The sequence below is a fragment of the Ruditapes philippinarum genome, unplaced genomic scaffold (assembly GCF_026571515.1).
Source record: "Ruditapes philippinarum isolate M1 unplaced genomic scaffold, ASM2657151v2 ctg10449_1_1_1_1, whole genome shotgun sequence".
Taxonomy (NCBI): Eukaryota; Metazoa; Mollusca; class Bivalvia; order Venerida; family Veneridae; genus Ruditapes; species Ruditapes philippinarum.
Window position 1 is genome coordinate 1 of NW_026862831.1, and position 58446 is coordinate 58446.

General features: G+C 32.9%; 1 protein-coding gene across 1 annotated transcript; it reads right to left on the reverse strand.

Moving 5' to 3' along the window:
* Window positions 1–5000: 5000 nt before the first annotated feature.
* Window positions 5001–43976, reverse strand: LOC132720330 (fibropellin-1-like). The gene is made up of 8 exons (XM_060704458.1): window positions 43865–43976; window positions 39466–39552; window positions 35886–35952; window positions 35181–35282; window positions 33135–33245; window positions 31874–31987; window positions 26549–26815; window positions 5001–5772 (listed from the first exon to the last, which is right to left on the reverse strand). Exons 1-8 carry the CDS (start codon window positions 43934–43936, stop codon window positions 5588–5590), a joined length of 1005 nt encoding a protein of 334 aa, XP_060560441.1. The 5' UTR covers window positions 43937–43976; the 3' UTR covers window positions 5001–5587.
* Window positions 43977–58446: the final 14470 nt, after the last annotated feature.

Consider the following 58446-nt stretch of genomic DNA (forward strand, 5'->3'; position numbering starts at 1 on the left):
TGCGAAACTACTTTTTTAAGGTTTTTCCCATAGGGTACCTCAATTTTATTTTTGCTAACAATTCTGACAATGTCAGGCTGTTTAAAGAAAACGCAAAAGCTGAAATTGATAAATAACTTAAATGTCAAAAGTGATAAAAAGAAGAAAACTTACTTCTATTCATTCAAACTCCAATCACCAAGTTTCATTTCTAAATTGTTTGTTTCATTTTTACAGTCTGAAAAATACATTCCTTCCACATGCAAACTGCTCTTGATGACATTTGGGCATATTAAAGTATCCTACAAGCAATAACTGCCGTATGCTTTATGAAAAATTGAAAAGCAATGACAGCTATCAGCTCGTAGAACAAGTTAAATACCCAGCGTTCCGAGCAAGTTCCAAGTTTTCCATTTTCATAGCTGCTTTTTTCTTGTTTTCACATATGTCAACACTTATTTTTTGTCTGTTTCAATCCTCAAATATGTTTTCTTTCTTTTAAAAAGGTGTATGACTAACAAATCCAAATGATATCCCTCTGAATCAAACACAATTATTTTCCTCCCGTGAAAAACTTTAAAAAATGGCTGCCACTTACATTTAACAAAGCCAGGTCTAATATAAATTCGCAGTAAGTAACAGAAATATGGATGGATGGTTGGAATTTTTCTCCTACAAGAATTGTTTGTTTTTATTATTAAAACAAACGATCATTCATATTTTTTTAGCAAAATAAATAATATCACTGTCATTTAATGTTGATTGTCGGACTTATTTTTCAGCTCAAGACTTCTTGTTTTTAATGAGAAATTCCGACTAAATGGGGCTCTCAATGGGGAAAACAGATTTTATTATTTACGTTAATATTATGGAAATTTCGTTTTAACTTGTTTTTTAGCATAAAATAAAAAGAAAATTTGTTTGTTTGTTGTGTAAGATGTAATTTCATTTCATCTCGTGAACTTTAAAAACAGTATTCTCACTCGTGGCTACGCCACTCGTGAGAATACTGTTTTTAAAGCCCACTCGATGAAATAAAATTTCATCTTACACACAAACAAACAAATATCCTCTATGTATTTTCCTGTATAAATTTATTTTTATGTATTATAATTCATTTTGCAAGGCACCAGAGTTTGATACATACGGAATTCTGCATAACTAGAGTTGCATCAAAAAATCATTTATGTTCATTTTTTACGACAGCCACACTTTATCCTTGCATATCATGGCTACTTCATTAACAAAGACACTTAAAAAGGAATTAAAAAAAAAAGTTTCCTCAACTGGGATTTGAACTCCAGACCTCTCACTCACTAAACGAGCGCGTTACCCCTGCACCACGGAGCAGTTATACAAACGTTAACTGAATAACATCAAGCCATTCTAAATTTAGAACTTCCATTGCATTTCGGGTTTGTAATTCCTTATTAATTTCGAGGTTTTTTGTTCAGGATAAACCTGTTGTTTAAAATTGAAAAAAATAATTTAGCGAAAATCTTCCCGCCCAAACAGTCCGACATGTAGAATCTATATATTCCACTACTCGGTTTGTGTAGTATTCGGTAATCGACATCGCTAAAAATAGTATTTTCATTGATAAAATCATATTCATCCGCGCAATTTGTGATTGTGCATTTATTGACAATTCTATAAGCCAACGCTATTTTTAAACTTTGAATGCGTTGTAATTTGTTGGATACTTGTAACAAAATAAAAATATTTCTTTCTTTTAAATCGCTAGTTTTAAGCTGTTTTGAGAACTACTTGTTGTTAGGTTTGTCGTAAACTTTTGTGTCAGAAATTGAATTTCCGCTTTGTATTTACTTATTTTCGATCAGAAAATACAATAAAACAATATTAGAAATCTTCGACCATTCGGGAATTATTTTGCTTGAAAATTAATGTGCCTGTCTTTGACAATCTTTACGCAGTGATCTCCCCTGATTTTTTCGGCGTTAGTGTACCTATAAAGGGAAGTAACCACTTCAAAAAAGTGGATTTCTTTCGGCATTTGCAATTAATAGCATTAGACTCTGAAATTTCGCTACCATTATTTGTTTGGTCTGACGACCCAAACAAATAATAACTAAACTGTCCTTACCTTTTAAGTTTTAAGTGTATCCGATACTTTACTGTAGGCCTACTTGAGAAGTTTTCTTTTTTTTATTCTTTAAGCAAGTGATGATATCTACAAATCATAAACATACAATAACCTAGGTTTTATTTAGGAAACAAAACACTAACCCATTTACACGGTTATGATCTGTGAAATCTGATCCTTCTGTTTCCAGAATATTCTTAGCATGGTTTTTGACAAAATAACGATGATATCCTATGTCCACCATATCTGTAACGTTTCACTGATTAAATTTGTTAAATAATCCTTTGTTGCATGCTTAAATTGTCTGCATGTTCCAGTTTGACCTGGGACATATCCCAGGTTTGACACATAATTATTTACATTGCAATTACTTCCGTTGAAAACGGATGTATGTTCACTTTTTGACTATTCAGCAAAAAGATATTTTATATCACTTTTTGACTATTCAGCAAAAAGATATTTTATACGCGAAAAGCACTCCAGGGTGCAAACAACTAAATTTTATGAGTGTCATAGGGACTCCAGAGGAGAAATTGATGTCCTATCGGGGTTTAACGTTGAAAATAAGAATGAATCGAGAAAAAAATGGCGGCCATTTTATTTCATTTTATTTAGGAAATAGACCATGTGACCTCTTAAAAAATACTGTTACCTATGTAACAGTACAAAATTCTTAGTCACGTGGTACACTTGCATTAACAGTAAAAATAACTCCCAGAGGCCTATGGGAAATGAGCATTACGAAAAAAGTGAGGGGTAATAATATAAATTGATTATTATTTTGAGAATTTCGAAAACAGTAACAGCAAAACACTTACAATAGCTACGATATTGTTGAATTTTTGGTCCAGTCCTCTCAAAATAGTATTATTTTTAACATGTTTCCTTGCCAATTTTTTAAGCTGGTTATCTTTTACTCATTTTGTTGTAAACTACTGAGTTTTACTCATTTTTTAACGAGCCGTTGACTAATTAACATTCTAGGCCATTGGTACAGCTTAGTAATTTTCGGATATTATCATTTATTCCAAATTAGGTAAGGTCACGCAGCTAAATGTCGCGCGCCAGTAAACATGGTAAAGGTCGCGTTGAATCCGTTTTCAATTCTAAATATGGAAAATATGGTAAAGTCGCGTAACAAGGAGTCATGCAAACTTTAGCCCTTCAGTATCTCCAATACTGTTGACAAAATATTAAATTTTATGAATGAGATTCCTTGCTAAATTATCTATATAAAGGTGACTTGGTCCAAATGTTGGCTGGAAAAGGTATTTCTTAGTTTAATTTTTTCTTGTTTAAAGAATAGAAAATCATAAGTAAGTGTATAATATTGTATACCATATGTAGTACAAATGTTTTCACTTTATATGCAAATATATGTTGCACTAAGTCTGTTCATCAAATAGTTTTGCTATTAAGTAAATATTTACGTATATATATGTATTTTTATGCCCCCCTTTTGGAGTCACTAGGTCAAAGGTCAAGGTCACAGGGCTCTTGAATGTTAGTATGGTTTCCGCTCATTTATCTTGAAAGCTATTTATCACAAAGTCTTCATGTTTCTACTATTGATTGGTCATAACTATTAGATGACCCCCATTGATTTTGGCTCTCTAGTTCAAAGGTCTTGGTCACAGGGGCCTTAAATATCACATTATCTTGAAAAGTATTGTCATTATTTTTCTTTTTTCCATAATTGAACACTTCCATGTACCCATTTATGGCAAGTTTCTTTAATAAAATTACCAATTATGTGAGTCAGGGTTAGAAAGGGGGGCATATGCGTCGTTCGACATTTCTTGTTGTACTTATGTTTGTATTGCGCAACAGTCACTTGTGCGCAATTTTGGACATTGTTAAGGCATTTCAGCACTTGAATTAGGTCGCGAGAGGAGTCGTGCAGACTGATTTTCGTAAGTTGGTCGCACGCCAGTCTACTTTTGCAAACCACGTAAGCTGCATGCGCAGATAAAAGGGTATATAAGCTGGGGATTTTCTATTTGTTTGGTTTCTTTGAGTTAACTGGAGTTGAAGATTTGTTGTTACTCAGTTGAGTTGTTGTTGTTTATGTGTTTAATTTGTTTGTGACTTTTGCTAGAATATAATTTTGATGCATAATTTTAGCTTAATTTTTTTATTATCAGGCTTAGACATGGGCTTCTTATTTATTATATAAGCATTGAGTTCTAAATGATAGACTTTTTCAGCGAAAACGTGTTTATACAGATTTCTGTTTTAAAACAACAAAGTAATATTGTAACAATATCAGCAAGCACTATAATATGACCGAGTTTGTACGGAAATTTTGGTGCTCATTTAACTTCGGAACACCTCGCCAATTATTCCTTATTTCAGTGTATCTGGGGACTGATGGAAGTAGCTTATATGTTGCTATTGTTCGCAGATAGATTCGACCAATCAGAAATCCCGCCATTTGAACAATTAATCAAATCTTCAACAGCTGCGAAAAGACCTGTCGCATGCTTCTTTGTAAAGAAGTAAACTTGTATTCAACGAACTTTATGTTATCAACCATAACCAATTTTTATCTCTTCTTAACTGTCATGGTCAATAGTTTTTTCTGAGCTTGCACACACTTAAGTTATAAATTTCCATTTTTAACCAGTAGATAATGCTCCACTTTGTATTACTTGTACTTGCAATAATCATTTCCCTTCTTGAATTCCATAATCTTGCACAGTTTTTTTATAGATATAATCGGGTAAATACAATTTCAAATCTTTTTGACGGAGTTCATATATTGACCTGTTACTTAAAATATATTAACCTGTATTCAAAGATTTAACTTACTCATTTTATAAGAATGTATTAACTCACTTAAAAATATGACCAGTAATATGTCAATGTGCCGTTTAACAATAATAAACAAAAAAACTAAACGTTTATGTATCTTCATTTTATTATATATTTTTATGTGAAAGATTATTACATTTTAACTTTAAAGTTAACACTTCTCTTGAAAAATTAAACATACATGCATACACAACTTATAAATATTTTTAGAGCATATAGGTAAAAAAATTAAATTGATGTAAAATTTTACTATTTATCCATTTCAAAAAGTAATAATCTTTCACTGATCCCGCGAAAAGTAACATAATAATATCCAAGTGAATGTTTACATTAATTTATCTATTACTTCTATAGCATTTTTCCCCAAACTAATTAAAATAAAGCAACAATTTTCAGCCAGCTCTTACGAAGATTAAGCATAAGCACAATTTGAGCCGCATCACGACAAAACCAACATAATGCGTTTGCGACCAGCATGGATCCAGATCCGCGCAGTCTGATCAGGGCTTACAAACCCTATAACAAGTAGAAAAATTGAAAGCGAACAGCATGGATCCTGATCAGACTGCGTGGATGCGCAGGCTGGTCTGGATCCATCCAGGTCGCAAACGCATTATGTTGGTTTTGTCATGGCGCGACTTAGACATTCTCGTAATGTATAATCCCTCTTCTAGATATATATACTATGAGTTAGTTATAAAATGCTTGTATTTCAGCAAAGTGAAGCCAGAGTCCGTCTTTTACTACTTTAAGAGAATCTCCATACGTTCGTTGATTGCATAGTATTTCGACATAATATTGATTCGTTGCAGGACCTGCATATTGTGCACAAAGATTGTCTCCAACATATATCGTCAAATCCCTAAGTCTAGCCCCTGCAATAAATAACAATTTGATAAAATAGATATCAAAACAGCTTATAAGTAAAGCTGTATACATTCAATAATTCTATGAAAACGATTTAAAATTAATGCTGTGTTATATACATGTATAGATTTACTTACGTTTTGACAAAATCAAAATATTTCTAAGAAGTTATAATAAATTGAATTTACTTGGAACATTCAAGTTCAAAATTACGGCGAACTGTATGTCACTTTGCTGCAGCTCGCCATACTACACTAAATGACAACAATCTTAAAGTGTTTTTAGAATAATATCATCCTTCTAAATGTGCCTAAAACAGTGACAGCTGACACTGACGGTAGATCAGATGGTCGGTAGGTAGGTAGGTAGGTAGGTAGGTAGGTGGGTATTATTACGATGTTCTTGTTGTTTTCGAAAACAAGTTACAATATTTTGTCTATTCAAAATAACACTCTAGGCGAAATTATGTTTAATCAGAGCCAGTATACAGCGATACCCAACAGACCTGTGCTTTTAAGAGGCAGGAAAAAGTCAGAAGTCAGAGAAACAAATGAAAGTATTTTGAAGTACACGATTAGTGATATTGCCAAACTGTTGGCATATCGCTATTGCTGATACATTCCATTTAAAAGCGTTATACGAAAGTACACAATGTTTCTGTTAGACAATAACCTCATATATTGACATGACCAAAAATGGTGAAGGTTCCAAACAGCTACGCAACTGCTTAACATATTTCCTAACATCAATCAAAGACAATTTGGGAAAATATTTACTGGTGACGAAGCATTGGCTCAATATTTCGAACTAGGAGAAAAATTATGAACAAAATATTCGCCGGAAAGACTATACACATTATTACCTAAATGGTGCAGAAAAAATATGGCCTTAATTATGCTTTTGGCATAATCTAAAAAAAACACATGTTTAAAACCACTGTTGCATAGTAAATTATTAACTCAAACTTTCAAAAAATGTATGTATGCATTAACTGACGCGATTTACGAAAAATGTTTCACAACGAAAGCCTGTGAAGGTCGCGCTTACTTTTCTCGGGTAGATGCGCGTGTCCTGATTTCTAAGATGCGTTGCTGATGTTTTCAAGGTTTATAGATTATTCTAAGAGCAAATTTTATTTTAAAAGTGCTATAATGGTAAATATTTATTACTGGTATAACTGTTTGTTTGCGTTATTCATTGAACGTTTGACAGTCGTATTATGCAAAATAAACACGTGTCATGCATTTTGATACCTTTATTTTAGTAAAAGTAACATTTTCCACGGTAAAATTAAATGTTAAAGGAAAATTTAATATTTGAACATTAAAATAATATGTCATAAATATAGCAAATCGTAAAAAAGTGGTTATTTGACTTCCATTCAAAAAAGCTTAATTTTGAAACTACTTTTATAACAGAACAGAAACTTTATTACTTGGTTTAAGCATAAAAAGCTCATCACCATATTAAATATACAAATACAACATATAATACATAAATGACACATGACATGAATATATATAATTACAAAATAATGGTTTATGTGATGTGAGAATGTTTAATTTGAGATACGAAATTACTTAAAAAGCATATGAATACATGTATATAATACACAAGAATTGGCCTATCTTTACCAAACATTATCAATTTAAGCTACAATACATTTTCTTTTATGTTATTCAAAAAAGCAAACTGTGACAAATAAAGGGGGATAACTTAGGTAACTTTACATAACCAGTATTTAAACATTTACTTCCCCTTAATAATTCATGATCAATATTAATAGAATTAATTTCTATATGGAAAAGAAAAACCCACACAAAACAGACCAATACCCAAAACAACTAACACTTGACTTAATTATAAGGATTAATTTTGTCAAAACATTTTATCATGGTATTTATATTTTGTTATGTGTTGAAAAACAGATCAATTTAATTTGAGAAGTTACAAATATTAATAAATAAATTTAAAAAAAATATATGTATATATGTACAATTTCATATTCACATATAACTTTACAAATTTACATGATGGATATACAATGCGCATTTAACAGTAACAATGATACTTTTTTCATTTTTTTAAACAACAGAAAAAACAGAGAAAGAGAGTAAAGCTTACATGTCAGTATATTATAACAAACTATCCCTCAATTTAAAAGCTTTATCACAGAATATAGCTAAATTTTTCAGTTCTTTCTTGCGACCAGTTTGCATTAATGAAATGAATTTAAACATACTTGTGTTGCAATAATAGTATCTTGGAATGTATTGCTTTCTTAACTCAGAATATATCGGACATTTAAGGATAAAGTGAAATTCATCTTCTATATCATTCATATAACATAAAGTGCACTTTCGTTCATTCCTTGGTACATTATTATGTCTTCCTAACTCGATATTAAGTTTGTGTGAGGAGAGCCTTATTTTTGCTAAAACATTTCTATATTTTACATTTTCAATATATTTTATGTATAACGATTGTTCAAATGTGATCTTATATTCCCTATACACATCTAACAATGATGAAGATTGAATACCATCATTCCAACAACTTATATAAATATCCCGTAATCTATTCCTAAAAATAGGTACAAATATTTTTATATTAACAGAATCGGGATATAACCAGACTTCATTAAATCCTGCTGACTGAAGAATGTTTTTGACTTTTGAAGCCCAGTTTGTTGAACAATTTACCACATCAACATCATATATCTGTCTACACAATATTGTTCTTAATATACAATTATCTTTTTACCTGTAATTAACTTAAGAAAATATTTTGTCATACGAATATGCCTTTCAATGAAAAGAGGAAATCTCCCCAATTCTGCATATAATGCCAAAGTATTTGTTGAGTGTTTAACATTTAAAATAAACCTACAAAAATTTTAATGTACTCGTTCCAAAACCTCTGCATTCATTAACCCCCATACTTCACAGCCATAATTTTAAAATTGATAAAACATAGGCGTCAAAGAGATTAAACATAATGTTAACTGGTACTTTGTAGTCACGTAACAATTGTAACAATGAATATAATGATCTGAGCCCTTTCCCAGCTAACGTCTTTGTAGCTTGCATGAATGACCCACCACTCGTGAATACCACACCTAAGTAGTTAAATGAATTTACTTCCTCGATTTCTTGATTATTATAAAACCACTTATCCATATTACCAAGTCTACCACCTTTTCTGAATACAATTATTTTTGTCTTTTCAACATTTACCGTCAAATTCCAACGATTACAATAGGACAATAAACTATCAAGTGACTTCTGCAAACCAGACCTAGATTCTGAAATGATGGCGGCATCGTCAGCAAATAACAATAAATAAATTGATATTTGGTCGATATTAAGACCAACGTCAATATTTTCCTGCAGGTGTAATTCGATATCATGCAAGAACAGGGAGAAAAATATTGGAGAAGTTATCTCCCCCTGGAAGAGACCAATGCTACTATTGAAGACATCAGATAACGTTCCTAGATGTTTTACACATAATTTTACATCATTATACATTGATCTTATAATTGACAAGAATTTGCCGTCAATACCTAGTTTTATAAGTTTATACCATAACCTTGACCTATCAATACAGTCATATGCTTTTCTATAATCAATGAAACAACAGTACAGTTTCTTTTTGTTTTCAATTTGCCTTTGTATGAGTGAATGTAAGATAAAAACAGGATCAACTGTGCTATACCCATTTTTGAAACCAAACTGGGCATCCGACAATACACAGTTGTCTTCAGCCCATGATTTAAGTCTTTCGTTTAATATAATTGTAAACAGCTTAGAAAAACAGCTAGTAAGTGTGATTCCTCTATAATTGTTGGGATCTGAAATATTGCCCTTCTTATGCAAGGGAATAATAACACCTGTCGCCCATGACTTGGGAAATTTCTTCTTATCTAGTATATCGTTAAAGAACAAGTTTAAAGGGTGAATTATCTGAGGGACAGATACTTTAAAATATTCATATAGGATATTATCTAACGAGGGCGTTTTGTTTACTCCTAACTTCTTGATAGCTTTCAAGATTTCCTCATTTGTAATACGTTCATCTAGCGTCTCAAATGTGCTACTGTCATATATCCCCTCACCTAAATTATTGATAAAATCGTCATAGTCATTATTTTCTACTTCCTCCCTCTCCCCTGACATTAAATTGCAAAAATAATCTTTAAAATCACTAACTGAAATATCTTCCCCACAAACAGTAGAATTTGTACTTTTGAATATTTTCCAAAATTCCCTTGGTGATTTCCTCCTTAAATCGTTCATTTTCTGACAACGTGTACATGTATTATTAAAAGCATTCTTTGATTTTCTACATTGATATTTATAGTCTTTTCTTTTATTAAAAAGTATAGTTCTATCTTCTGAAGAGTAAGATAAATTATATCTGGATACAGCATCCTTATATGCAGCCAATTTTTGAGAACATAAATTATCAAACCATTTCTTATTTTTGTTATTATCACTAAAACAAACTTCACTGTCAACAATATAAGTCTTCTTGAAATACTTATCACCATGCTTACACAAAAAATTAGTAAAAATAGAGGTGAGTTTATCAACACTGTTTTCTCCATTAATTTCAGAACGTAAATCACTTTCAAGTGAGTTCAAATTTTGAGATATATCTCTCAAAAATAAATCTTGGTTTCTTTTATCAAACTTAATACGTGTATTAGTACTACTTGTAGGCTCATATAATGGTTCAATATTAGTTTTAAAAGAAAACGACAATGTGGCATGGTTGGAAAAAATATTGAATTCTCCGACCTCAAAATTGTCAAGTAAGCAAAAATTATCTTCTTGTGTAAGTAGGTAATCTACTACACTTGTTCCATTATGCGTGAAACAGGTAAATTTCCCATGATCACCTGACCAGCGACCGTTAACTATTCGCTGATTGGTTGCTTTACAGAGATCAAGTAGATAATCACCGAACCGATTTGACGTAGTATCTCGAGAAATGCGAGGCATGTGATTATCAATAGTTATAACGTCACCACTACTAATATTTCTGTCAAACTGAATAAAATCAGCTTTACAACCAGTTCTACTATTAAGATCGCCTACTACAAATATTTTGCCTAGCAAATTATAGTCCATAATATCTTGTTCAAGTTGTGAAAAAATATCAATATTGTAAACGTTATGCACAGGGGAAGATTCAGGTGCGATGTACGTAAAACAAATATATATATCATCTCTAATATTAAAAAATGTTTTATCAATTTGTAACCAAATTATACAGTCTATAGAATTTTTAACAATTTTTATTCCTTGCCTTATAGTGTCTTTTATATATACCACAATTCCGCCGCTTGACCGCTTTGCCCTACGGTGTTGATATTTCCTATATGAATGAATTGGGTCTGAATAGCCTTTAAGTTCAATATTTGACGATTTGTTTGTCCATGTCTCACTTAGACAGATAATATCATTTTTACATAATATGTCTAAAATATCCTTGCATTGTTTTTTACCCACAGTAAGTCCTTCTACGTTCCACGATATACATTTTAAAACATTCCCACTTGGTTCCTAGCATGATTCTCTATAAAGGTGATTGTTAATGTAAAGTTTGTCCATCTTAAGGTATGCTTCCTTTCCATCCCGGCGGGCCTGTAACATGATAGGGATTAACTTACGGCGCTGATCTACTATTTCTTTCGGATACTGTTCTGATATGCCATAGATAGATCCCTTCAGTTCCTTAGCAGCTCGTCGCACCCGCTCACGATCGGGAAGTCCGTGAATTTAGCGACAATCGGTCGTGTTTTTTCCGGCACTATATTGCCCAATGCGATGTACTCTCTGAAGTCGGATATCACTAGATGCATTTTCTATTTTAAGTTTTCTTCAATGAATTGTAGGATTTTAACTTCACAGTTTTCATCTTTTTCTTCTTTGATTTTGTGAAACAATAAATTGTCCCGCATACTACGACATTTTAAATCTTGTATTTCTGACTTTAATGCGATTTCTATGCTTTTATGTTCTAGTTCAATTTTCGACATTTTACTGGCAAAACTATCTAACTCTTTGTGATGCTTATTCATTTCCAGCAAAGTTTGACTATCGAAGTCGCGGCTACGCTCTAAAGCCTGTACTTTATCATCGAGTTCATTGACCTTTAATTCCATTGTTTGGATACGCATGTTTATACTGTCAACACTACATAGAATTGTATCTAACCTGGAAAGTTTATTGTCTATACTATCCAACCGTTTCATTAGCATTGCCATAACGTCTGTGCCTGGCGAGGCGGTTACATGAACATTAGATGAGTTACATGCATCCATTTGTCCCATAATTGGGTAGGGGCTTGCACCAATATTCACTGGAGGGGGGTACGTGTATCCAAAGTTCGATGATAATAACTGTGATTGGGGGGTATAAGGTTGTGTTTGTTTAAACGATGAGTCAGTTCTTAGCTTTTGTATATTTTGTCCATTTTCCTTGTCCATGTTTTGCCTTTGTTTACGTTCCCGCCTTTTCACTGGTGTTTGATGTTTTTCTTCTCCAGGCGAAGTTTTAAACTTTTTTCGCTTTCTGGTCATATGGTCCCAATATTAAACATTCCCTTCACCAAAAAATATATCCAAAACTATACTAATTACTTTTATGCCATAGAAGCAAAAGGCGACTGCTATTTGGTCAATAAGCTCTATTTAACTGAAACAAAATATCAAGAGTGAAAGACGTTTGAAAAGATTAATTTTAGCATTGTGGAGGCTCAAAGGGCCTTTAATGAATTAATGGTAATTGAATTGAGAAATATGCCTTAGGAAATAAAACGCAATAAGATAATAAATATGGATATTCACAACTCTACGAAGCAAGGAAAGAAAATCGTGTAATTTGCGCGACTTTCTTGTCCTCGAGGTATATACGGCAGTATACAATTTAAGATATACAATGAGAAAGCATCAACAATGTTCCAAGAAATATAAGGGTACTTTATGAATGGTGACATGGTTTTCCTTAGTAAAGCTTACGTTTTCAAGATATTCAACTCGTTAAAATGCCAAATGAAGACTCTGTTAAATACGAAAGCCTAATAGTGTCAAATAAAATAAAAAAAAATGCAAAGGCGTTATAACGCGAATAAAAGGCGTTACTAAGCGAATCAAAAGGCGTAATAACGCGAATAAAGGCGTTATAATGCGAATCAAAAGGCGTAATAATGCGAAAAAACCGTAATAACGCGAATCAAAAGGCGTAGTAACGCCTTTATTCGCGTTATAACGCGAATCATAAGGCGTAATAACGCAAATAAAGGCGTTATAACGCGAACCAAAAGGCATAATAACGCGAATAAAGGCGTTATAACTGGAATCAAAAGGCGTAATAACGCAAATTAAAACGCATTATAATGCCAATTTTATACCATATTTATACTAATCAAATTGCCTAGTAACGCGAGAAAGGAAGACCAATATTGATCTGAATTAAATGCTCAAGATTTAAACTCGTATAGAATAATACAATATACATTTACAATAACTATCATTCCATTTGCACAGTAATAATGCAAACTATTTGTCATAAACTAATGAAGACTCTTTAATATTTGCCAATATAAGATGACTTGGTGACTTAAGTTATGCTCCAAAAACCAAATTGCTAACGGACGGACAGACAGACGGACGGACGGACGCCAGGGGGTATAACATGATATGCCCGAAAATCTTTCGAGCATATAATAAAACGTACATCTAGATCAATTCTTTAAATCAACGTTGTTCTTCCTTCCATACATTACTAGGCCACTGTTTGGAATTTAAATGGTATTAAATTAGCGTTATAACGCCTTTTGTTTTGCGTTATTACGCCTTTTGATTCGCGTAATTACGCCTATTGTTTTGCGTTATTACGCGAACAAAGGCGTTATTACGCCTTTCAATTCGCGTTATAACGCCTTTATTCGCGTTATTACGCCTTTCAATTCGATTATAACGCCTTTATTCAGGTTATAACGCCTTTGATTCGCGTTATTACGCATTTTGATTCGCGTTATAACGCGATTAAAGGCGTTATTTCGCCTTTTGATTCGCGTTATAACGCCTTCATTCGCGTTATTACGCCTTTTAATTCGCGTTATAACGCCTTTCAATTCGTGTTTTAACGCCTTTATTTGCGTTATAACGCAAAACAAAAGGCGTAATAACGCGAATCAAAAGGCGTAATAATGCGAATAAAGGCGTTATATAACGCGAATCAAAAGAGTAATAACGCGAACCAAAAGGCGTAATAACGCAAAACAAAAGGCGTTATAACGCTAATTTTATACCATATAAATTCCAAACAATGGCCTAGTCATGTTAGAAAGGAAGAACAATGTTGATCTAAATGAATTGATCAAGATGTACGTTTTATTTTCAATTCTGTTCGGATACGTCCTAAAAACACAGTTTAATTTTTTTTTTAAATCTTTTATTAGGAAATGCTTCCGTCGGATTAGAGGTTACTATCACCCAACTTTATATTCTTTTCTACAAGGATAAAGAAGACAATGTCTCCTATAATTGTAACTTAACAGAAACATTTTCACCCTTCTAAGCATACCTATCAATGATTAAAATATACTTTAACCCTAATGTGATTTATACGAAAGCCTAATAGTGTCAAATGAAATAAAAAATAGAAATACAAAGGCGTTATAACGCGAATAAAGGCATTATTACGCGAATCAAAAGGCGTAATAACGCGAATAAAGGCGTTATAACGCGAATCCAAAGGCGTAATTACGCAAATCAAAAGGCGTAATAACGCGAAAAAAGGCGTAGCAACGCAAATAAAGGCGAAGTAACGCGAATAAAGGCGTTATAACGCGAATCAAAAGGCGTAATAACGCGAATCGAAAGGCATAATAACGCGAATAAAGGCGTAATAACGCGAATCAAAAGGCGTAATAACGCGAATAAAGGCGTTATAAAGCGAAATGAAAGGCGTAATAACGCGAATCAAAAGGCGTAGTAACGCGAATAAAGGCGTTGTAACGCGAACCAAAAGGCGTACTAACGCCAATTAAAACGCATTATTATGCCAATTTAATACCATATTTATACTAATTAAATGGCCTAGTAACGTGAGAAAGCATGACCAATATTGATCTGAATTTATTGCTCAAGATATTAACTCGTTTAGAATAATATAATATACATTTACAATAACTAACATTCCATTTGCGCAGTAATAATGCAAACTATTTGTCATAAACTAATGAAGACTCTTTAATATTTGCCAATTTAAGGTGTCTTGGTGCCTTATAGGTCCATTGGACTGGACGTAAATACAGTTAATCTGAATTCACATGTATCACATATTGATTTTACACATGTCACTATAGTAAATGAATTTCTTTTCTTTTCTTATCTTATCTTATCTTATCTTATCTTATCTTATCTTATCTTATCTTATCTTATATCTTATCTTATCTTATATGTGCGTCATATGTTCAATTATCTTCGGATATATCCTATTTGATTACCTTATAACATCTAGTATATTCTAATTATCTGAATGCCATTCCTAATTAAGCTATAGGTAATAGGCTATAGGTAACAAGATTTGGGAAAACGTAAGGTATAAGTTAGTCACATTAGGGTGATAATTGATAAGTATGTTTAAATGGGGGATAGTGTTTCAGTTAAGTCACAATTATAGGAGACATTCCCTTCTTTGTCTATGTAGAAAAGTATCTATAGTTGGGTGATAGTTAACCTCTAATCTGACGAAAGCATTTCCTAATAAAAGATTTAAAATATCAGACTGTGGCCTTAGGACGTATCCGTACAGAATTGAAAATAAAACGTACGTCTTGATCGATTTATTTAGATCAAATTGTTCTTCCTATCTTACATTACTAGGGCACGGTTTGGAATTTATATGGTATTAAATTAGCGTTATAACGCCTTTTGTTTTGCGCTATTATGCCTTTTGGTTCGCGTTATTACGCCTTCTGATTCGCGTTATAACGCCTTTTGATTCGCGTTATTACGCCTTTTGATTCGCGTTATAACGCCTTTATTCGCGTTAGTATGCCTTTTGATTCGCGTTATAACGCCTTTATTCGCGTAATTACGTCTTTTGATTCGCGTTATAACGCCTTTATTCGCGTAATTACGCCTTTTGATTCGCGTTAAAACGCGAATAAAGGCGTTACTACGCCTTTTGTTTCGCGTTATCACGCGAATAAAGGCGTTACTACGCATTTTGATTCGCGTTATAACGCCTTTATTCGCGTTAGTACGCCTTTTGATTCGCGTTATAACGCCTTTATTCGCGTAATTACGCCTTTTGATTCGCGTTATAACGCGAATAAAGGCGTTACTACGCCTTTTGCTTCGCGTTATAACGCCTTAATTCGCGTTATTACGCCTTTTGATTCCCGTTGCTACACCTTTTTTCGCGTTATTACGCCTCTTGATTCGCGTTATAACGCCTTTATTCGCGTTATTACGCCTTTTGATTGGCGTTATAACGCTTTTATTCGCGTTAGTACGCCTTTGGTTAGCGTAATTACGCCTTTGGATTCGCGTTATAACGCGAATGAAGGCGTTATTACGCCTTTTGATTTGCGTTATTACGCCTTTATTCGCGTTATTACGCCTTTTGTTTCGCGAAAAAAGGCGTTATAACGCCTTTTGATTCGCGTAATTACGACTTCGTTTCGCGTTATAACGCGAATAAAGGCGTTACTACGCCTTTTAATTCGCGTTATAACGCTTTTTTTCGCGTTATAACGCGAATCAAAAGGCGTAATAACGCGAATCAAAAGGCGTTATAACGCGAACATAAAGGCGTAATAACGCGAACCAAAAGGCATAATAACGCGAAACGAAAGGCGTTATAACGCTAATTTAATACCATATAAATTCCAAACCGTGGCCTTATGATGTAAGATAGGAAGAACAATGTTGATTGAAATGAATTGATCAAGATGTACGTTTTATTTTCAATTCTGTACGGATACGTCCTAAGGCCACAGTCTGATTTTTTTAATCTTTTATTAGGAAATGCTTTCGTGAGATTAGAGGTTACTATCACCCAACTATAGATACTTTTCGATAAAGACAAAGAAGACAATGTCTCCTATAATTGTAACTTAACAGAAACACTTTTACCCCTCTAAGCATACCTATCAATAATTAGAGATACTTTCACCCTAATGTGACTTACGTATGCCTTACGTTTTTCCAAATCTTGTTACCTATACCCAATTACCTATAGCGTAATTAGGAACGACATTCACATAATTAAAAGATACTACAGGTTATTAAGTAATTATACAGGACATATCCGTATATAATTGAACATATGACGCACATATAAAATAAGATAAGATATAAGAAAAAATAGAAATTCATTTACTATAGTGACATGTGTAAAATCAATGATGTGAATTCAGAGTAACTGTATTGACATATAACCCAATGGACCTTTAAGTCTCCAAGTCACCTGATATTGACAAATATCAAAGAGTCTTCATTAGTTTATTACAAATGGTTTGCAATATTACTGCGCAAATGGAATGATAGTTATTGTAAATGTATATTATATTATTCTATACGAGTTTATATCTTGAGCAATAAATTCAGATCAATATTGTTTTTCCTTTCTCACGTTACTAGGCCATTTGATAAGTATAAATATGGTATAAAATTGGCATTATAATGCGTTTGAATTTGCGTTATTACGCCTTTTGGTTCGCGTTACTACGCCTTTATTCGCGTTACTACGCCTTTTGATTCGCGTTATTACGCCTTTTGTTTCGCGTTACTACGCCTTTATTCGCGTTACTACGCCTTTTGATTTGCGTTATTACGCCTTTTGGTTCGCGTTACTACGCCTTTATTCGCGTTACTACGCCTTTTGATTTGCGTTATTACGCCTTTTAATTCGCGTTATAACGCAAATAAAGGCGTTATTATGCCTTTTAATTCGCGTTATAACGCCTTTATTCGCGTTATTACGCCTTTATTTGCGTTATTACGCCTTTTGATTCGCGTTATAACGCCTTTATTCGCGTTACTTCGCCTATATGTGCGTTGCTACGCCTTTTTTCGCGTTAATATTATGCCTTTTGATTTGCGTAATTACGCCTTTTGTTTCGCGTTATAACGCCTTTAATCGCGTTATTACGCCTTTTGATTCGCGTAATAACTCCTTTATTCGCGTTATAACGCCTTTGCATTTTTATTTTTTATTTCATTTGACACTATTAGGCTTTCGTAATACATATGTTATAAATTTAATTGATAAAGAAATCAATTTGAACACAGTTTTCCTCCCTAAATTAGAGAAAAAAGACATTATACATATACGCTCATCAAAATCGTCTTTTGGAAATATCAAAACAGCAAAATATCTTTCAGTCACTTTTAACAATAACAAGAGCTGTCGGTAGGACAGCAACGCTCGACTATTCATAGTGCTTGATAGTAGAAGAACCTTGATAATGTAAAATTTTCTAAGTTTTCAAAAGAGCAAAATTTTTCTTTAAATCCATGTCACAGTTAAAGGCCTTGGAGTGAGTCCTAATACGCTCTCAAAGAAGAGTATAATATTTCAACTTGTTTCAAAGCCAGATGTCAGTAGAATATGAAAATAATCTGGGGTGGTATGCAAACTTGAACATTAATTCTTAGTCGAAAAAGGGGCATAATTCTGTCTAAATGCTTGATACAGTTACCTCCTCCTGTCTACAGGTTGAGGTTATAATGGTGAACAAGTGTGCAAAGTTTCAAACCCATATGTCAATGGACTTTGAAAATATTTGAGGTATTACAAAAACTTGAACGTAAATTCTAAGTCAAAAAAGGGGCATTATTCTGTCAAAATGCTTGATACAGTTACCTCCTCCTGTCTACACGTTGGGGTCATGATGGTGAACAAGTGTGCAAAGTTTCAAAGCCATATGTCAATGGACTTTAAAAATATTTGAGGTATTACAAAAACTTTTACGTAAATTCTAAGTCGAAAAAGGGGCATAATTCTGTCAAAATGCTTGATACAGTTACCTCCTCCTGTCTATTGGGGTCATGATGGTGAACAAGTGTGCAAAGTTTCAAAGCCATTTGTCAATGGACTTTGACAATATTTGAGGTATTACAAAAACTTTAACATGAGTGGTTACGCTGACGCGGACGCCGACGCTCGGGTGACTACAATAGCTCTTCTTATTCTTATCGAATAGTCGAGCTAAAAATTACAGCGTTGATTGCACTTGTGTGTATTTAGCTAGAAATTCCAGTCAGATTATGTCAGATAATGTGTATCTATGAATGCCCAAGTTTTCGAAATGAAAATATTGCATGTATTTGGATGTATATTTTTTTTTCGTAGAGAACATTCTCTCACTTTCGTTGTGGAACAATCGTGGTTACTCGCGTCATGGCCCAGTGATAACAAGTTCTGATGTGTGTATTTTAACAGTTATTTTCACAAGTCAATGGGCGGAGATACTTTCAGCTTTAATGTCATGTGTAAAAGGACTAATTTTGTATTGTGTATCGAAATTGATAAACTAGTTTGTTGACATTGATTTTCCACGTGTGTAATTAGATAAAGTGTGTATCGAGTGTGCAAAAGGCGTTGCATTCCTTGTGTTTATTTATAGTATAGAGGGGTATATTTGCCGTTATTTTTTAATTACTTGCATATAGAATGTCAATTTCCTGTGAATAAATGTACTATGCAAGGATATCAAGACAGGAGAGTACTGTTTCAAATGTTAATAATTGAAAGTCTCGTTTAAATTAAAAGCTTGTTTATTTATCAACAAAAGGCTATCAGTAAAAAGACGATTTAAAAATGAAAGATGACGGTCATCATTATCTAATAAAGTTACAGGAAAAGTGTGTGATCAGGCATTTCAACTAATTACTTACTAATTTAAGGATTTCACAGAAGCACTTTCCTAACTGGTGATTTCATGAAATCCCCTAATTTTTAAGCCCCCCCCCCCCTTTCGAAGAAAAGGATATATATATTGTTTTGCTAATGTCGGTCTGTCGGTAGACTATATGGTTTCCGCTGATTATCTTAAAAGCATTTCATCACAAAGTCTTCATATTTCACATAGTGATTGCTTATAACAAGTAGATGACCCCTATTGATTTTTGGGGGACCAGGTCAAAGGTCAATATCACAGGGGCCTTAAATGTCATAAGGGTTTCCGCTGATTATCTTGAAAACCATTTATCACAAAGTCTTTATATTTCACATATTGATTGATCATAACTAGAAGATGACCCCTATTGATTTTTGGGTCACAAGGTGACAGGTCAATGTCACAGGGGCCTTATATGTCAGAATGGTTTCCGCTGATTATCTTGAAAACACTTCATATTTCACATAGTGATTGGTCATGACTAGTAATTTACCCATATTGATTTTGGGGTCACTAGGTCAAGGTCACAGGTGCCTTAAATGTCAGAATGGTTTCCGCTGATTATCTTGAAAACTACTTCACATACTGATTGGCCACAACTAATTAACTATAAGGAGACCACTATTGATTTTTGGGCACTATGGCAAAGAGATATAAGATGTGTTTTCCTAAACCTTAGTCTACATAAAGCAAGTATCTCCAGGGACAGGCACAATTCTGATGTGAGGGTCATAATAAAAACATACTTAGAAATATAGAAATCTACAAATTTGTGCCACATGCCAAATAGCTTAGCTGCAGCTTAATCATTTAACAAAATAAGACTTGACTTGAGTGTGTTTTCCTGTATAAGTGTATAAAAATTAAGTGACCCCGCGGTGGGTCAATACTGATCCCAGCTTTATGATTTACATCGGTTCTTCAGAGGTTTACAAGGTAATGCTACATGCTAAATTGCTTAGCTTTTGGCATTGTAATTTCACATTATGAGACTAAAATGTGTTTTCTTATACAAGACAATACAAGACTATATCAAGTGAGTGACCCCAAGGGCTATGCCAATATTTACCCAAAGGACGTGATTAAAACCAGTTTTGTAGAGGACAACATGACAATGCCACTTTTCAAATATCTAAATACTAGGCAAAAAAACCCAGAAAGAATTAAACGTGTTTTCCTATACAAAACATTATTAACTGACCCCCTGGGCAGGGCCAGTATTGACCCTAGGGGCATGATTAATACATGTTATTTTGTGGTCCGAAGTGATGTTACACGTCAAATGTCTAAGCTCTGGGTATCCTAGTTTCACACAATAAGTCTCTGAAGTGTTTTTCCTTTGTTAGTTTATATAAATCAAGTGACCACTGGGGCGGGGCCAATATTGAACCAAGGAGCATTATTCATATTAGTTTTAGTTTTCTTGTTGCTGGGTCGTGTGGGGGTTGCGTTCATTGAACGCCGCCTTTCCTTGTTGATCTTGTTTATCATATTGTAACATTCAATAACAAGTAACCGGGGCTTATGTCAATCTGTATAAATCAAGTAACCGGGCTTTATGTCAATCTGTATAAATCAAGTAACCTGGGCTTATGTCAGTCTATATAAATCATATAACCGGGGCTTATGTCAGTCTATATAAATCAAGTAACCGGGGCTTGTGTCAATCTGTATAAATCAAGTAACCTGGGCTTATGTCAGTCTATATAAATCAAGTAACCGGGCGGGCCAATTCTGATCTCAGGAACCTGTGTCCTGCACATCGTCTCGTTATAAGCAATATTTCTGCTTCTTTCTAACAGTTCAAAAGATACAGAGCGGACACATTTTTTTGGAAATTGACATACAATGACTAAATGTGACATTGAGCTTGATCTGTGGAGGGTCAAACCTGCGCTCTGCACGTTGTCTCATTATGGTTAACATTGACAGGTAGATTTAATTTCCTTCCACAGGTTCAAAATAGACAGACCGCACACAACAACTGCAAATTTGAAGAATTATACCCCCTTTTTTATGTTTATTATATTGAACTATCCAGCACTGAAAAATATGAGCACGCCGTCCGCTGGCAGGTCTTGTTTAACATCACCTTATAAAAAAAATTGAGTAAAGTGGATGAACATTTGACCGTAGCCATTTTGTGACCTGGCAAAACGTTCAAGTTTCATTTAGTTATATAGAGTGACCATACATATTTCTTTTATAATTGATTCATTTAATTAGTAGTTTTCTTATATTTGTTTTAATTTATTTAAAATGGGTTAAATATTTAACTTAATATTTTACAAAATTACTGCCATATCATCGGATTCTAAATTCAAGTTTTAAGTTTTTGTGTCCCCACTTTGGGTTGGCGGGGGCATTTAGATTTACCCTTGTCCGTCCCTCCATCTATCTCATTTTGTGTCGCATGTAGCTCAAAAATTATTTGACCTAGAGTCATGAAACTTTTCAGGAATGTTGCTAAGCATGTGTAGTTGTACACCTGGGTATTATTTTGTGTGGATGGTTTTAGTATTTGTAGAGTTATACCCCTTGACTTAGTAAAAATTTTCAATTTGGGTCGAGTGTAGCTCAAAAAGTATTTAGCCTAGAGTCATGAAACTTAACAAAATGTGGCGCATTTTAGTTGTGCAAAAATAGGAAAGTTTTAGCCTATGTTATTAATTTTTTTATTTCCCCAAAAAGCGTCTTATTTTTAAAATAAACGTTGTATCCCCCTTTGTTTTTGTCAAACTTTCTAAACTTCCTTTTTATCTAACAGAGTCTTATCTCTTTAAAATGTGGTTGACTTGTGTTAATTGTTAAATTTTTCTAACATATGTTATTGTCAAATGTCGTTTTGGGCTGTCGAATTTCATTTATGTCAATGTCGCGCTTTTTGGGGTAAAATTTGTGGGCTTTTTTTCTAAAGCGTTGATCATTTGAAACAGTAGTTTTTCTTTGTGGTTTTTGGTGTTGTTGAAAAGCACAGCTTTTTTTATCAACCCATTTTAAATTTTGTCAAAATAGGGTTTTTGTTTAATTTTTTAACTTTGTTGTGTTCAAAAAACCCGGTTTTAAATTTTGCCCTCACTACGAGTTGTCTTTTATATCAATTTCGAAGTATCTTGCGAAATGGGGTGTTGACGGGTTTTTTGCCTTTTTTTTTTAAAAAACAAAAAAAAAAAAAAACCCCAAAAAAAAAAAAATTAAAAACCCGGTTTTTTGATTTGGGTTGGGTCAAAAACCCCCCTGGTTTTAAAACTGGTTTTTAAAAAACCGATTTTCTTTTATAAGTCAAAAAATTGGGGTAATTTCGAAATTGGAAATGACTTGCAAAACTTTTTTTATAATGTAAAACTGAAGAGTTTATTGTCAATTTTGTTTTCTTTAAAAACACAAAAACATTTTTTAAATTTAAAAATTTGTGAAAATTTTGTTCAAATTAGTCTGTTTGGAAAGCCTGTTTTTGCTAAACTTCCCGTTTTTTTTTGCTTATTTTTTCCGCTCCCGGGGGTTTGGGTACGTGATAAAATTTTGCAACATCGCTTTGGACGGGATAACACGTTTATTGACTGATGAGACGGTATTTAGACATGTTAACTCATAAACTGGCAAGTAACGCCCAGTACTTAATGATACTTTTTTCAACTAACACACATTTGAAAAGGAAAAATAATTTCCCCAAAAAAGGACGTGTTAGTAAAAAAAAACCCCAAACCCTTGAAAAAATTGGGGTTTAAAAAAAATAATTTTAAAATCATCCCCCTTTTCGACTAGATGATATGACTATAAACAAATAAGGAATATAAAAAAGTTAAATTTGCATTTGGACACTAGCATGACAGTTTGACAAAAAAAAAGCGTGTTAACTTCATAACCATAATTTTAAAGAACCACCTTATTTCACATAAAAAAACGGTGTTTAGGCCGGTTAAAATAAAATTTGAAAAAAAAATGGCGATCTGAGAAAATAAACAGGTTTTGACATTCAATACCCTCTTTCGACAAGTAACAAACTGTTGACTAAAAAAATAAAGTTTCTAAACAACAAAATTTATTGGGAATCAAAATTGTTTTTTTGAAAAAAGGGATTTTTTATACGGATCAACATTTTTTGACAAGAAAGCAGAGTTTGGGACAATAAACAGAAAACACACCTCATACAAAGCAAATAACGTTGAAAAAACAGACAGCGCCTAGCCGGTCAAATAACGGTGACAATATATCCTACCCCGAAAATAAAACATAGTTGACAGTTGCCCAAAGTTCCACAAATGACACTACTGTTTTAAATGATAAGCAATTTTTAGCAAAATTTCCACCACAGTTGGAAAGACGGTATTTTGCATAAAAACTTTCTAGAAGATTTAAAAACCCAATTTGAAAACAAAAGACAGCAGTCTGACAAATGTGAGTTTTAGACAAGTCAAACCCCATTTGGGCAAGACAAAAGACAGTGTACATAAAACAACAGGTCAAAATCGAGGTCACCGACAAAGACACAACTTCGCAATAAAATACTGTTTCACATGATAAGAAATTTCAAAAAATTCAACCCACATTTAAAATCTGTTTCAACATATTAAAACTTCGAAAAAATGGCAGCTGTTAGAAATTTAAGACTTTCCCTTGGCATTTAAAACCCGGATTTTCACTGAAAACGTTTGAAAAAATGCGTGTTTAGACAAAACGCACTTCGTTTTAAAAAAAAAAGAAAAATGAAAATTTTACATAAAAAGACTTCGTTAAGAGCGGTTCTCATAAAAAGTTTGGGAAGCCCCAAAACTTCTATTTAATAATAAAACCTTTGGGAAAAATTAAAAAGAAAAACAACATGGGCATAGGGGTTCAAATAAAATTTTGCTTTGGATTTATATATTTTAGTGTTATCCCGTTGCTTTGAAAAAAAATTTCTTTTCAACTTTGGCACATGTACCCAAAAAAAATTTAACCTAATAATAGGGTTGAAAAAAAACAAAAGTGAAAAGTGGGTCACTCTTTCCCTTTCCCTTCAGTTAGTCGGATTTTCCGTTCATATTTTAAAAATTAAAGGCTGCTGGTCAAATTTTCAGCTCTTTTACCCCTTTTTTTTTTTTCAACGACGATTGTTATGCTCTTATTTAAAATTTTTTTAAGAACCTAGCAGGCAAAAATAAAAATTTTCTGCAAAGGGTTTTATGGATTTTATCAAATTTGTTGTAATTTTTTTAATCTTACTTTTTTTGCTTTTTGATGTTCGGAATTTTTCATAGTTTGGTATTTTTTTGGGCCTTTAATAAAGGTGAGTCTATTCAACATGCTCTTGTAAACGTGCAAAAATTTAGATTTATGGGTAAAAACTCAGAAAGGGTTATACAAACCAACCTTAAAAAGGTCAACTAAAAAAATTTCATGTGACCAGTTTTTTTTAGCTTTGTATGTCCATTGAAAACTCACGAAAACATCCTCAAGATATTCATCTTTTACCTGCTTACTCCATCGTTAGGCTTGGCTTACATAATCTTTCATATCAAACACACTTTAAAATGCTTACTCGATATTGATACTAGGACCTCTTAGTTGTTTATTACTTTTTCTTTATCTTTGGTACGCTTACTAACTTTTTTACAATACTCTAATATTGTTAATTCGTATATTCCTGATTATCTTTTATATTTTAACAACTTGATTTTAATTTGACATTTTTAACTTATTCCCGGACCCCCTTGAGTACCGTATTGCTTTAAACTCAAAACATTTTGCTTGATCTTTTTTATGAAACTCTGATCATTTAATGGACACTTTACGTGCTTTTTTTTGGACGTTTTTCTATTTACATTAAACGTTGCTTACTTAAATTTAATTTGACATAAAACGTTTTTTACTTGATCTTTATTAGGGACCACGTGTTAAAAATTGATTTTTAATGTATTTTAGAAATTTAAATAGCAAAACTTGTCTTTTTTAGACATTCTTATGGACTAATTAAATTTGTTTGACTCTACAAAGTGCTTACCTTATCTAACGTAGACACTTACTTGCTCACTTGATTGGTATTAGACATTTTAGTATTTGAGATTTGAATGTTCAGAAATATCAATTAAGTAATAGAAAGAGCATCGAAACACGAGGCTATCTACGAGGGGGCGTAGTCCCAGAGCCAAGTGTTTTGATGTTCTTTCTCTTTTGTATCATAGTCAAACATATAAACACGTTCTCTGTTGTCACAATATGAAACCCCGGAGAAAAGTAACCAATGAACGAGCATCTAAATATCATATTTCTGTCGCTTTCACTTTCTGTGCCGTCACAGTAAACCCCAGCAAAAATGAGCCAATCAATGGGCATGCTCTGGAGTGCGGGTAACTAATACCTGCACTCAAGTTAACGCACGGTGCATGTATATGTATACGATTTAACTCGGACACATTTTCAACAGAAAGGTCCCCAAACTATGATACAAGTATTTTCTGACCAATGCTGACTTCATCCATCCATTCATTGTCGTCACAAAATAGTTACAAAGTACACGAAGAACACATTGTTGTCATAATATTTAAAATATTTTGACTCAAAGTGTTGGTTAAATGTAAAATCACGTAGTCGGACATCCTCTACCGAACCATTACTACATGTATTTATCAGCCGACAACATGTTAATCAACCGCGGGCTATACATGTTTATCAACCGTGGGTATCCAACGATGGTTAAATCATTGTGACTTACAACAATCATCACCATCGTACGTGAATTCAAAACTGTCGTCTTGTTTGTTATGAATAACAATTCTTTTGATGCCGTTCACATTTTCTTATTTTATTATTTTAAAAGAGTTTCCTCAATGGAAGCTTACCACAAGTAAACATCAATAAAATTTAAGTAGATCTTACCACAGTCTACAGCTGTGCCTTTTTCATAATCGTATTCTAAATTACAGCCTTGTTCCTGTCTGTTATAAATAACGACTCTATTGATTCCGTATTCTTTTATGAGCTGTATTTCAATCCATGGGTTATAATCTTCCCAATCGCTGTGGTATAAGTACCCAAATGTTTTTCCAAAGATGTTATCTACGGCATTGTTTGGTCCAAGGGAAGGACTAAATGTTGAAGAAGCATCCACGCTTCGGTAACCGATAATAAGATTAGTCCATTCAGCTTGAAATAAAAAATAAATATTTGAAAGTTTGCTATTTTCTCTCATGCGCATTAACAAGGACTTGAATTAAACTTGGTAAGGCATGACATAGTGAAATGTGCTTCAGTACAATTTATTTAGATGAAAAGATGTAATCGATTGTAGATTTACAAATTGTTTTATTTAGAATCTATACAAGTAAATCAATATTTGTCATTGGATATTATTTTCCTTATAAAAGGGCGAAGTCTCAGTAATAATTGTTTGTTTGTTTGTTCGATTTATAGTAACACAAATACTGAAATGGTCATACGGCAGCTTAACTGTTTGGAAAAAGGCTTCGTCAGCTACCAATGTGCATTATTTCAGAAACAAGCTGTTCTTAGAGTATAAGTATCATAATCTACATTTTTTAATTTCAATATATTTATCACTTGTTGGCATGACATTACGTGTTTTTTTAAAAATATTCTTTTTAATAGCATTTGTCACAAAAACTTAACAAACAAAGAATAACACATTCAATTTGTTAGCTTATGATTGCACTTATTGAGCTTTGTTAACTATTTCTTATATAAAAAAAGCAAGAATAAAGACCAACAAGGCAAAGACAACGTTCACAGGACGCGGCCCCCCGAAACATCCAAAACAAGTAAACATCCAAAACAAGTAAAAATACAGACATGAAAAACACGTGAAGGAACACAGAGGGGTACCGCCTTGGAAAGGTCAGTGGTAGTTAAAGCACAGGGGTAATAGCTGTAAAGTCGGTGAACGTGCGTAAGCATGAAACTTAGACTATAAAATGCAATTACTTTACTTTACAAGCAGGGCATCCAGAAGGCATCAAACAAAAACCTACAATGGACATAAGGGCGAAAGGAGCGGGGCATGCAATGCGAAAAAAATATAAACTAAAAAGGGCCCATAAGAGAATTATAGGGATAAGGGCTATAAGGGTGAAATGGTGGGGGGTAAAAATGGAAGAGGGGGGATTGAGAAAATACCTACCGTCCACGACAATCCAACAAGACAGACATCACAAAACAAGTAAACATCCAAAACAAATAACAAAACAGACATGAAAAACACGTGAAGGAACACAGAGGGGTACCGCCTTGGAACGGTCAGTGGTAGTTAAAGCACTGGGGAGTTTAAACCGGTTTTAGGCGCGCCAAACCTCACTCTTAGCCCCAATATGTTCCTGAATGACACGAAAATGTATATTTAATTAATCCCCGCCAAGTGAAATTCTAACAATGGTCATGGTTACATTCGACGAAATAAATAAAACACGTAAAAAATTGTGTAAATATGTAGAAAAAGGTACAGCCTTATGACCATTACCAAAGTACTCGATGCCTTAAAGGAAGGCAGAGCAACAAGAAAATCACCTACAAGGGCCCGATGAAGCAATGCTGAAGACGAACATTAAGACAATTCAGTCCCAAAGGGCTTTAAGAACTATCCATCATAGAGTCTCCCACTTGGTCCGTCAGATGTAATCAAAAGAGGAAAGCGTAGTGCCCAACTGTAAAAGGGCTGAACACCAAGCATGCGGTATGCCTTAAAATAATTGGGTTATAACCTCTTTTAATAAACCATTTAATAATTTTAGTGAAAACGGCAAATAAATAACTATGACCCATGATCCTACGAAGTTTGTAAACCACATCTCCATAGAAGTCAGGCTTACAAATACTAGTACCTAATCGTAAAAAAGTTTTTTTAAATAACAATTAAATTTTAAAACTAAGTCTGAATTACGATGGTAAAGCTTTGTAAAATATTTACGCAATTTATGATAGCGATAACCTTGTTTAAAAAGTTTGTTAGTAATAAAAACAAATTGCGTTCATTAAAATCATCAACACGACTGCACGCCATAGCAAATCTAATAAATTGAGAAATATACACCCCATATGATGTAGCATGAGGTACATCTCCATCTAAATGTGTGATAATTAACAATATTAAAATCAAAATCATCTCTTTTATCGTAGATTTTAGTTACTACAGTATTGTTAATGATAGAAATATTTAAATCTAAAAAAAAGATGTCATAACGTCTGAAGAGTTAGTTTTATTCAATTTAATTTCACTGGGATATATTTTAGAAACCAATAAATCGAAATAAGGATTATTCATGTTAAGAATATCATCTAGGTAGCGGGAAGTGTTGTTAAATGCATGTATAATTTCCTGATGTGAAGTAGGGGAAAGTCTTAATATAAATTCCCACTCATAGCAGTAAAGAAATAAATCAGCTATCAGGGGGGGGGGGCACAATTAGTTCCCATTGGAATACCTATTATCTGTTTGAAAACTGTATTACCATACCTGACATAAATGTTATCTAATAAAAAAGTGCTTTACAAACTTCGTCACAGGTCCACATTGTATATTGTTTAATGATTTTATTGTTAAAGAAAGCCTTCTTTGAATTGCAAGCAAGAAACGTGACCTGTTCTCTTGCAAATGTTTTTTAATTAAAGATAATAATTTATCTATAAGATTATGTGGCAATGTTGTATATAGGGTAGAGAAATCGTAAGTACTTACAGATGAAGCTTGATAATTCTTAACTTTAAACTTATCTTAAATTTCAGTTGAATTTTTAACAGACCAAAAACGTTTTTTTGCCCGTATTTTCAAAAACTGTTTCACAGTATCTAATCACATGTGTTTTGATGGCGGTAAGACAAGAATATAATGAAATATAAAGATTACTGGTAGTACAAGATGTAGAATTAGCAATATAAAGAGGGCTTTATATGGATGTTTATGTAATTTTAGAATCCAGTATATGAGCTATATCTCACCAACACGTACTTTAAAGTTAGAAATACTAGAAATATGACTTTTCACAATATCTCTTTCAGAAAGAACGGTTTTAGAATAAGCATTAGTGCTGTTAAGTTCATTTTGTGAAACATTTATAAAATGAATACGCCATACAATAATTATGTTATTGGCCGCCTTGTCAGCCGAAACTAAAACAAATTTAGAGTGGAACGCTAATATATCCTTTCTAAGATGCCGTAAAGTAAGTCTAGGTTTAGGTGGTAAAAGATGTTAAGTTTCAAGAAAACTGGACATACAATCTCATATATATAGTACTGTATGGAACTACGGACACCTTGGACAGACGGACAGATAAACGAACGGGCGGGATATGGTTTCAATACCTCGTTCAGATTTTATTAGCGTAGATAATAATTCTAAAGTATTTGAGGCCATATTGTAAATATGACCTCTGACAGCAATATGTGTAGCTACATAGTTGATCTATATTTCCTGTTGTTCTTTTTTCTGCTCATTGGGAAACAAAGCTATTAAGATATTTCAAGATATTTTACATCAGCTTTAAATTCGTCAACCTGAGGACATTCCTACGGAAGAGCATTAGTGCCAGGTTTATGTTTTTATATTAACTCGAAATTTCGATTTATCTTATCTCGAAATTTCGAGTTACTAACTTGAAATTGCGACATACTAACTGGAAATTTCTAGTTACTTATCTCGAAATTTCGACTTAGTTACTCGAAATTTCGACTTATTAACATTACAAGAATGGCCAAAGTTATTAGTTAGATGATATAAGATATAGTAGGGAGTGCCGTTGAACGATGGAGATGGAGAAAGGGGTGCCCGTACAAAAACTATTGAATTTAACTTAAACTTAGTAATGGCATGTACACACCCGACCTAAAAAACACAAGGCTTCCTTTAATCTGTACGTTCAGGCGTTCTTTAGACGTTGTATTGTATCCTATCTGTTCGAACATATCTTTTCACTAATCATATTCTTCTCATCCCTGTGAATAAAACGGTCCTATACTTCACGTGTAGGTCATCTGAGGAAAGTATCGCGGCTTGGCCAAAAAAGGGCATGCTGAGGCCTTTGTCAAAATTGTAAGACTGACTATATTTCTTGTAAAATCGGATGCTTTTTTATTATTCCCAACATATATGTAAAACCAAGTTCCACTTTTATCAACTTTCATCAACACAATATGAATCAAAGTAGTAGTAAATAATGAATAATGTTACAAAAACATTATTAGTATAAAGAAACGTGACAGAATAACTGGCGTATACATGGTATACACGCCATTTAAAACCGATTTAACACATGATATTGCAAAGTTTACAATAGGGTGGGTTTTGCTCGTGTTGTTTCTCCACATGATGGTTGTATGTGTGCTTAAGAAAAAAAAACATCCGGTTAACACGGAAATGTGGAAAGTGTGATTTTACACCCCCCCCCCCTCCACAAAAAAGCGAAGGATATGTTCAGTATGTATGGACAATTTGACCCTATTAAATCGTTCTGTTAAATAAATGTTAAAGGTGCTCTGTCAATGTGCAACAGCTACACACGAAAGAAAGTATCTTGAATTCAACCCTGTGCACTATTAGTCGAAATTTCGAGTTACTAAGTCGAAATTTCTAGTTACTAAGTCGAAATTTCGAGTGACTAAGTTGAAATTTCGAGTAACTAAGTCGAAATTTCGAATTACTAAGTCAAAATTTCGAGTTAATAAGTCGACATTTCGGGTAAATAAGTCGAACTCGAAATTTCGAGTTAATAAGTCGAAATTTCGAGCTAGTAAGTCAAAATTTCGAGATAAGTAAGTCGAAATTTCGAGTTACCAACTCAAAATTTCGAGTTAATAAAAAACACACACCTGGGACTAATGCTCGTCCGTACATTCCAGGAAAACTTTAAAAACGAACCACCGCCAACAGTATGAACATAGTTACGCCCCTTTCTTTTACACTTCTGATGATTGCGTTTTGTGCATGAAACTAATTAGTAAAGGAAAATGTGTTTTTCAATGTGTTGCTTGAACGTAAAAACAACACGTCATGTTATTTCTGTGAAATATATCGACCTTCAAAGAAGAGCAACTATAATCCCCTATTCAAAATTGTATTATGTCTACTGCTGACATAATGAAAGGTTAACATATGTCATTTAAACAAGGAAACAAAACAAGAAATAAATAATTATTACAACTGCATAAGAAAAACAAAGAAAAAAGTTAAGATTTTATTTTTTCAAAACTACTTACGATTTACACCTTGACAGTTGTCTACATAACCGTTTGGACATTTGCATTTATATCTGTTTATTTCATTGATACAACTACCAACTCCACATGGACTTGATAAACATTCATTAACATCTGTAAAATATGATGTGCATAAAAAACAACATTGACACTTAGTAATGTACTACATTTGAGCCGCGTCACGACAAAACCAACATAATGGGTTTGAGACCAGCATGGATCCAGACCAGCCTGCGCTTCTGCGCAGTCTGATCAGGATTCATGCTGTTCGCTATCAGTTTCTCCATCTGTAATAGAGTATGTAAGCGCACAGCATGGATCCTGATCAGACTGCGCGGATGCGCAGGCTGGTCTGGATCCATGCTGGTCGCAAACCCATTATGTTGGTTTTGTCGTGACATGGCTCATTTTATTCTTGATAGAAAAGATTGAATAAAGGTTACTTGGTGAGATCGATGATTGCGCTTGGATGAGATAACATTGTTTAAGGATGGCGACTATGTCATTTGTGTTTCTATATATCATGGACAGCCTATCGTCCAATTTGTCGGTGCATGCTATTTAAGGGACTACCATTTGCGAAAAACTCGATGAATGCCCACTCGTCGCGCAGATCTCCTATGTATTTAGTCTGATTTTATTTCATCAATTTGGATTTGACTAATGGTTCGAACAAACTTCCGCTGCCTATTTATAGTGTAGTTGAACAATGGTCTTATTTAAGGAATACTTTCTTACCAATAACAAGCAGCTTAACGTAAGTTTGCTCGTCGTGGATTTTGGTAATTTCATTCGCACAAAATATGTCGACCCGGGAATTCTAAGGTAATTTTTCACGTTTGATAATTCATTTTTCGTAAATGAGGATAGATGACTCAATATTTTTAACGGTTACTGAAAGATATATATGTTGATTTTATACATTTAAGTATGAAAATATGTCCTCTATAAAAAACATAATGTTGACCGTGTCGGGGTAATACGTTAAGGTGAATTATATACCTTGTATATATTTTATATAGTAAACGGCTGTTCTTGATGATCAAGGGGTGAATATTTTATGATAATTTAACTATTATTGCAAATGTGCTGAACGCCTGTGAATGAAACTTACCAATGGAACATAAACTTTTTTTTCTTCCTTGTTTTCTTTTCTTTTACTTTAGTCGTCTTATCTTTAAAAGACAATGTATTAATTATTTAAAATACTTTAGCTTATTAGTACCTCTCTTGAATTTTTACAAAAAAAAATCTACGCTACCTGCATCACAGTGCGGTCCTTCCCATCCAGGTTTACATTCACAATGGTAACTTTGACCATCTTCTATACAGAAACCATTCACACAAGGGTTTGGGTCACAAGGACTAGTTTCTGAAAAAAAAAATTGGCAAACTGAAGTGAATAAAAAGGACTAGGATATATATGACTGATAACATACGGCATAATATTAAAATTATAATAATAAGAGACTAATACACGGCAGACTAGGGCCGGAAGGTGGTAATAGTTCTGTTCTGATAATCGGCCCGCAAAATGAATAATGGCCAAACGTGTATTATTTCTTAAATACACCGATAAATCTAACAGAAGCAGTATTTTAAGTTTACTTTGATATTTTTCGTTGAAATTCCTATCTCTGTAGATTTCAACTGTACTGTACAGCATCTTATACAGAGTTGCTTCCCTTCTTTGTATCAAACACGATTTATTCTCTCGGAATGACATTATAGCTAGTATTTTATTGTCCCCACCTTTTCGAATAAAAAAGGGGGATATAGAAATAGGCTCCGTCCGTCTGTCCCTCCGTCCGTCATACATTCATGTCCGGTCCATAACTTTGTCAATTATCAAAGGAGTTTGAAATAACTTGGCACAAATGTTTGTTATAATAAGACGATGTGTCATGCGCAACAACCAGACCCATACCTCTAGCGTCAAGGTCGCACTTTCTCATTCATTGTCTATTGGAGGGTATATGCCGTGTCCGGTCCATAACTTTCTTATCTTTGAAGGGATTTTGTAAAAACTTGCCATAATTGTTCACATTAATGAGACGATGGGTCATGCGCAACAAACGGTCATCTACCTCTAAGGTCAAGGTCACACTTGGAGGTAAAAAACTAACATAATCTGTTGTATGGTATATTTTATGTCCAGTCAATAACTTTTTCATAAATCAAAGGATTTTGAAACTACTTGGCTAATAAGACAATGTGTCATGATCAGCACCTGCATACCTACCTCCAAGTTCAAGGTCACACTTAGAGGTCAAATATTAACTTAGTTTGTTAAAGGGTATATTTTGTGTCCGGTCTATAACTTCTTCATAGATAAAGGGATTTTGTAAATACTTGGCACAAATGTTAACAATAATGAGACGTTGTGCCATGTGCAATAACAAGTCGCATACACTAGGGTCAAGACAAAGATTAATATAGTCTGCTATAGGGAACATTATAAGTTCGATCTTACAAGGTCACACTTACAATTAAAAGATATCATAGTCTGTGTTTTCGTTTCCAGAGAATAACTTCAAAAGTATTAGAGATCTTTTGATAGAAAATGGGGGATGTAAAAATGGACCCCATCTGTTTGTCCCATCAAAGAATTTTGAAATAACTTAGCTAAAATGTTCTGTGTAGGCATAATAAGACAGCCTGTCTTAAGTAACTGTTAGATGCCTATCTCAAACGTGTATTGCGCGAATTATAGAAATCTCCAGGGTCATACCATCGACAGGATATGGTATTTAATGTTATTTCATTTTAATTCATTATTAAATTAATTTATTGTTGCATTTGCAGATCCAGAATTGATCAAAATGTTGGACTAATACCACATACCTCAATCTCTGAAATAGCACAATTTTATGCTTCTTATAATACTTCTCTATGGCGGGGGAGTTGGTAACTCTGTTACAAATTCTTGTTTCTTTAAATTTCAATAAAGCTGTGTTTGTAGAAATTACGCTTTTGCATAATTACAAAATCAAGCTATCCTTACTTCAATTTTACTTTCACTTTTACAGCTAGCTAATTAGACGTAAAACGTGACGTCTTTGTTTCAGTCTTTACACGTACTCGTGTTCAGCGGACCGATTATGATTATCAGTTCTCGACCCCGGGCCGCAAACTCATAATCGGTCACGTGACATTCATAATAAGTTGAAATCTTAGGCAATTTTGTTACTATATATAGTAACCAGTGTATTAAATTCTTGTAAATTACATAAAGTAAATAATTCTAAGACTTATGTTAATCTAAAACTGAGACAAAATGATTGAAATGATCAATTTTAATAATTACCGTTTTGACATTCACAATGATCACCGAAAAAACCTTCTTCACAGTTATCACAAACAAGTTCATTTTTATCCCATCTACATTGATGAAATTTTGCACATTGACCTGAATGATATAAAGCATTAAATGTATTTGGAAAGTACCAAGTATCATTATAACAGTTACACAATACTTGATAAAGTCGTGAAATTCCAATCAGTTCGTCAGAACAGCTGAAGCTTAGTATTGTTATTCTTGGTGTTTCTGTTAAAGCATTTAAAGTACTCATAACGGCCATAGGGCCATAAGTATAATTGTGAAAAAACGAAATGATATCGAGTTTTCACCTATTTCGACTTTTCACCATCTTACTTTCGTCCTTTCATCATCGTACCTGCGACTTTTCACAATCATAGTTTCGTTATTTCGAATTTTCACCATCATTTTTTCGACTTTTCATCATCATGGTTTAGACTTTTGTGTCTATCGCGGAGGCTCTAACGCGACATCTACATGTGGGGACGTCATGATAATTTTATCGGGATCATAATATTATGATTATATAAAAGTTTTGATTGGGGGACCATAATTCTATGACCGGTCATTCTAGATCTACTTCGTTACTTTGGCCATAATCATTGTTTGAGTAAAAAGAAATTTCTATATACTATTTATAATCTGTTTGCATATAATAAAAACAGAAATGCATTTCAATAAAACATATCTTACATCTCATACAGATTTTCTTTCCATTTTTGTCAACGCAGGCGTTTCCTTTTAATCCATAGTTTTCACACTGAAAAAAAAACAATTATTTTGGCGATTATTCAAGGCATATTATTCCTCAGATACATTTTACTTTCTTAAGAAATGAAAGGCATGGATTTTACAGCGTTTACATAATGGTTTTAGGGCATGTTATATTTCATGCTTTTCACCTGAAGAAAGAAGTGCTGAATATAAAATTATTTGTCGTAAAAGTAACAAAATGTAAACAAAGTAGTATTTTGACCTCCTAAATCAATATAACTTTAGTAATTGCTTAAAAGTAACAGAAGCTAAAGATGATTAAGGTTATTTGCCATAAATAACTTTTTGGAAACTAAAACATGATATACACAAAATATAATTAAAATAAACGATATTAGAAATATTCGACCAATCGGGAACTATTTTTTCATCCCCGAAAAGGATTGAAAATTAATGCGCCTGTCATTTGACAATCTTTACGCAGTAATCTCCCCGTAAGAACTTGTCATTGTTTTTTTGTACGTTTTCTAGTTATTTCATTTGCTTTCTTTAATTTTGAGACAACAGAAAACAATCTTCTTAATCACATTATATTTCAGTACTCTTTTCCTTAAACAGTTTTTATTTGTTTGGGTCGTCAGACCGAACAAATACTGTTAGCGATGATACTCTTATTTGCAAAAAACCGAAAGTAGTCTGAACTCCTCGAAGCGGTTATTTCCCTTTAAAAGTACACTTACGCCAAAAAATTAAGGGGAGATAACAACTATTTCAAGTAAGACAGTTGTTTTCTCTGTTACCCACTTTGCCATTTTTTTGGGTCTTTTTGCAGGTCCGTGGATGCTAAATTGTATATATTTTGTTTCGTCTGTCACTTTTGACAGATGTGACATCATAGCGCGCACTGACTAGACTGTGCCTCTCGTGAATTTTTGTATACGACAAAGACTTCTACATGACAATTTATCGACACATTTCCAAAAACGGTCATACGACAATGTCGCAAACGTACGACACTGACAATAAATTGCCGTAGACAACGGCACGTTAATAAAACGGCTCCCCATGGTCGTTCGATCTGTAATGTATACTGAAAGATCTCTTAAAAGAATCCGATTCAAAAAATCAAATGAACATAACATCCCTTCAAAATTTTCTCCATTGATTGAAATACATAATATGTTTATCTGAAATAATTTATGACATGCGTAACGGTACGCTGATTTAGGTAGAAATCTTGGGCACTGACTGATGGCTGAGCTAAGGGACTTGTGTCGACAACCATACAAGATTTTTCTTTAAAGTTTTGACAATAAGAAAAGTTAACGTCGCTCGAATAGGGCTATGTTTGGCGAGTTTGATGTGTGGCAAGACGATAACGTTCTCCGACTTCAAACATTCAGATGTATGTGATGGAGCATTATCATTAGGTAGACGAGCATGCTGACAAAGAGCGTTGTTTTTGATATTTTTTCTTGCGATTTTTAAGTAGAACATCTCCGTTATATCGACCTGTAATATTTTCGTTCTTTGGCTGTGAACGTTCTACGGGAGAAGAATATGTAATAAATGACATTATTTGCACTCATTGTCCAAGGCCTTCCAATACGTTTTGCTGGCCATATTTTGTTTCCAATTTATTTTTTGACTGATTCGATTGCGCCACCAGTAACAATGTTTACAAATAGTTTCTGATTTAGAATAAGAAACATATTGAGCAACGGCTAAGCGGTTTGGTAGTATGTAAATATATGGGATATCTCTCGGGCAAAAGTCTTTCCAACTTTCGAAATACGTTTCCAAAATGAAAAGCATCTTTGAAAGCGAGATTCTATTAGCAATTGTAATATCACGAATCGCTTTTTAAACCCCTGACTTTGAGATACATTTGTATTTGTCTTTCCTGACTGTTTCACAGGTCAGCCAGATTTTCAGCATTTTTAACCTGTCTGTGCCAGTTAGAATTTCTTTCAGTCCTACGAACTTTCTCATAGATATCTTGTCCAACTTATAAAATTACCCAAATTCAGAAAAATCTGCCTAACGTAATATATAATAACGTTTAGCGCGAACTTTTATATAAGCTCAAATTTCTTTAATATTCTCAATCCAACTCCCAATCCTTGTACAATGGTTGTCAATCATGCAACCGTTGTTATGAATATAAATCGAGCACACAATCATTTGAAATGGAATCATTAATTCGACCTTGCACCATTTGGCCATTTCGTGCAGTCGTATCTTTTGATACATGTATTTTACTTTATTTTTTTTCCTTGATATAAATCTTTATTGGCCTTTTCCAACATATTGTCATTTGTAAAAGGAAAGTTAACCTTTTTTTAATCGTACTAGACAATTTGTTTTCATTATGGTTTGAAGCTTATTCCTTGGCCTAATATTGTGACAGATTTTTATAGAACTGGATTGTCATCTAGAAATTTCTATGAAACAGGAAGCAAATATCGTATTCCAAATACAGACATACTGATTAACAGATATAAAGGGAGCATGGCCGATTGGTTATGCGTCGTACTGTTTGTTAATCGATGGGTCGCTTTCAGTAAGTGGCTAACAGATATAAAATCGCTCATGAATAACGTTTCACAATCAACAGCAGTTCCCTTATAATGGCTGCTTACAATCTAATTTTCGGTATAAGTGGGTCATATTTTCCTGGCGTATGAGTGAATTAAACAAAGGCTAGTATAGATTGGATTTAATTTTTCACTTTTGTTTAACTAAACTTGCGTGTTTCTTACAATTTTAAGATTAAACCGCTTGACAAAAATGGTACCGTTCATGGTTCTTGAAACAAATTATGTATGACAATTAAAATGAAAGAATCTGGTTTGACACAGGAATATTATATATGATACATATTTATTTATCGTTTGTTGTATGGTGTCTCTAATCCGCAAATTCAATAGCATATCTGACTTCGATTTGTGATCATAATTTTTGAATGACACTCTGTAAAGATTGACTTAGATAAGTGGACCATGTAAGTGTCCATTTGAAAATCTGTTTTTGTCTAAAGGCGAAACAGAAAGTGTCAGACTCATTTCTAAAACAAAATCTGAACTTAGTTATGATGAGGGCTACCACAGAATGACATTTCAATTATATTTTTTTCTTCGGATATAATGTGTTCTATTTCTTTATGTTTTGAATTGTATTGAAATAAAATCAATCAATTATATTTCTTTAGTTTTCAAAACACAATTCCAGCTATCACAATGATATTTAGATGTCTTATTGGATGGTTTGGGGGAGAGGAATGGAGACACGTCGTTGTTGTTGATAGCAATAAATAAATAATATAAAATAATTGCACTTAAAGTTGTTATTGATAGTAATAAATGATAATTGCACTTAAAGTTGTTGTTGATGGCAATAAATGATAAGTGCACTTAAAGTTGTTGTTGAAAGCAATAAAATGATAATTGCACTTAAAGTTGTTGTTGATAGTAATAAATGATAATTGCACTTAAAGTTGTTGTTGATAGTAATAAACGATATATCGCTCTACTAGTAATAAACGATATATTGCTCTTACGTCACTATGTGTATTGCACTCATAGACTTTTGTTTTTTTGCAGCCAACCTCATCAGCATTAGACATGCACGCAAGTGAGATACATATCTGAAATAAAACAAATATCAATTATCTTTAAACTTTCTAAGCTAATACTGTATCATAATATTTCCATAAAAAGAATAATATGTTTGATAAAATAAGTTTAGAGGTTAAATGTGTATAGATACAGTAGGTTTTATAAACACTTTTTAATTTTATTCACGCATGTTAATACAAAAGGTTTTTCAAAGGTCAAATTAGAGAATGATGAAATAAGGAGAAACACATAATATGCTTATACAATGTAAAATCTCAGTTAAATTAAAATGTAATAGTTTATTTGGCATAAACATACACAATCCATCGCCATTACACAATTGTATTGCGGATAAATATGCACTTGAGAAAAGTATTTTAAACAGATTATGAAGGCGAAATATATATGCATATATATTTTGATAAATAACAAATAGATTTATTAGATGTGGAATTCATTAATTGATCAAATTAATGTAGAACTGGCCAATATCAAAAATAATACCGAAAATATTTTGTTCCCCAATTCGCAATATTTAGGATGTACATAAATAAAGTGAAATTCAGTTTCTGCTTTTCTCATATTACATGATTTACAAAGACATTCTGCCTTGCGTGATATTCTCGTAATAACATCCAGTTTCTTTGAATAAACTGTGCGTCGATGTTCTAAGTCATGATAGTGAAACCATATACTTGTTTTCTTTAATGCAATCTAATAATGTTCTCTTTGAAAATTATGTTTAAATGTACAGTATGTTTGAAGGCGTGGCGAATTATTTATGTGTTGATAATAATTATGTATCTAATAAGCAGTGTTTTATCAACTGGAACGGTATATTATTCACATACGTTTGTTAATTCCAAGCTTAATCAATGTACATCTAAATACTTTTCACTTGAGCAGTCCAGGTTTGGCCACGATACTCACGACCGCTCTTAAAACGCAGTGGTCTGCTTTATTAGTTAAGAGTATTGTGGCTGATTTGTGCCATTCGTGTTTCACCGCCAAGCGAAAAGTCGAGAAATAACAAGTTAAATTGACGGGATGGCTTGACGAAAACACGATAATTAGCGGGGGCGCGTGGCGAAGTTTAATAAATAAAACTTCGCCCTGTGCCCCCGCTAATAAGCGTGTTTTTGTCCCGCGACCCCGCCATTTTATTTCTTAAATCTCGCTCCGCGCCCCAGCGAGGCTAAATTTTAACTATAAAACTTCGCCCCGCGCCCTCGCTAACAAGCTTCCCGCCAATATATTTATTTTTCTAAATTCAGCTAGTGGTACGCATCCGAGTTCTCCATAAAATGAGACACACGATACGCGACGTAAGAATTTAGTTTGTAACAGTTCTATGTCGGTCGCTTGATGCATCCCCTATATTTCAGACCCGAAAATTGGAATAGAGCCAATCAAACTGTCAAATAAACAAACCTATATTTTGTTTAATTGGTAACTGGATATTATTAAAAATTGTGAACAGGCTAAATAATGCACGAGAAGCATGTTTTGCAATACACTTTTGACTGCGGTACCAGTTTCCATTTTTAATTTATATGATACCTAAATATTAAAATATTTCTTACTTCTTAGAGTGTATCTTCAATATAAAATTGATGTTGAGACTAGCGGCCTCTCTCAAATATTAATATTTTAGTTTTTGTAATATTAATGGTTAGACCCCCACTCCCCAAAATACGTTACAGGATCATAAATCATAGACTGGAATGGTTCCGGGGATCTAGCGTAAAGCATTTTGTCATCATCATACAATAGCTAAAAGTATTTACACGTATCATCAAAATTTGTATTAATATTGTGTACGGCGTCCTTCACGAAGTACATAAATAGCAGAAGGAAACTCGGGTGCCCATGATTCAATCCAGTGTAAGAGGTGAAGAATTTTTATGATTCTGTATTGAACTTTACACAAGACATAACAATAGTATACATTGCTTTTACGGCCCGTACAAATATACGACTGACTTTTTCTGTTAGAAGTTTTTGACAGCAAAATGTTCTATTAATTATATCAAAACATAACATATAATCAACAAAACAGCAATAAAGGTTTTTTCCCAAGTTCTAAAACTTCACTTATCAATTATTTGCTTTCCCTTTCGAAATCCGAATTGATTTCTGTCAAGCGTATCATATTTATTAGACCATTGAGTTAATTCGTCCAAAAGCAACCGAGAGTAAATTTCTGCAGAGTACTTTGATAAGCTTCAGTAATTCTTAGCATCATTTACGTCCCCTTGTGTAATTATTCTTAAACATCAAGAACAGGAATATTCACCATTGTTAAATAGTCTATTATATATTTTCATAATAAAAATAAAATTAAATCATAGCTCGACTTAAATAATTCACTTGGAAGGTTATCTAACCCTGGCATTTTATTATTGTTTTGGTCTAATTTCTTGTTCTGTAAAGTTGTCGGGCAGCGTCGGACTGATCGTTCTGCGGAATATAATCGTCATTTTCACTGCTCGGCTAATCGTCACCAAGCATGCCTTTAAAATGTTAAACAAACTATCGAAATTAAGGTTGTCAGCCTAAAATGGTGCATCTTTAAGATTTTCGATTTTTTTCCAAAATTGTCTAGGCTGAGATTTAGCTAAATTGCTAAATTTCTTTGCCTGTCGAATTTTGTACGTATTATATGCTTTCTTCTTCACTTTATCATACATGTAACTTAGTTCTAGCACGCGTGGACAATATCCTGTTTTCATTTGTTTTATTACGATTGAAATTATAATGCGCGCGTTTAAAGTCAATTTTTACGTTAACGCAGTTAGTATTAAACCAATTTTTGGTGGATTTTTTTTCTAGATTGCATGCTTACATGTTTTGTGTAAGAATGATCGAAGATTGTATACGCACTATCAGACATTAATGATAAATTCAGTATTAAACTTACTCTCATTCAATATCCTCTATTTAAGAAAATGAAATATTAAAAGGTGGAAATATTCTTGATGTACTCCACATTTACATTTAAAACATTTGCATTTCATTTCCATTTTGAAAAACAAATCGTTACAAAATTGAGTATATGACTCAAAAAAATACTTATACTATACAATACTTATACACTATTTATACTGCCGTCATTTTTGAGATAAATTTTTCGGCAAACAAACTCTACAAACTAAATGAAAGCCTTAAAAAATCAACAAGTAAGCAACATGGTTTCCTTTTACACTTTTTTATAATTTCGACAAAACAATTAAGACTACGAATTTGATCCGGATTCAACACATTTTGTTTTTTTTTTCTAAAAGGAGCTTGGTATTTTTATGCTCTCTATAAACAAGTTTCTTATAAAGGATTAAAGAAGGTAGCATATATGGCTGTTATTTGATGAAAGCTTCCAGAAGTTAGAATAAGTCCTTCGATTCTGTTCTTAAAATTCAAACATTCTTTTGTAAGGTTAATGCAAGTACAATATCTTATTTTTGTGGCTGCTTGAAGCATTTTTTAAAATGTCTTTCTCCTTTTTAGTATTTCGATTTGGTCATCCTTTTTTCTCTTAATTTTTTTTTCTTTTAAGTACGTATTTTTGTCCCTGCCCTTTTCTTAGTACTTGTCATAGTCTTCTTTCCCTTTAACATAATTGCTTTCCTTTTCATTAAAATCGCATTTATATTAAGATCATAAATATAAGCGAGTTCTTGTTTTTTATTTCTAAATTACTTTTTATCATTTCCCCGTCTTCTGTTTTTGATACATGTAACTGTAGCAGATTTTGTACAATTTAAATATTTTTTTTTGCACTGGTAATGGCTGTGCATCTAACCTAACACGAGACACGTGATAATCCTGATTAAATGACATGGTATTCGGCATGGTTTCTAATTATATTCTATAACAAAATGATACACTTTACGAAACGCCGTCATTAAAAAGTTAATCTGAATAATTTCAGAACATCTACTGACAAACAAGAGAAGAGTTTTGATGAAAAAGTTTGCTTTTTATCCAATTATACAGTTAAAAAGCATTTTTGTTAAGCAAATTATCATGCAAAACATAACAAATATATATTTAAACAAATTTAATACAGATATTCTATGTTTGGACTTTGACGCATAAATTATGTATGAAAAAGTAAATATCGAAAACCAACAACTTTGTCTTACACTAAGCACGCGGTTTTCAAATGATTGTGGTCGTTTTTGTTTAACACGTAATTTGTGAAATATTCACACTGAAACACAAACTAAATAAATAATTATGTCAAAAATAAATATCTAGAAAATAGTTTAATGAACAATAAACATGCTTTTTAGATAATTCTCAAAGAAAAAAAATTAAAATTTAATGAATGTGAAGACATACCAGAATAAAGCCCAAAAGATGTTCCATATTTCGCAGTCTATGTAAAATGCAATCTGCTCTATCGTAAAACATTTCACTGCAGAAAATTGGCTCTGCGGTTGATTTATACACGTGAATCGATTATTGCCCACGCAGGTATACATTAAAGGAACACTCAGGTAAAATATATAGTATCGAGAAGTTGGCACTGACATCGAAGATCGAAGATCGGAATTCAGTTTCTAGTGAATTTCAAGCTAGCTTTGAACTTCGAGCTAGCTCGAATATCGAAATTCAAAGTAAACAAAAGCTGAATTTCGAGCTGGAGTTGAATTTCGAGCCAGCTCGAACATCAAAATTCAAAATTTTCAAAACCCGAATTTCGAGCTGGAATTGAATTTCGAGCCAGCTCGAACATCGAAATTCAAAATTTTCAAAACCCGAATTTCGAGCTGGAGTTAAAATTCGAGCCAGCTCGAACATCGAAATTCAAAGTAAGCTTAAGGCGAATTTCGAGCTGGAGTTGAATTTCGAGCCAGCTCGAAGATCGAAATTCAAAATTTTCAAAAGTTGAATTTCGAGCTGGAGTTGAATTTCGAGCCAGCTCGAAGATCGAAATTCAAAATTTTCAAAAGTTGAATTTCGAGCTGGAGTTGAATTTCGAGCCAGCTCGAAGATCGAAAAAAAAAATTTCAAAAGTTGAATTTCGAGCTGGAGTTGAATTTCGAGCCAGCTCGAAGATCGAAATTCAAAATTTTCAAAAGTTGAATTTCGAGCTGGAGTTGAATTTCGAGCTAGCTCAAAGATCGAAATTCAAAATTTTCAAAAGTTGAATTTCGAGCTGGAGTTGAATTTCGAGCCAGCTCGAAGATCGAAATTCAAAATTTTCAAAAGTTCAATTTCGAGCTGGAGTTGAATTTCGAGCTAGCTCGAAGATCGAATTTCAAAATTTTCAAAAGTTAAATTTCGAGCTGGAGTTGAATTTCGAGCCAGCTCGAAGATCGAAATTCAAAATTTGCAAAAGTTGAATTTCGAGCTGGAGTTGAATTTTGAGCCAGCTCGAAGATCGAAATTCAAAATTTGCAAAAGTTGAATTTCGAGCTGGATTTGAATTTCGAGCCAGCTCGAAAATCGAAATTCAAAATTTGCAAAAGTTGAATTTTGAGCTGGAGTTGAATTTCGAGCCAGCTCGAAGATCGAAATTCAAAATTTTCAAAAGTTGAATTTAGAGCTGGAGTTGAATTTCGAGCTAGCTCGAAGATCGAAATTCAAAAATTTCAAAAGTTGAATTTCGAGCTGGAGTTGAATTTCGAGCCAGCTCGAAGATCGAAATTCAAAATTTGCAAAAGTTGAATTTCGAGCTGGGGTTGATTTTCGAGCCAGCTCGAAGATCGTAATTCAAAATTTGCAAAAGTTGAATTTCGAGCTAGAGATGAACTTCGAGCCAACTCGAAGATCGAAATCCAAAATTTGCAAAAGTTGAATTTCGAGCTGGAGTTGAATTTCGAGCCAGCTCGAAGATCGAAATTTAAAATTTTCAAAAATTGAATTTCGAGCTGGAGTTGAATTTCGAGCCGGCTCGATGATCGAAATTAAAATATTTTAAAAGTTGAATTTCGAGCTGGAGTTGAATTTCGAGCTAGCTCGAAGATCGAAATTCAAAATTTTCAAAAGTTGAATTTCGAGCTGGAGTTGAATTTCGAGCCAGCTCGAAGATCGAAATTCAAAATTTTCAAAAGTTGAATTTCGAGCTGGAGTTGAATTTCGAGCCAGCTCGAAGATCAAAATTCAAAATTTTCAAAAGTTGAATTTCGAGCCAGCTCGAAGATCGAAATTCAAAATTTGCAAAAGTTGAATTTCGAGCTGAAGTTGATTTTCGAGCCAGCTCGAAGATTGAAATTCAAAATTTGCAAAAGTTGATATTCGAGCTAGAGTTGAATTTCGAGCCAGCTCGAAGATCGAAATTCAAAATTTGCAAAAGTTGAATTTCGAGCTGGAGTTGAATTTCGAGCCAGCTCGAAGATCGAAATTCAAAATTTTGAAAAGTTGAATTTCGAGCTGGAATTGAATTTCGAGCCAGTTCGAAGATAGAAATTCAAAATTTTCTAAATTTGAATTTCGAGCTGGAGTAATTTCGAGCCAGCACGAAGATCGAAATTCAAAATTATCAAAAGTTGAATTTCGAGCTGTAGTTGAATTTCGAGCCAGCTCGAAGATCGAAATTCAAAATTTTCAAAAGTTGAATTTCGAGTTGGAGTTGAATTTCGAGCCAGCTCGAAGATCGAAATTCAAAATTTTCAAAAGTTGAATTTCGAGCTGGAGTTGATTTTCGAGCCAGCTCAAAGATCGAAATTCAAAATTTGCAAAAGTTGAATTTCGAGCTGGAGTTGAATTTCGAGCCGGCTCGAAGATCGAAATTCAAAAGTTTGAAAAGTTGAATTTCGAGCTGGAATTGAATTTCGAGCCAGCTCGAAGATCGAAATTCAAAATTTTCTAAAGTTGAATTTCGAGCTGGAGTAATTTCGAGCCAGCACGAAGATTGAAATTCAAAATTTTCAAAAGTTGAATTTCGAGCTGGAGTTGAATTTCGAGCCAGCTCGAAGATCGAAATTCAAAATTTTCAAAAAATGAATTTCGAGCTGGAGTTGAATTTCGAGCCAGCTCGAAGATCGAAATTCAAAATTTTCAAAAGTTGAATTTCGAGCTGGAGATGAATTTCGAGCCAGCTCGAAGATCGAAATTCAAAATTTTCAAAAGTTGAATTTCGAGCTGGAGTTGAATTTCGAGCCAGCTCGAAGATCGAAATTCAAAATTTTCAAAAGTTGAATTTCGAGCTGGAGTTGAATTTCGAGCCAGCTCGAAGATCGAAATTCAAAATTTTCAAAAGTTGAATTTCGAGCTGGAGTTGAATTTCGAGCCAGCTCGAAGATCGAAATTCAAAATTTTCAAAAGTTGAATTTCGAGCTGGAGTTGAATTTCGAGCCAGCTCGAAGATCGAAATTCAAAATTTTCAAAAGTTGAATTTCGAGCTGGAGTTGAATTTCGAGCCAGCTCGAAGATCAAAATTCAAAATTTTCAAAAGTTGAATTTCGAGCTGGAGTTGAATTTCGATCCAGCTCGAAGATCAAAATTCAAAATTTTCAAAACCTGAATTTCGAGCTGGAGTTGAATTTCGAGCTGGCACGAAGATCGAAATTCAACAAGAATTTCATTTTAATTGAACATTTTTTAAGAATCAACTTATTGTTCCTAATCTTTTCAAAACTGTCATGTTTTCAAACGTTGAATGGTCATTGACACTGACGTGCATGTTGACGTTACGTTACGTTATATTACACTGCAAATGAATTTCCGTAAGTGGTCATCTATTTAACTTTTGTCAGATTTGTTCTTTTTTCACATTTGTATGCCTCATTGTTGCCTTAAAAGAAAACATTCTCAAATTGTAGATAATGAATAAATAAAAATCTTTAAATATAACATTTATTTAAAGCTTTACTTTTTTATGTTTTCTGACAAATGTCAGATCACACTATTTCTTTCCTTTAAAAGAAAATGGTAATTCAGGATTACATCTTGGTTCTTTATTTTTGTATACAGAATCAGTATTTGCAAGATTACGAAATTTTGTATGCTAGGAATTTGCGGACTTTTAATAAAAAGATCCGTATTTAAGTAAAGTATAAAGTTGCCGTATATTTCGAATGTACGAATAACGACATTTCCCTTAACCACTACATCCGACAGGAAGAAACAAAACAACTAACTTCATTGTATTTTTTTGGTCTCGCAGTGGGACTGACTGGCTGACTGACCGACCGTGTATTTCAATTCCGTTATATACATTACATACAATTACATATACATGAATTCATATATTTATAAATTCAAAATGAATTTATATAATCTTTCAATCATTGTAAATTAAATATCATCAAACGTAATATATATCAATCAACATATATTCATACCATACATTACTGCATAATGTATGCAGAAACGAGTCTCACTCGTTAGCATTTCTAAAGGCAGCCACGCCTGTCATGAAGGGCCGCCCAATGTGGGCATTAACACAAGTACATTTACACTTGCATATTCTTTATGATAGAAACCTATCACAAATACAAACTAAAATACATAAATGTATGACATGAATCAGACATTACAGCCATGTTCCGAGAAAAAATGATTACCAAAATACTTATAAAGTATTTATAGTAAAAAAAGTCATTAAAGAAAATGACATTCAACACATATCTGAATAAAAAGAATTAAAAATTAAACGCATGTATCGGACAGTCAATCCCAAAGCTGTATGACATACACACTGAAAAATACGCACGTGCAAACCGTGCGCAAAACGACACCTATCGGAACTACGTTATCAAGGGAAATCAATTTTCGACTAATTCGCTTTGCTTAAACGTCGACAATTACATTTCCTTAACCACTACATCCGACAGGAAGAAACAAAACAACTAACTTCATTGTATTTTTTGGTCTCGCAGTGGGACTTACTGGCTGAACCTAAAAGAACGGGCTGCAATATTACGGTTCGTACATTCATAAACCAAGATATTTTGAAACTCTGAGTCTCTCATCAACTGAACTTTTACATAACCATCTTTTGCGGTTTCACTTTGCCATCTGCCATGGCGCTTAAATAACCTATCAGGTATGCCATCATTAGCAGCAGCAGTAGCTCCTCCTGCCCTTAGAGAATGGCTACAAAACTTATTTACATCATCAACTAACTTTTTAAACGACTGTAACAAACAAATCTCGGAAATTACTATAAGATAAAGGCTTGTCTTGATTTCTTAGCACATGGCCATCTTTAGTAGCAGTAAGACGCCCAAACAGAAAAACATTCTGAACCAGGACGGATACCCGTCCAAAAAATATATTTTTCTAAATTAGCAACCGGACACAAACACGTTCCGGTTCGGGCTATAAATATACCTTGCTCCTTCACAATACATATCGGTTTTACTTGATTCAATAAAAAATACTTTAGTATGAATCATAAAAACAAATATCACTTCTCTTTAACTTCAACTCTTCAGCGGATCTCAAAAAACCAGCAAATGCAATTAAACATATACATATAAATCTTTGATTCATTATGTTTTTCTCAGCGTACATATAACTGAACATTTTATGCAACAATTCTACTGTCATACGTTCCTTCTTATGTATAGGCTTAGCAAGTTTACGTTTTCCACCTTCTACGACATTTTTCACTAATCTAGAGTCTGTTGGTGAAGGAAATTCAAACAAATCATGATACCATTAAATGCTATATCAGCATTTAAAATTGGACTTATGTTTTTGCGTTTATAATTAATGACACATTATAAGCTAAAAGAAATCTTGGGGGCAAAGGGCCCCCCCTATTAACCATTGGAATTACCCATTTACGCAACGGTTAAATTTTCTCTTGTAATAAAATTGTTTTATCCCCTTAAAATTGCTTTAAAAGCTCGGGCAACGAGGACACCCTTTCCAAAAGGATCCGGAAAACCCCTCAAAATTAATGCTATCTCTGAAAAATAATGTTTCACACAAAAAAATAAATAAGTAAAATTGTTCAAAGAAAACCCCCAGGGAAAACCATGTGCACATTTAGTCTGCCTTATTAAATATGTAAGCGAAATTTAACTTTAAGTCCTTTACCAAAAAAGCCCGATCGTTTTTACAAGGCTGGTAGAAACTTATACCCGAAGGTAAAATAAGATAATCTATTACAAAAGATTGAAAAAGTCCATTTTTTGGAACATATCAATGGCCAAAAACTAACGGATTTCCATTCAGGTACAATCAAAACACCCTCGTGCACGGCATGCTTGCATTTTACACAAAACACGTGGTATCAAAATAATTGGTGGTACAAATAAACCAAATACATTTCCCCAGTTATATGTAAAGGCATCAACACCTGAGGTACCTTCACACAAAAATCTTGAGTAAAAACAATCAAGTTTTGCATTGTGTTTTGAAGCAAAAAAGTCAATTTCTAAATTACCCCACCGGCATTGAATTAAATCTAAAATGTGTAAAGATATGCCCCAATCATCTCTTTCTATAACTTTAGAAAAAATGATCAGCTATATCATTCTTTTCTCGGGGTAACCATTCAATTTCTACTGAATGAACTACATTTCCATAACTATCTTAAAAAGATAAGTCTTGTTTAATTTCAGGTTTCATCGAGCCTTTTGAACTATACACTACCCTGTGTTGTCACTAAAACATTTGACTCGTTGATAACGAAGTTTTTTCATAAAGCTACGAACACTTTATAAACAGGCACAATTCTCTCATGAGAAGAATTAATTTTCTGAGGAGCCATTATCCATGCCTATATAAAAAGTCTCGCTCATAACTGCAACCCAGTGCCACTCGCGTCACTTAAAATACGCGAACAATAGTTTGATTGTGAGAGCTGTTAATAGTTTAAATTGCTTGTTAAAATTGTTTTTCAAAAAACAATTGAGTGTACTATCTGTTGATAAATAAATAAAAGAATTTCAGGTATTTGCTTTTAAGAAATATCTAAACGTCGGTCACCTTCGTCTTTTTTGAGAAAAAAGTGCAAGCACCAAATCTAAATAAAATTTGGCAAAAAAAGGCGATTTTCTAAAGGGAAGCGTTTCTTTTACACATTTTTAACACTTTTTAAAATCGAATGAAGGGGATTGGGGTAGAAGTTTTTGGGTTCAAAAATGGCCCTAAAATTTTGGTTTGAGGGGTTCCGCAAAATTTTTCGACTTTTTTGGACTAAACCGGTGAAATAAATTGCTTTTTTCTTGCGACAAAAATTCGATTTATTTTAAAGAACCCAAAAACCCTGTCAAGGGATAACCCTTTTTACCCCCCCCTTTTTTTCTATAACGGACGCTTAATTGGTTTATTACAGTGGTGATAAACCCAGGGAAGCACCGAAAATTTTTTAATAAAATTAATTTGGGCCCTTTAAATCGGGTCAGAAATCCCAAAAATTTTATGAGGAAAAATTTTATTTTAAATAGGCCGAATGTATATCGAATTTTATCATGTAGCAACCTTTTTGAATATACATTAATGCCAAACGTAAATCCTCATATTTAACCGATTGTTTCCAAACATGCAAATTTACGGCACGTAAATCTAATATAAGTCTCTTTTTACCATTATTCTGTATCGATACACTAAGAGGATTAACTACCGTCGGTGCACATTTACAACATAATAAGGCCTTTATCTAATAAATTGTTAATAGCCTCAGATACAAAAACACTTTCATTTATTGCAGATCTGTTATTACGAGAAAAACTTTCTGACGGCAAAGAAAAGAAAGGAATTTATATCCATTCTTGATTGTATCTAAAATGAACGGATTCGCACCAATATGGCACCAAAATTGAATATGAGACTTTAATTTATTTCTTACAATAATATCCTTTTGACCTTGTTCATATTCAAAAAAGTTTTCTGTGAATCTACTGTGATCAATCTCAAAATTATAACAAGAACTATACTCATCTTTGAAATCTACATCTTTAATTTTCATTTTCTTTACGGACCAGCTCATTTCTTTTGCGGGGATGTCAGGTTGTTGAGCATATCTGGTGTAGGGGCAATTACGTCTGAAATGCGACTCTCCACAGGCGAAACAGGGGCCAAGGGCACCTCCTCGTAATGACGAGTTGAACGATGAGTGACGAAAAGGAGTTTGCCATTGTTGTTGTTGCTGCTGCTGTTGTTGCTGCCCGGGAAAGGAAAACATATTCCCACTGAGGAACGCTGACTATCAGACGTCACAGTAGCAGACGGTCTAAAGCGCTTTTTAGTCTTTTTGCATCGACTTCTTCCTTTTCATAGCACGTGACTCTGCACGACTGATTCTAGATTCAAATCCTCTGAATCACTTGCTAGAGGGTTAGTTTTCATACATCCGAACGGTGTCCAAACCACCCTCACTTGAATCGGCGATACGATGTGCTTGTTTTTCTCTTTTTTAGAGACTCGGAACATTCATTGACTAATTCTCGAGCATATTCCTGCTTGCCGTTCTCTAGCGCCCCAAAATAACTTGTGAAAGGTTCTCAAACAATTCAGTGTTGAACTGATGCTGAATTTTATTTCCTTCAATCGCCATTTAAAGTCCTGTTCACATTTAAATTTTTTTACAGTTTAACTTCTGACTTCAAAAGACAAAGAATTACCTCTAACTTCATCCTTCAAAGAGTTTATTTTCATGTCTTTGTTCACGTACCTCGGAAAGTAATTCTTTTAATGCTGCTAGATAAGTCCGTATTTTGCTCTGAAGTGAAACTTTCAGACAAGGGTGGTCATGTTGGTAATGTACATTGTACGTGTAGTAAATTTTAAACGCATGTATCGGACAGTCAATCCCAAAACCCTGAATTGACATATACACTGAAAAATACGCACGTGCAAAACGTGCGTAAACGCACCTATCATGATTTCATGCATTCAATATCTTTTTTACAAGAGGCTCCGGCCCTACACAGTGTATTAAATATACAATACAAATTGGCATACGAATTTCTAATAAAATTATAAAATACAATTGAATATAAATTTATTCAAAACATTTAAGAAAAATTTTCCTTTCTTTCAATTGCTAATAAAATATACATAGCAACTTAGTATTCAATGACTGCGTCTTCAGTTGCCATCAAAGAGTAGAACTTTTGAACATTTCGGATATTGATATAATTTCCCAATGGTATGTAGTAAGAACGTTTTGATTTAAAGAACACAAATGAGAATTTGATTTTTCGTCCTCTAAACTTGATTCAAAAAAATACAATAACGTTTTCTCTTTTCAATTTAAAGGGTCTACCCTTTTCAACCATTAACAAGGGTAAAAGAGTTTCCCAAAATTGCAAAATTTTTAATATTTGGGTTATCAAAACAGAAAAAATTTTTTTTTTCATTTTTAAAGGAAAGTTTTAAAATAACATAATGATTTAATTTTACATTTTCTAGCCCATTTTAAATTTGGCCAAATTTTGCAAAACGGGTTTTTAGCCCGCGTTTCATATTGCACTATAAAATTTAGGTTTTGGGCCTACAACCTGTGCCCCCCTACGTTTTCCAATCCTTTTTTTATATGGGTTTAAATGTATATCATTTCCCCCTTTTTTTGGTACCCAAATACGTCTTAATACTTTCAGCATTTCATAACTTTAAGCGTTATATCAAATTCTAGGGAGTTTTATAATTTTCTCAACCAAAATCAAATAAAACGTTTTGCAGAAAAATATATACTTTGGGTTTACCTGGGTCGAAAGAATGCTCATTAAAAGCAGAAACTTGCATTAAAAAAACTTTTAAAAGATTTAATTGTACAGTTTCTTCATTTATTGCCCTTTTAAGCCCCCCAAAATTTCTGATCCATTAAAAATTTTTATGTTTTCTACTTTACAATAAAAAATTTTTAAAAAATGTTTTTTTTGGGTAAACAAAAAATTTATGTTTAAAAGGGAACTGGAATATCCCAAAAGTATTTTTTTGCTTTGGTGGCCATAGCCCAGCAATTTTGTAAAAAGATATCTGTTACAAAAAAAATATTCCAACATATGTGAAAACCATTTAAAAATTTTTCTAATTCTTTAAACCATTTACTCCATTTTTTTTCTTTGGGAAAAAACCTAAACCCCTTTTTTTAAATTTTCGGGAAAATTTTGTTTTTCAAATTTTTAAACTACAGTTTATTTACTATGAAAATTGTTTGAAAACTTTAGTTGTTTTGTGCCCGACAAATAGTACTAAAAGAAATCCCTATACCCATCCAAACATAAGAAAAAATACTTTAAATATCGGGAAAATTTTGGATACCTCTGATATTTTTTTTCCACCTTTTTAAAAATAAATTCATTAATAAACAAGCAAAAAAAATTGACTCAAATTTACCCCTTGAGGATTCCTATTGGACTTAAAAAAATTATTTGAAATTTTTTCCCATTTAAAACGTACACATGTTTTTACAAAAAATTTATATATTTTGGGAATTTTTTTATAAAATTTCCCTTAATTAAATCTCTTTTTAAAAAATTTTCGTTTTTAATATTTTTTGGTGGCCCAGGGAAATTTAAAAACCCTTTTCTAAAAAAATCTAAAAAAGGCACATAAAAAAATCGACGTTTAATTTTTAAAAATCCCTAGGGGAAAATTTTGATTGCAATAAAATGCGTTATAATAGACAATTTTCCGGGGCTCTGTTTCCTTTGCTTGGGATTCAAAAAAAGTTTTTTAAAAGCTTCACCCGAAAAAATTTAAAAGCCTTTTAGAAACAATTGAAATATAAAATTTCTAAGTAAAAAAAAGAAGTGCAATCCCCCCTAAAATTTATTGGGTTTTTTTAAAACCTACCTTTCTTATTTAAAGGAATAATAATTGAAGTTGCCCACTATTTGGGAAATTCACCTTTCGAAAAAGTCTTTTTAAAAATTTCAATATAGGGTATTTAGATTTTGGGTACCGTAGGAAATTTTTGCTGCGGAAAAAGAAAACCCAAACCCAAAGCTTTATTAATTTTTAAGGATTTGATATTTCAGTATTTTTTCATCAGAGATATCAAAAATTTAATATCAATTTCCCTAAATTTTCATCAAAATTTTGTTTTTAAAAATTCAAACATCTTTGAGCCGTTTTCCCCTTTTGCATTTGTATTAGAAATTGGGAAAAAAAATCAAAAAATTTGGAATTAGACCAGTCATTCTAATGTATGTTGGGATTCATTTTAGTTTTTAATAAGTACCCTTTTTATTTTCCGCCAAAATTCGGGGGGTAAATTGAACACATGGGTCTACTTTTAAAAAAATTTATTTTTTAGTATATAACCAATGTTTATGTTTACATAAATTTCTATAATATCGTTTACTTTCTAAATAAACTTTTAAATGTATCATTACATTTTCTTTTTTCTAAACTTTTTTAAGCAATATTTGCGATTTTCGTTTTGCTTCTCTACAATTTGAATCAAACCATGCATTTTTTTCTCACTCTATATTTTTTTCTTATTTTTTTTAAACTCAGTACAACTTTTATTTATTGACATTTCAAATTCCTTGTATAATATCATTAAATATCACAATTGTCATTATTTAACCATATTGTTCAACCGACTGGAAAATTACCCTGTAAAATATTTTCAGATAAATTCCTGCGGGTATTCTTCGCAATTTGCCACTATATTAAATCATAATACACACAGTCGGATACCACTGTTTATTCCCTTGCTTTGCTTTTGTGAAAACGTAAGATCATTGGGAATAAGACAGTGGGAAATGACCAACTTCTGTATTTGATTTGATTTTCAAAATTTTTTTTACCGATCCATTAAAACTTTTTGTGAGAATAATAGTTTAATTTTGTACTGCATCCAATTTTGTTTACAAAAGTATAAACCATCACTACCCGTATTTTCTGCCAAATCTTCCGTTAATGATATAACAAGAAAACACTTTTACAAAATCTATTAACTCTCTCCCAAACTTATTAAATTTTACGTTATCATTTGAGGCTCTAAAGTACCCCAATTATCACCATCAACCCGAATATCGTTAAATTCATCAAAGTTTCTGGAAATTGTGCGTACCCCAATAATAAAATCACATTAAAAGTACCTGTTTTTAGCATTGAAATCTCCATTTAGCATCAGATTAGTATTTTAAAAAATTGTTTTCTTATAATAACATTTCTAATTGTTTTTAAAACCCGGAAAATATATTGTTTAGTATAAAAACGGTGAATGTTCTGGTGGAAGATAAAAGGGAAAATTTTAAAACATTTTATTTTCTATATAAAAAACTTTTTTATTTGTTTAAAATAAACAAACCTAGCCCCAAAAATCATCACAAACGCGCTTAACCCAAAATTTGGGATAACAGTTTTAAACCCGCAAAAAGTACCCCATCATTTTTTCTTTTTCCGAGGTAGGGCCCTTTTTCAGAAAATAAAAAGATGAAAAAATTTTGGGAAGTATTTTTCACAATAAATTTTTCATCATTCCCTTTGCAAAAATATTTATTAAACATATTTTGATAAAAAGGGCGAAATATCAGAAAAAAAACTATTTTTGATTTTTAAAAACCTTTCGGGAAATTTATGAAAATTAAATTTATATAGTCATTATTCTGTTTTTGGGGTTTGACCTCCTCCTATTCGAAAAATTTTTAAAAATTAATTTTCAGATTTTTCCCCTAAACAGGTAACACCCTTTATATATCTACACCCCCCTTGGGATTTTGGTAATTTTGAGGATTAAAAATCACACCGTCAAAACGCTGAGAAATTTATTATTTAAAATACCCCCTTTGTAAATTTTACCGAGGTTTTTCTCACCGTGTTTGGGTTTCTTTTGGTTTTCAATTTTAACAAATGGCCCCATAAAAAACCCGTGCGCCCTTTTCCCTTTGGGTCCCCTTAAGCGCCTAAAGTTTTACGTGCTGTTAGGGCATCACAAGCGAAAACCCCTTTTCACGCAATCGACATCACCGGGATTTACAAAGAGCCTTGTTTATCCCCAAAAACCCGGAAAAAGGACTATTGTAAAGTGGTGTGCTATCGCTGGAAGTGGGCCCAAAAAATTTTTAGTGTTTGAATCATCAGAACGCCACAAAATCTTTTTCATCAGCAATTTAGCCCCATTTTCAATTTAAAAAATTTTTTTTTCGGCTTGTCAAAAATTTCTTCCCGGGTTTTATTTTAAGCCCAAAAAATTTTTATTTTTTTTGCGATTCGATATCGTTCTTAAAAAAAGTTTAGGCCCTTTAAACTTCGAAAAATTATCTTCATGTTCTATTACAAACGAAACCCTCCCATATAATCGGTATCAAACCTCCCGATTTTATTAAAAACTTGCAACTTTACGACATTCCCTTTTTAAAAATTTTTTCCCCCCGTATTTCATTTTTTTTTCTGTTTTTTTAGACACCCTTTGTTTACTCAGATTTTTTATTTCGGGTATATTGCGTTTTAATAAAAGAAACATCTTTTTTAAAACCAGCAACATTTCCCTTTTGACTGCCGTATTTCTTCATTAGCATAGTTTTTTTACTTTTTTAAAATTTAGCCAAATTCATCGTTTTTTTACAGGACCAGGTTTTTTCAACCTCAGCAGGGCAATTCCAAAAATCCCTTTCACAATACAGGTAAAATAAAGGTGACGAAAAATGTTTTCCCCTTATTATTTTGTGCATTTTTATAGGTTTTTTTGGGAAAAAAAATTATCTGTTATCATTTTCGTTGCGTATTCAAAGACTTTTTTTAATAAAATTTGCCAAAATAATTTTTATTTGCATTAAAAACCCCTTTAAAAAACACTTTAAAAAAATTCAGTACCCCTGGTGAAACCCTTTTTATACACCCCTTGTTTTTACGCTGTTTATTTTCCTTCGTCCCGGACCCCAATAAACCAATTCCCCTTTCACGATTCAGTTGTATTTAATGTTCCCTTTTTTGACCTGAAAGCGGTTTCCGTTTGTTTTTAAAAAATTTACGCGAACAGATCGTACGTAATTTCAAAAGTTACAGTATATAAATTTTCAAACCGGGCCCGGGGTGGGTCCCTTTTTCGTTTTATTTTTTCCCGCCAAAAATTTGGGGTCACTTTTATGACCAATTTTTAAAAAATTAGATCGCTACCCCTTTACCAAAAACTTTTTAAAAAATTTTACAGTTCTTAATTTATTTTTAAAATTTTTACCCCATCGGAAAAAGGTTTTTCAAGGGAAAAACAAATTTTTACTAATTTTTGCTTTGCCCTTAAAAGTCAAAAATTTTTTGTCAAAGTACGTATTTCATAAATACGGCCCTTTTCACCTTTCCCCATTTTAAATTTCGAGCCCATTTTATTAAAAAAATTTTTGTAAATTTCCCTACACTTCGGTATACTTTCAGTGGTTTTAATTCATTTATGGCGGAATTTTTTTTAAAACAAATTTTAACTTAAAAAAAATAAAAAAATTTCCCTTGAATACACAGCATTTTAAAAATTTAAAAGTATTTTCGTTTTGGGTAGGAAAAAACCGTAAACCCGTTGTCAAGGGTACGCAGCGAAAGGTCTTTGTTTGGGAAATTTTACGTTTCCCGTACCAAAAAAATTTTAACTTAAAGGGTTTTTTTTCAACTGTTATTTATAAGACATTTTTATTTTAAACTGGATTAAAATTTTTTCAATTAAAATTATACAAAATTTATACATGTTTTTCTCAGACCGCGTTTTAATTTATTTAGATTTCTATTAGTTTTTTTTCGGGGTTTTTCCCCCGATGCGGGTGAAAACGACTTCTTGTAAGTGCTATTAAAATTTTACTCTGTCCCTGCTGGTAAAAATAGGTGGTTAAATTTTAATTTTAGGAAATAAGGGAAATTTTTGAAAAAATTAAAATTGGTTTTCATCCCTGTTTTCTCCTTTTTATTTTTTTAAAGGCCCTTCAAACCCCAAAAAGAAGGTTCTGTATATTTTGGGAAATAAAAATAAAACCCCAAAGAGTCATGTATTCACCCGCCCCGGAAGCTTTCCCGGAAAAATACCCCCGGGAAAAAAATTTTTTGTTGGTGCCCCCAAAGCTTTTCTCATCCTTGCA

Coding starts and splice junctions, on each gene's coding strand:
- LOC132720330 (XM_060704458.1), bottom strand. CDS start 43,936: ATGTTTTACGATAGAGCAGATTGCATTTTACATAGACTGCGAAATATG. Junction 39,553..43,864: donor ATCTTTTGGGCTTTATTCTG/GTATGTCTTCAC, acceptor GTTTTATTTCAG/ATATGTATCTCACTTGCGTG. Junction 35,283..35,885: donor AAAGAAAATCTGTATGAGAT/GTAAGATATGTT, acceptor TATATCATTCAG/GTCAATGTGCAAAATTTCAT.